At 37.7% G+C, this 72,089-nt stretch overlaps 2 protein-coding genes across 2 annotated transcripts; both read left to right on the plus strand.

Moving 5' to 3' along the window:
* Nucleotides 1-14,454: 14,454 nt before the first annotated feature.
* LOC104084840 (mannosyl-oligosaccharide 1,2-alpha-mannosidase MNS1-like) lies at nucleotides 14,455-24,445 on the plus strand. Its single transcript, XM_009588805.4, has 15 exons — nucleotides 14,455-14,581; nucleotides 14,770-14,951; nucleotides 16,044-16,091; nucleotides 16,715-16,909; nucleotides 18,570-18,682; nucleotides 19,512-19,577; nucleotides 19,705-19,876; nucleotides 20,611-20,700; nucleotides 20,897-21,021; nucleotides 21,168-21,233; nucleotides 22,363-22,471; nucleotides 22,567-22,665; nucleotides 23,092-23,175; nucleotides 23,260-23,430; nucleotides 23,912-24,445. The coding sequence occupies exons 2-15, from the start codon at nucleotides 14,799-14,801 to the stop codon at nucleotides 24,158-24,160; spliced, it is 1,740 nt and encodes a 579-aa protein (XP_009587100.1). The 5' UTR covers nucleotides 14,455-14,581; nucleotides 14,770-14,798; the 3' UTR covers nucleotides 24,161-24,445.
* A 4,048-nt stretch (nucleotides 24,446-28,493) lies between these two features.
* Nucleotides 28,494-34,220, plus strand: LOC104084832 (metal tolerance protein C4). Its single transcript, XM_009588790.4, has 13 exons — nucleotides 28,494-29,135; nucleotides 29,225-29,276; nucleotides 29,913-30,045; nucleotides 30,142-30,197; nucleotides 30,545-30,659; nucleotides 30,756-30,813; nucleotides 30,929-31,047; nucleotides 31,123-31,242; nucleotides 32,718-32,819; nucleotides 32,895-32,967; nucleotides 33,046-33,113; nucleotides 33,744-33,804; nucleotides 33,879-34,220. Exons 1-13 carry the CDS (start codon nucleotides 28,799-28,801, stop codon nucleotides 34,001-34,003), a joined length of 1,419 nt encoding a protein of 472 aa, XP_009587085.1. The 5' UTR covers nucleotides 28,494-28,798; the 3' UTR covers nucleotides 34,004-34,220.
* Nucleotides 34,221-72,089: the final 37,869 nt, after the last annotated feature.

Genomic DNA, 72,089 nt, shown 5'->3' on the forward strand with positions numbered 1-72,089 from the left:
CTGGGCATAATTTGCACTGTTGCGCTGCCCCATGTGGCGCGGGTGTGCAGTTTTCTTAGAGTAAGTTCGTTTCTCCAATTTTTGACATCCGGACTTGGTCCACGACCCCCCAACGCGATCCCGATTTAATCCCTTGGGCTTCTACTCAGAGTTCAAAGCTCCAAATAGCTCAAATTTACTCTGCAACATCCAAATAACTCGGAATTACTCCTACACGACATAAAACATACAATAAGTGCAAAACACGACTAATTAAAGCTTAACATAAGTAAAGTGCAGTGAATTAGAGTGCGATAAGCGACTAAAACACGGGATTATAGTCTACCATCAACATCGATTGGGCAGTATTACAGTATTTTCAGCACCATCGAGCTATAATCGGTGCACAGGCCAGGCCCCTATTGATAAACCTCAGATCAGATGGTAAGTTATATACCGAGCCTATTATAGTCGAGCGCCTACGGGCGAGCCCAGAATGGCCGATATACAGAGCCTAGTATGACCGAATGCCTATGAGTGAGCCTATTACGGTAGAGCAGTTACACGTACCGAGACTTATAAGGCCGGACAACTATTTTACTTACTATATTGAGAGAATTAAGTCAGTATCAGCAGGTAAGCATATCTCCCAGTTACTTTCAGTTATTATATTATCAGTTCAGTTTCAGCTTTTCATTATTATGTTGCCTTACATACTCGGTACATTATTTCGTACTGATGTCCCTTTTTCTAGGGACGCTGCATTTCATGCCTGCAGGTCCTGATAGACAGCTGGATAGAGCTTTCCAGTAGAGAGAGTCAAACATCATCTAGGTTGGTAAGCTCTACTTCCTCAGAGTTACCAGGTCAAGACCTTGGAGTTCATTTTATATATACAGGTTTGATGAGTAGGTCGAGGCCCTGTCCCGACCATGATACAATTTAGTTATCTATAGAGGCTTGTAGACGAGTCCTATGTATTTTATATATTAGTATTATGGTTTTGCTAGCCCTGTGTACATGTTCAGTTTGGTATTGTTGTAGACGTTCATGGCAGCCTCGTCGGCCTGCACAGTTAGTATATGAGCTTTTAGGTATGTTTACCCTCAGATAAGAGAGACATTATTTTCAGATGATTCATAATATAGACACATCGGCCTCGATTGGTATTGTCAGCTTGAAGGTAGGCCTTATTGGCCTAAGTTGAGGGATACCCCTCCACATTTCAAGGTTATGGAGGGGTATGCTTGGGCCAATTATGACACCGGGTGACGACCACGCCTCCCCATGTTTGGGGTGTGACAGCAGAAGCCTTAAAAAATGCAGTAGCCGATTATATTGTTAGTAGCCTTAATAAGGCATATAATCCGATCCGAAAATCTGAAATATTTACACAATTCAAACTTTAAAATTCGATCAGATCCAATCTAATTTAATTCGGATTGGATTCGGAATGCATTTTATAAAATTCGAAATCTGAATTTACAATCTGAAATGTGCTAAATCTGATCCGACCAATGTACAACCCTAGCTTAGCTCGTCCTTATCAGCCTGCCCTCTGTCATGAGCATCACAACAGAATAAAAAATTGAATACGAAGGCAAAAAAAATTTCTTGTTGCATTGACTTACATGGTTTATCACAAAACTACAAACTTCTAAACACATGTCCCGAAGTTTGAATTGATTGATCTTTACGAACTGGAATTTAGGATTCTTGAAGTTTGAAGAAGCAGGTCTTTGCCGCTCTTTTAAGATTATTACTAATTTATAATATATTATATATATATATATATATATATATATATATATATATATATATATATATATATATATATATATATTGGTATTTTTGTAATATTAGCCTAAAAAATAGTCAACGCGAGAATATAATAACAATAATAATAATAGGTAGATATTTTCCTCTCGGCGCACGTTAAGCGAGTCCTTCTAATGTGCAAAAGTAGTGTGAAAATGCCGGCCACCAGTACCTTACCATCACCGACGACTTTGGCTATAGCAACACTGGCGAATGCAATACAGTCACAAGTAAGACCACTCACTTTTGGTAGCTTTCTAACGCTACAATTTCAACCCATACGTGAGGAACTAGAAGATGAGGAGAAGAGTGAGAATCATCTCAATCCAGATGGGAAGCGTGCTGCGAGAAGAACGGGGTTAGAGGTTCCCCGCCGACTTTAATTTTCTGACCTAGCTAAGTCTACAATACCAATTCCTGATGTTTCAAAAGGCCCTGCGATGGAGGAACAGAAATCTCCACCAACGGAGGAGAAACCCTACCAGAGGAATCGAAGCTCACAAATGGGTAAGGCCCTTACCTACATTTCTCCAGATTTGCATGGTGATACATTTGTAGTTACGATTGTTGAGGAGGACATTAAGGAACAACAGGAATATTGGGGTACTTCTCTTATAGGGTATGTTCTGGGTGATACTCCATTTTTCAAATCCATGGAGAATTATGTGGAGAATGTGTGGAATTTTGTTATCAAACCCAAAATCCTATATCATGATGACGGTTATTACATATTCAGGTTTGATTCTGCGAGTGATAGGGATCGAATCTTGCAATCTGGTCCTTATACATTCCATAACAAGCCTTTTATCTTGAAGAATTGGTCGATTGATTTTGTGTTTGATCCTGAATGTTTAACTGTAATTCCTTTATGGAGTGAGATCTCCTAGTTTACATGTTGGCTACTGGTCTACAGAAGCTTTGAGTAACCTGGCTAGTGTGGTGGGTAAACCTATGTACACTGACTTGTTTACAGCAGAGATAGATCGTATATCATATGCTAGAGTACTAGTAGAGATAGATATATCTCACCCCCTGCCAAATGCTATTGAAATCCATACTCCAGTAGGGGCTATCCACAAGAGTATAAAGTATGATTGGAAACTAAAATATCGTACTGATTTTGCTAAAGTTGGGCACACTACTAAGGAATGCAGACAGAGAAAGACCCAAGAGGAAAATGATGGTTTTGTTGAGCAAACAAGGAAGAATAGAAGAGGTAGGAAGAGGAGGAAGGTGGTGACTAAATGGGTGGCAAAAGACCAGATTAGCACTACCACTGATCCAACTACTTCTATAACACAAGAAATTGTCACTGAACCACATGAGACTAATGCTACATTGGAAGACGAGGAATTCTCAGCGTTTGTAGCACCTTTGAGGAAAGAAGGGTCAAAAAGTCAAGGTAAAAGAATTGTTGATGGTGGAATGAATTATTAGCCACAATAAACTATAGCTAGTTATTCCACAAGCCAATTGGGAACTACCAATAGATTTGAGGTACTGACTCAAGGATTTACATCACCTGATGTAGGGGAGGGTGGTACAGACCACCTCAAACCTCCATGATTATAAGTACTTGGAACATTTGAGGGTATATGCCCTTCAAATAAAAGGAGATGACTCTCTTTCTGAAGAAGTACAGAATAGAAGTTATGGAGATAGTTGAGATAAGAGTAAAGTAAATAGAGCTAGAGGGATCACACAAAAGATAGATAAGGACTGTCAAGCCAAATACAACTATGAGCATGCTTACAATGATCATATTTGGCTACTGTGGAAATGTCATATAAAGCTTCAAATATTAGAGGTAAATGCTCAGTTCATCCATTGTGAAGTGGAGGACTCTAATTGTCAAATAAGGTTGTTTCTCACTATGATTTATGCAAGTAATGATTTGATGCAAAGACAACAACTATGGGATAAGCTTGCTTCTATAGGATCTTACATTACAACTTAATGACTAGTATGTGGTGATTTCAACAATGTGTTTCATACAGAGAATAGGATTGGGGGGCCCATAATATAGGCAGAGACCTAGGGCAAGAGTATACAACAAAAGAGATGACAATGCAAGAGTATGCAACAAGATTGACTGGGCCTTTGGAAATTATAATTGGTTGAAGAACTATGGCCATATTGAAGCAGAGTATTTGAATCCTAGAGTTTCGGACCATTCACCAATCTTGCTAAAATGCAACTTTGCAGCACAACAACAGAATTTGAATCCTAGACCCTTCAAGATATATCAAACAGTATTACACCACCAAGATTTTGCAGGGATTGTGAAAGAAGTGTGGGCACAGGATTATAGAGATGCAGGGATGTCTAGAACATGGCATAAACTTAAGAGGTTAAAGGAGGCACTGAGGGATCTAAATACTTATATGGCCTCTTATCAACAAAAGCTGAATCAAGCCATGCAGAAATTGGAATTAGCATAATCCAATATCTCCCTACAACCATTATGCCAGATCTTTGTAGAACATGAGAAAGCAACTTTAATAGAAGTGGAAAAGTGGAGCAATGTGGAGGAATAAGTTCTAAGGCAGAAATCTCAAGCCACATGGATACAGTATGGAGATGTTAATACAAGATACTTCCATGCTCAGTGGAAGATGCACACTAGTGCTAATACAATTAACTCTATACACAATGATGCAGGAATCAAGATCACAGAACCAAAGCAGGTAGAAGAACAATTCCTCTCTTTTTTCAAGAAGCTGATGGGAGAGTCATCACACATTCTCCATTGCCCTAATTCTAAGGTGATTAAGAAAGGGTCATGCCTGACAAGAATACAACAACTTGAGTTGATCAAGGAAGTCATAGCAGAGGAAATATTTGTTGCTGTTAAAAGCATGCCAACTGACAAAGCACCATGTGTTGATGGATTTCCAATTGAATTCTTCACACAACACTAGGAGGAGGTAAAAGGTGATGTGTTTGATGATGTACTAGCATTCTTTCAAAGAGGAAAATGAACAAGGCCATAAATTGTACTGCTATCACTCTGATTCCAAAAGTCCCCAACCCTACTCAGGTTAAGGACTATAGGTTTATAGCATGTTGCACAACCATGTACAAGATCATTACTAAAGTGATCACTGGAGACTTAAGAAAGTGATAAGTCATCTGGTTGGAGGATCTCAATCAGCTTTCATTGAAGGAAGGAGTATCACTGATAATATATTGTTCACTCATGAACTATTCAAAGGCTACAACATGAAGGGGACTTCAGCAAGGTGTGTACTTAAGGTTGACCTTAGGAAGGCCTATGACACTTTGGATTGGTATTTTCTAAAAAGACTTCTGATTGAACTGAGATTCCCACACAAGTTTATCGAGTAGATAATGGAATGTATAACAACTGTCACTTATTCCTTAACACTGAATGGGGTCCTCACTAAACCTTTCAAAGGCCAAAGAGGAATACGGCAATGTCACAACCCAAATCGATGGGCCGCGATGGGCACCCGGTGCCCTTACTCAACTAAGTACCAATGTAACGTATATTTCATATCATTTTATCATAGGTAAATAAACCGGAGTAGAGCATGAGGTAATAAAATTATACATATGACATACTGGCCTATAAGACCAAAACGATCACTCGTACACTGAAGATAGGCCGACAAGTCCATACAATCTTTCATATAAATAACATCTATCTACAAGCCTCTAAGAATACATAATTGTCATAAAGGTCGGGACAGAGCCCCGCCATACCAAACAATACGCATCTAAATCATACTGACCAAACAAGCAACTTCGGAGCAAATGGAGTGCACCGGCATCTTCCGCTGAGCTAATCGCCTACTTGGAGGACTCTCGACCTGTCTATCGAGACCTGCGAGCATGAAATTCAGCGTCCCCAGGCAAAAGGGACGTCAATACAAATAATGTACCGAGTATGTAAGGAATGAAAATCAGTAAATAATAGATATGAGAGAAACATGGAGTAAAAGACTCGACATGTACATCTGCATAGCTCTGTGAATCATTTCATTTTTATAATGTTATGCATATGCGTATAAATGTCATACCATGCATAGGTATATGCGTCCATAACATCATCAAGCCTCTGAGGGTATCCCATCATATCATTTCGGCTAATGTGGGCAAATCATCAACGTATACCAGTTGATCAGGTGGTGGTACGTATATAACGCCGTAACCTTTTTTCCATATCCCATATACATATATATATACATACATATATGTGTATATAACGCCATCTGGTCATGGATAAATGTACATGTATAAATGAATGCAATGCATGAGAAGTATGTCAATAAAATCTCTTGGAATGTCATAAGACCAGTATGCCTTTGAGTAATATCATGAAACCAACTTCAACTTACGTATTTTCTGAGACCCATGAACAGATGATAGAATAATATGACACATGGGGAATCAAGAACATAAGCATTTCTAGTATTTCTATGAATAGAGTCATTTATGAAAATTATGTATTTGCTCGTTTCGTTTGTGTCGTATAGATCATGCCAAAAGAAAGAAGGGATATCCTTAACATACCTGGACCGATTCTCTTGACAATTTCTCTAACACACATCTTTTGCGACGAACACGTAACGACGGATCGAATTAGGGAAAAATCCATATGATATTCTTGAGAAAGATTGCACCGTACTCCCTTAGAATTGTAAAACTCCCGTTGCTATAACATTATGTAGTATAATTTCGTATGAAGATTTCTTGGTTGGAGATCCGTTACATTTGTAGATGTAGAACACCTCCATTTTGGTGAATTTGATCTCAATTTGGGATGGCTTTTATTGCTGAAGCAAATCACGTTTTCCATTCCATTTTTGTGAATTAAAGAGAGGTCTTTGAATATAATTCTTCAACAAGAATGAGATAAGGTGCCCGTGTCTTTAAATTTTTGCCACCACCTCCTTAAGCACCTAATTAGATGGCAATTTGCTGCCACAATTCTAGAATCCCGCGTGGAAGTGTTGTCCCCTAATGATTATCCAAAATTGTACTTAAATAATTAACCACAAACTTTTAATTAATTGTTAATCTCCCACTAAAATCAATAATTATTCGATTATCCATATAATTAAGAATTATCTCAAATTACTTAAAATACTACTCACTGTTAATACACTTCATGCATCTTACTATCGTGGTCATGTGGTACCTTGTATGGCATTAATCCATAAATACCAGGTATTATAGCTCGGACCGTATTTATCCCAAAATGTCAAACTTCGACGAAACTCATTTCCTTCGATTCACTTACCCCCTCGCCTTCACGAATTTACTTATTACTTGTTTGAAATAGCATAATACTTGTAATCCCAAAATAATCTCATTCTCGAAGTTGCGTCGATTAACTTACGATGATACTTTAACGTACGAAAATGCGGGATGTAACATCTTATTTCCGAGCTTTCATCAATTTACTTATGGCATACTTTCACATACGAAAACATAAGGTGTAACATCACTCCCCCCTTTGGAACATTCGTCCTCGGATGTTGACTGATGCACTTATCATTCTCATAACTCATAGCTCTAGCGAATACTTTAATACTCTTCTTGCCATTTAGGCAACTGTTCTTTGAATAAATCCAAAGGTCAGGGCATTCCCCCCTTTAGGCCTCTTTCTCACACCACGACTTGTGGTCGGAATCCTTCCAATCTCATAACTGTTGCTACCTTCTATCATGCAGTCTGCACGACTCTTGACCTTGTAAGTGCGCCTATGCAACTCTTCTCTCCTTTTTCCCCAGCTTTTAGCCAATCTCTAGGCCTCACTTTGGGAACATATACAGAACTTGACAAGATGTCCCTCTTGGCATTTATAGGTATACTGAAGTTCTTCACTCGATACTTTGTCGAACTTACGACTATTGTTATATCTTATTTCATAGACCCGGTTATCCATCCGTTATTGATTCACCTCAATATTGATCTACAATCTACCACTGATAACTTGAAACCTCTTACGTAATCACTAGGGCTCACATTACATCGTGGAACATTTGAAGTGATTTTTCTGATCCACCTGGGGGCGATATAATACTATAATTCCATAATCGTATTTCATAGCATCACAATGTGATTTACCTTACGTGTATTTTAATCCTGTACAATTTATGAAATCATTACCCAAACGTCATCCTTTATCTATCATAATTACACCCTCATTCTATTACCAGGGCATCATTCCACCTCTGCTAAATGCTATTAGCCTTAGCCTCTTTTGAGTTCATTCAGGCTATATTGAGCTTTGTATAACTTAGAGAAACCATCAACTCTTCTTGTTTTCATGGGCTTAATCCTGAGGACTTATCCATTCTCGTCACCTTCTCACTCGCCCTTTCTTATTCTTACTCCTGCCTTCCTAAAACCTTGTCGCATTATCATACTTTAGCTTGTGACCTACATATCTATTTATATTATTCGTCACCTTCCTTCTACTTGCTTGCACCATAAATTTCCTTATGTCATTCTGGAACATCAAGTGAGACATCACATCGTCTCTAACTCTTCTTTACTTTCTTAATTAGGCTTCTCGATACCTAGAAACCATAGGCTTGAAGACATGCCACCGACGATGTTGCTATCATTCCTGGATACTGAATCCCCGTGCTTCTAGCCTTCTATCTGAAGTATGAACTGTTCACAACCTTCTGTATTTGAGTATCTTGTACGTTGTTCACCTTTACCTTACTTACCTTAAAATCTCGCATCATATCTTCTATCTCTTTCATGACCTCCCTTCCACATAGGTATAATTCATATCCACAACTTGAAGCTCTATTATAACACTTGCACCTTTAGTACATACACAATCTGGTGGGAGCTTCATACTGACTTCTTATGAGACTGGTACTTTACTAACTGGCTCTAACATAGGGCCGTTATAGAATATGGTTGTTGTATTATCTCTCTTGTACCTCTGATGTTAAAACTTATTCTGCAATGTTCTCAATCATGATGTCTATAATTTTCTGGGCCCAATAATCAGACTCCTCATTTACTTCGATGATGTAACTATTTAGTTTCCTCTTCCTTCTGATCAGCCTTTATGTAGGCTTAAGCTATCTTCCGATCTACAGCTCATGATATTAGTTATTACTTTAGCCTTCCATAGACGCTGATACCATCATCTAACAATTCAATCCCTTGTCTATGACCTGGACTCAATTCTTTCTTTTAACTTATACCAGAGTCTTCTACGACCGTATAATTGTCAACATATATGTTGCATGGATAATACTCCGAACTCTTAAGTGTGTTCATAATGTAGCTAACTCTGGATTATTTATCGAATAATTCCTTCTGTTCCATCTCAGCTTTCTTTAAATGTAAGCAATTACTTTTCCTGGTCGTTCTACTGCTTATTGCATGAATACTTGGCTTGTCTTAGTGCCTACACATATTGGAATTCCGTACAGCCCATATGATCTTGAATATCACCCTTTTGATTTTTTTTTCTTCTTCCCGTTCATAGCCACGATAGGGGCCACTTTCTTATGGAGTACAGACAATTTTGTAGTGAGACTGTTGTTACACGACCATTTCCTCTTTAGGTCACTGGGCTTAGGTTAAAGCCTTCTTCCTTATTTCCTCAGTGAGTCTTTCGTTGTAGTACTTAGGGAAGACCCTCTGACTTTTGTAAAGTTGCGAGCTTATTACGTCATAGACCCGATAGAATTTTTGATATTTTTCCTAGCCTATAATTATCCATAGTTATTTACTTCCACGCCCTTGTGCTTGTAGGGTTGCGTCTGAGCTGATATTTTGATTGTCTTCCCAGTGGTACTCTCTTTTATTTCCTTAATACTCATACGGTACCTTTAACTACCTCAACTCTTATCTGAATATTTCTCAAGGATCACGATATCATTATCTGCGATACTGGATGTGCTATGTTGGGGTTCACTATGTTTATCTTGAACGATCTGTTGATTTGTCTGTATCCTCTTGTCTAGCCATAACTAGACTCTTCCTGAATTAATTACTAATTGCTCGTTGGTCCATTCTCATATCTGTATTCTGCGTAATCCCTCTTGGGTTATTCCCTTTATCTTAACTTATGTATCGCACTGGCTCCTTATCTATCAATAACATCTCTGGCAGGAACCCTTACTTCCCCTCCTTGACGTCGTGTCTGCATAATGTTCTGGAATCGTAGCATATCTGTAGGATTTAAATAAGTGCAATCTCACCCCTTTCTTATTTTTATCGCATTCTTCCTTTACCATTCCATAGTTACTCGAACCACTTAATTCTGACTTAATACCCCATCACTCCATATTCCCTCCTTTAGGGGAGTACTAAGATTTAGTGCTACGATGATCTACGTATAGATGTTTTTACCTCTTAATCTTTGGCGTCTTTCCACATCATCGATGATCCTTACTCGCCTCGCGGTAATCCTTTTGTGCCAAGGATAACGAAATTTCTTACTCGTGAGGGTGACACTTAGTGTAATTGGCACATACAGTCCCTTAAGCTTAACTTTGCTCACCTTGCCTGCTTTAGGAAGCGTCTTCCTGAATGACCTTTAAAGGGTATTCTTTTATCGTCCATTCTATCATCGTCGGGACGCAAATATGAAATTCTCATAATGCCGACTATTATCAAATCACACAGTCCCTAATTCATGTTTAGCTTATCTTGTTCATCAGTCCAGGATGATTTCTTATTACTCTGGGGTCTAACTTTTCCTTTTGGTAGTCGCGTTGGAGTCACGAACTTATTTCTCAAAATGAGGATATGACTTTATGGCCTATACTCTTTTGTTGTCTCAAGGTCTGTCACCTCTCGTCCTTTCCTTCACTTGACTATAGACTCTGTAATACTGTCATCTTTTTTATCTACCGTTGTCATCCATGTATCACTTTATTCATATCTTTATTAACTCTCTTCTTATTTCCCGTTAATATTTATGTCTATCACTTTATTTTGAAAACTCGAACAAGACATTCTTTTGCTTTTAGCTCCCCTTTGCTCCATTCAGTGGCTCTTCGGGTTGTTTAACGTTCTCACTCTACTAGGGACGGGAGCCATATTAAGATAATATTTATCCCTTTAAGGCTTCCAGTACCTATCTTTGTAGTACTTATATCTAGCTGTACTATTCTAGAGTGCAACATCCGGGTGTCTCACAAGGAGATCTATTAGCACATTTGTAATATCCTTCGGAAATGTCAACTAACACAAACAATCCATTCACCATTTTGGGTTACTCTTACCCCAGCCGGATCCTGATATCCGTCCTTCTCTTATACTACTTTTGTTAGCCCCTATAAGGCTTAATTGAGATAGGTGTGTCCAATTGTACATACCTCTGTTATTATTGAAGGTAACTCAAAAGGCTTATATTCCTCTGCCTGAATTGTAAATACTGATATTCTTCATTAACTGGGCGCCTCGTACCCTTCTTCACCTTGCTTCTTTTACTTGTTGAAATTTGTATCTATCTTCTGAATCTCTCATTGCTTTTCACCATATGGATGGATAGATATTCTTGCCTTAAGGCTCCTTATCAAGAAGCTTACACGCCTTAATACTCACATGTTTTGCTGAAGACCTTACATTTACTCATCATAAGCATCATAAATCGAGTTCCTCTGACTCAACTCTTCCATAGACACATTTAATCTCTTACCAACTGTCTTTCTGGATGTAGGCATCGTCGTATTATGAATAAGATAGAGTTTAGGAAATTGAGTTCTTAAAACTGAGCTCTACCACATGATCTAGAGTAAGAAGAAAGAGTGGCAGTCCTAAATGCCCTGTAGTCTCATGCTTATAAGTATGGAGCACAACACACCCATAAACAAGACTCTACTAGACACGGCTTGTAGACTCTCTAGGACAGAACCTGGCTCTGATACCACTTTTGTCACGACCCAAACCGATGGGCCGCGACGGGTACCATGTGCCCTTACTCAACCGAGTACCAACATAACGTATCTTTCGTATCATTTTATCATAGGTAAATGAACCGGAGTAAAACATGAGGGAATAAACTTATACATATGACATACTGGCCTATAAGACCAAAACGATCACTCGTACACTGAACATAGGCCGACAAGGCCATACAATCTTTCATATACATGACATCTATCTACAAGCCTCTAAGAATACACAATTATCATAAAGGTCGGGACAGAGCTCCGCCATACCAAACAATACGCATCTAAATCATACTGACCAAAAAAGCAACTCCGGAGAAAATGGAGTGCACCAACATCTTCCGCTGAGCTGATCGCCTACTTGGAGGACTCTCGACCTGTCTATCAAGACCTGCGGGCATGAAATGCAGCATCTCCAGGAAAAGGGAACGTCAGTAAAAATAATGTACCGAGTATGTAAGGAATGAAAATCAGTAAATAATAAACATGAGAGAAACATGAAGTAAAAGACTCGACATGTACGTCTGCATAGCTCTGTGAATCATTTCATTTTTATAATGTCATGCATATGCGTATAAATGGCATACCATGCATAGATATATGCGTTCATAACATCATCAAGCTTATGAGGATATCCCATCATATCATTTCGGCTACTGTGGGCAGATCATCAACGTATATCGGCTGATCAGGTGGTGGTGCGTATATAATGCCGTAACCTTTTTTCCATGTCCCATATACATATATATATATATATATCCCATATACATATATATATATATATATATATATATATACGTGTATATAACGCCATCTGATCATGGGTCAATGTACATGTATAAATGAATGCAATGCATGAGAAGTATGTCAATAAAATCTCTTGGAATGTCATAAGACCATTATGCCGTTGAGTAATATCATGAAATAAATTTTATCAACTTACGTATTTTCTAAGACCCATGAATAGATGATAGAATAATATGAAATATGGGGAATCAAGAACATAAGCATCTCTAGTATTTCTATGAATATAGTCATTTATGGAAATTGTGCATTTGCTCATTTCATTTGTGTCGTATAGATCATGCCAAAAGAAAGAAGGGATAGCCTTAACATACCTGGACCGATTCTCTTGACAATTCCTCTAACACACGTCTTTTGCGACGAACACGTAATGGCGGATCAAATTAGAGAAAATTTATATGATATTCTTGAGAAAGATTGCACCATACTCCCTTAGAATCGCAAAAATCCCGTTGATATAACATTACGTAGTATAATTTTGTATGAAGATTTCTTGGTTGGAGATCTGTTACATTTGTAGATGTAGAACACCTCCATTTTGGTGAATTTGATCTCAATTTTGGATGGCTTTTCTTGCTGAGGCAAATCACATTTTCCATTCCATTTTTGTGAATTAAAGAGAGGTCTTTGAATATAATTCTTCAACAAGAATGAGATAAGGTGCCCGTGTCTTTAAATATTTGTCACCACCTCCTTAAGCACCTAATTAGATGGCAATTTGCTGCCACAATTCTAGAATCCCACGTGGAAGAGTTGTCCCCTAATGATTATCCAAAATTATACTTAAATAATTAACCACAAACTTTTAATTAATTTTTAATCTCCCACTAAAATCAATAATTACCCGATTATCCACATAATTAGAAATTATCTAATACTACTCACTTTTAATACACTTCATACATCTTACTATCATGGTCATGTGATCAGTTGGCTTTGAACAAGGAGTTTCACTTCCATCCTAGAAGCAAAAAGTTGGGAGTGATCCATGTTTGTTTTGCTGATGATTTGTTGATGTTTTGTAGGGCAAACCTCCCTTCTATTAGGCTGCTTCAACAGGATTTTATGAAGTTCTCAAAGGCCTCGGGACTACAGGCAAATGCAGACAAAAGCTCCATTTACTTTGCTGGCATTTCTGCAAATCTGAAAGAGAACATCTTGCAAGAGCTGGGATATAATGAGGGCACATTGCCATTCAAATATCTTGGTGTGCCACTAGCATCAAGAAAGATACCAATTAACCAATGCTGGCCACTGGTAGAAAAGATAACAACCAATTGTCTCAGTTGTCTTTGGGATGATGGTATATCTTATATGGCGAGATAGAAACAAGATCAAATTTCAGAGTGGCAGCTCGTCCCCGGATATAATGTGTAGAGAAATTGCAATCCATATACACATCAGAGGCAACTCATATGTCAGCTGACAGAAGCATTTGGAGGCATTGAACTGGATTCCATAGACACGTTTAGCTTATATCATCTGTCAAATGTAATGTCCATTTTGTCTATGTTGCAGATTATATAGGCATTAGGATGTGTATAAGTTATAGTTGTCATCAAAACCTTATATAGGTTATAATAGAGTAATTAGTTGTCAAGCAAAGTAAAGGAATTGGTCAGAAGTTCATGTTTTGTATTGAACTTTTTTGGTTAAATAGAATGTTAATTTTACCAACAAAAAAAATATTAGTCTAAAAATGCCTACTAGCAAAAACGGATTTAGGATTTAAAATTTATGTATTCCTACAATAATTTTAATTTAATATGTAATAATAACCAGACCAACCATCCAAACTAAATATTTTTATATATTTGATAGATTTATTAATATAAATATTTACTTAAGCGAAAATTATTAAATTCACGTGAACTCGTAACTTAATATTATAGATGGACCTCGGCTACTCATTCCAAACTAACTCGTTGGCTTGGTATTCTTAGATAGCACGACGGTATGTCTTGCTCTACATCAATTAACACCAACTAAAGAAACATTAAGCACCAACTATTTTAGCAGGGTGTTCTCGTTCCAACCGAAGTACACTGCAGCTCCAACCTACGCCCTAACGGCTATTGGTCTGAACTGTTTCTTGTTTTAAATAATTATACTTATTTAATTTTCACTATCCTTTAAATCCTTTCCCCTTTGTCTAACGTACCAGTCCTGACCTCGATTGATCTTTCACTTGATTTCGCTGATAAACAAAAACGATATAGAAGTTAACAAAAGGTTCTTCTTCGCCCCTCTCCTTTCTTTATCGCAGCTGTATAGTATAGACATAAAGAGAAGTAAATGGGGAAGAGTAGATCGTCCACCAATAGGTGGAGGTACATCAATCCATCTTACTATTTGAAACGCCCCAAGCGTCTCGCATTGCTTTTCATTGTTTTCGTATTCGGTACATTCTTCTTTTGGGATCGACAAACGTTAGTCCGAGACCACCAGGTACTTTTTGTTTTTTCCTACTCCATTATCAACTCCCTTTTATTTGAAATTATCACTCTTAACTCCCGTAATTTGACTAATTGATTCTGCCATTTATAGTTTGCGTTTTAATTATGAGGAAGTTTGTTGCTTTTGTACAACAATAACACTCTCTATGTTTTCCTGGAGAATCTATGTGTTCCAATTGTAGAATTGAGAGCCCCATTTGACGTACCAGGCTTGTATGTTGTATCTGTATTAGTAGAGTCTTCATTAAATTGATAGACTATATTTTGGAAGATTCAAGGTAGTTCATTTTCTTACTGGATTTATCATCTGTGTTGGTGTCGTAGGTCGTGTATAGAATGAGTTGAAGTAGACCTTACAAAATATATTTAGCAAGTGTCTTCTCCTATCAAAGAGTTAACTATCAACAGCAACACTGTGCATGGGGATTAAGGAGTTCTCAGTGAGATTTGATTTTTGATTATGTAGACTGATTTATAGAGGCATTCATTTCAGAGATCTTCTAGTTGCTGCAGGACAATATTTTTGAGGTTCTTATTGATAATTGAAACTTAAGTTGGTTTACGGTGGTAATAGCACCCTTGATAAGGATAAATTGTTTACCAAGGAGCAACAAAAACAACTACGCCTTAGTCCCAAACTAATTCAGAACTTCTGAAGAAGTGTGGCTACTGGGATTCGTGCCCAGGTCTTTACGGCCAGAACTTGGAATTCTACTATACTAGACCCACGTTGAAAATAGAGATGCAACAAGAAGACTTTCTAGGGGTCATGAAACCTAGTACAGCCCTTGTCCAATCCTAATACTCTAATGCTTTCTATTTATTGGTTGCAAGCACCCTGGGATATTTGGTTTTCTAGCTAGTAGTACCAAAGTTCTAGTGATGTTTGATGCTTATTGCCCTTCAGTTTATATAGAATATTTTTCTTCTGTTTCATGGGATCTTCTTGTGATGTAGAAGTTTATTTATATATATACTTCATAAGCAAGCTAGTTGTTTCTTAGATGCATTTGTTATTTCGACATTTTTGAAATTTTGAATTCAGTTTGTCTTGCAATTTGTCAATGAACTTGTGATTTTGCAGGAAGAGATCTCTAAGTTGCATGAAGAAGTGATACGGTTGCAAAATCTGGTAAGCAGTTTCTGCTTTTCTTTTCAAAATCTGAACTGGTATGTTTAATTTTCACCTCTTCTGTAAATCTTGGCTTGTGGGGAAAATCTTTATACTAGAGCTTCTTATAATTTTGCTGGTAAGTAGCCCTTTCTCCTCCTTCCAACTGAATGAAAAAGATTGTTTCACTGTTTAGAATTGAAAAGCTGATAAAGTTACAATTCTTGCAATTCGGTTCAACCATCTTTTATGTTGTAGTAAAAATACTTATGCCTATGGGGGAGAGGTATTTGAGGACAGCAATGATGAAGATAGTGGTGGTGCGGGATATAGGTTTGGCAACAGTGGTGGTGGATGTGGGGGTGGGGGTGGGGGTGGGGGGAGGTGGAAGGAATAGATGGGCCCCATCTGTGTTCTGGCAGGTTTAGGCTGCTGCAATTGATGTTATTGTTAGGGCTTGCTAGGTCTTTTTTGTAAAAGAACATATAACGAACATCACTTGTTTGGGCAAAGTCCATCTAGTTTTCTATTGTTTATTCTGATCGCTTTCAAAATTCTTGGGGTTTTAAATATTTCGTTCTGTTTTCTTCATCATGATTTAATTGTTCGCTTTGTTTCCATTTATGGTCTTGTTTGCACTGTAGCTGGAAGAGTTGAAGAATGGTCGAGGTGTATCGGGTGAAAAGGTGAATTTTAGTCGCACTGGTGGTGATGTGCTGAAGAAAAAGGATTTCGCTGAAGACCCCATTGATGCTCAGCGAAGAGAAAAAGTGAAAGATGCTATGCTTCACGCCTGGAGTTCATATGAAAAATATGCCTGGGGCCACGATGAACTTCAGGTCTGGTTGTTGCTACTAATAAGTCTCCTTTGTGCCATTATGTTTAGTCACTTAGCAGTCAGATCTTTGGTGGAGGCATTTCAGTTGGCCATTAAATGCTTTACCCTGTTGATTGATTTCTTATAATTTCTTTCTCTACTTGGAGTGATTGTGAACAATTTGTATGCCTTATCTTTAAGCTGATCATTTAAATGCAAGTCTTCATATTTTCGTCATCCCTAATATTTGTCGGGAAGATGTTGGATCAAGAGCTTCATCCCAGTCGTACAATTATTTACATTCTGAAATGTAATTTCATCCTTGTTGGTGTATGTTTTAGGTTTATTTGGCTACAAGTTGAAGAATAAAGGTATACCTACATAGGTATTGATCTTATGTAGTTAGTTCTTTCCTTTGTACAACATAATATCTTGTACTCAAGGGTTTCTAAGATAAAAAGGATTTACCTCAAAATTTAAATATGTGAAAGGGTGAAGTCTCAATTAATTAATACTCCCACTTTATATTTTTGTTTCAAGTACTCTCACTTGACACTATTGGTGAAATTATGGCCATTCCAAAGTGACTAACTTCTAGCTAGAAACCTTTGCCTTTTCTTTTACCTTTTAATTTTAATTCTGTCCTTTTGCTATTGATCTAATGGAAAAATCATAGCTTTTTACTTTGTAGTATCTCATTTACCCTTATTTCCACTCTTTAAGTAAACATGAAGAAGTTATATATTATTATTTTTCATCCCAAGAATCCTTTCATGTCGAAGTACGGTTTAGAACACTAGGAGTTGTCGAGATTTGGGAAGATTATTCATACAATTAGATTCTCAAGAAGTTTATCAAGAATTTTGAGTATCCTGGTAATGAAGATAATGCTATCATCTTTTAAGCTCTTTCTATGTTAAAGCTTTGAGAGAGGAGCATTAGTGCAATCAAAAGTGAAAACTTCAATCTTCTGCATTTTCAATAACTTCTCTGTGGAAAGTTTTTATTTGAGCAGGGTAACAGGTATTTTATTAACAAAAAATAGTCCTTAGCACAAACAAAGTTACAGGACCCCAAAAGAAAAAAGAAACAAAAAGATAGTCATGTGCTAGTTACAAAGATCTCAAGATGTCAACTACCTAATCTACATCTTCTACAAGATTAAACAATCATTTACGGAGAAAGTAAATAAGCACTGTAATAAGTATTTTGTTGCACGTGATATTTCTTGTTCTTCTTAAAAAGTCTGTCTGTGAGGTAAAAACTTGTGGAAGTTTGTTTATGATTATGGTATTTAGGCTTTGCTTCCGAGTATAATAGCTTTATGTTGAACAAATCTTATTCTTGATGGAATTACTAGCTTCATATACGATTTATTCGACTCTCCACTTCCCTATTTCTTTTTCTTTCTTTGACTGAACACGTGATTTAAGAACAAATTTACCCAGAAGCTTATACGTTTTAGCAAAATATTCCTAGATAGAATCTATATGGAATTGGTATTAGTTCTCAATGACCTTTTTTGTGATGACTATAATTTTATGACAATCAGAAAGGAAATGAAAATTTGTGATACTTTTCGAACTGTTTCTGCTATGTGCTTGTGGAACTTTATACTATATCCTCTATTGGACATGTGCCTGCAGTGATTTGATTGTTGTGATAAACCTTTGTAATGCCAGCCACAAACAAAGAAGGGTGTTGACAGTTTTGGTGGTCTTGGGGCCACATTAATAGATTCTCTTGACACACTATATATCATGGGCCTGGATGAGCAGTTTCAGAGAGCTAGAGAGTGAGTTCATTATTTTTTTGCCCCTAAAAGCCCCGAATTATCTTTCTTATTCTAATTCAGGAATTAGTTGTATTATAACTTAAAATTTTGTGATTGCTCTTGATTGTACCTTTTCTCTTTCTTTCTAGATTGGGAGCTTTATTTATGTGAAAACCAGCTTTGTATATGTGGATACATTATCTTCTACTTTATCTTATTTGACGGTGATCTCTCCTCTGCACATAATAATACCCATGGTTGTCTTTGGCAATATTACTTATGGTCCTAGTTTTGTTGTAAAGAAGAAAATGAATTGTTAAAAATTATTTAAATATGACCGGGAATCACCAGAATCAAGTAATTGGTGTATGCGATAATGTTAAAATGCATCTTGAGTTGGTAAAACATTTTATACTTGTTGTCATCTCTCTGATTAAAGTATGCAGTTCTCCTAACTGCCTCCTCCTCAACAGCCAGAGTCCCCAAAGTCCTCACCCAGTGAGAGACTGCTTAGAGTTCTGTGTTTCCTTGGATTGTGGATTTGATGTCTGGCATCTTGACTTTCCAAAATAATTGAAGTGTCAATTTCATTATATCCCTTTTACTTCTGGGTTTTAGGGTTATGTATTAGGTGTACTTTCTATTCTCTGTGACATCTTGACTTTCCAAAGTAATTGAAGTGTCAATTTCATTATATCCCTTTTACTTCTGGGTTTTAGGGTTATGTATTAGGTGTACTTTCTATTCTCTGTGAAACAATATTGCCAAGTGATAGACATTTGTAACTTTATATATTTTCGTGCTTCAGTTAGGAGTTCTTTGCTTGTGGCTAACAAGTTATTGATGGCAGGTGGGTTGCAAGCTCATTGGATTTCAACAAGAATTATGATGCCAGTGTTTTTGAGACAACCATAAGGTTTCTTTATAAGGTTTAATATGCTTTTGTAATGAGTTTACTTGGATTCCTGATACCTTTTATCAGCTTTGACGATTTGTTTCTATGTTTTTTGGTTTCAATGATTCTTTATGTAATTCAACAACAGAGTTGTTGGTGGACTTCTTAGTGCGTATGATCTCTCTGGTGATAAGCTTTTCCTTGATAAGGCTAAAGATATTGCTGACAGACTGTTGCCTGCATGGAATACACCATCTGGCATCCCTTACAACATTATCAACTTGTCACATGGAAATCCGCATAATCCTGGGTGGACAGGGGTAATTTTGAACTCTACCAAATTCAAGTTGATTTCCGCTGTAGTATTACTCATGTATCTCATGCTGAAAAGGATATAAGGCATTATTCTAAATTTTATTTGACGAGTCATTTGACGCTTTATCTTGCATCATTAGGAGAGGAGCATCTAAAAGGGGAACTGCATGAATGAAGAATCGTACGTTATTAAATGCTCTAATTTTCTTATAATATACTTAAAGGATCTTATGATCCAATCCTTGTTTTCTCTCTTTCTCGCATCTCCTCCAGGCGTTCTCCCAACTGACTCCAGCTTGCTGGGAGAAACATGTCTGTTGCAACTTAGCAATTGCAGTTCTCTAGGAAACTGTCCCACATACTCTCAACTTGTTTGTGCAGCCAGCCATCTTGTGATGATGTCCTTTTTCTGAAATTTTCTCCTGTGGGAATCCAACTCTCTTCTTTGCTTTTTATTTCTTTTCTTTTGGGCATATTAGGGAGCTGCAGGGCCGTGAGGCTGCTGTGCAGCCACTGGGATATATGGTTTTTTACTTGTTCTTTTCCTCTTAAACACTTGGACAGAATCCTTTTTTGCACACGGATGACTATCTTTTGAAATCTGAATATTTCTGTCTCATGGCATGTGATATATAATGCTTAAATTTTCTATGCACGAACACATTGAACACATATATGTAATTACATCGCTGTAGTTCTAGTGTACATTTGGTGAAATTATTGTGCTCCCTGCTCTCAGGGTAATAGTATCCTGGCAGATTCTGCCTCTGAGCAGCTTGAATTTATTGCTCTTTCGCAAAGGACAGGAGACTCAAAGTATCAACAGAAGGTATGTGCCAATAGAATTTCTCTAAAAATATAACTTCTTTTGATAGCTACTAGTTAATAAAACTACAATTCCAAAATTGGCATGGTAGACAATTGATTAAGCTACACATACTTGAAATGATGTTCTGCTAGTGACCGAATGGCATACTTGAAACGATGTTCTGCTAGTGACCGAATGGCATATGTTCCTATTTCAGGTGGAGAGTGTTATCGTAGAACTTAATAGAACTTTTCCAGTTGATGGTTTGCTTCCAATACACATTAATCCCGAGAGAGGGACAACGTCATACTCCACTATAACATTTGGGGCCATGGGGGACAGGTAGCGTTCATTTATCTTTCTCCATATGACAGATCTGATAATGTGAACCTGAAGAAGACTGGTATCACCATATCTGTCTGTTCACTGGCATTTAGTTTTCCTTTGTTTCTTTTGTACATTTAGATAGTAAAACTATGTCGTTTCAGCTTTTATGAATATTTACTCAAGGTCTGGATACAAGGAAACAAAACAGCTGCTGTGGGACACTACAGGTAAGAAGCTTAAGTTGAAATTTTCTTTATTGTTTTTACTTTTCATTTTTCCTATTAAAAACTTCAAGTGGTTTCCTGTATTTGACATGATGGATTGCAGTTCTGATGGATCCGTTACTGTAAAGTGTATAAACTAATGCTAGAATACTTTGTCGGACCTGAATTCAAGTCTTTGTCATGCATCACGGCCTAACACAAAGAAATATTGTTAAATGTTTACATGTGTAGAGCATTACCAAGAAACCCAAGCAGAGGAAACACATGAATTTAGACAGAACATGAAAGGAAAAAGGACCCTTAAGGAGAAACAATGACAACTTGCTGAGGAGTTGATGTAATCTAAATACATAAAAGTAGACCTGAATAATTAGAGCTGTTGCTATTATTATGTCATTCGATGTACATATAAATATCGAAGTAATGGAGATTAAATTTACTGCTACTTTTTTCATTAAAAAAAAAGAAATTTACTGCTATTTTTTATATCATTCTGATAAATACATAATATCAAACCTGAGCTGCATGGGGAGCTTTAATGAAAGCATTATTATCTAGTCCATCATTTTTTCCTAAAAATGCAAAACTTAAAATCTTGATTAACATGTAACTATAGTACTCTTTGTGTGTTGCATTCTTGCACTCTTGTTACATCTTCCAAGCATCACTTTAACATGTCTCTAAATATTCAGATACAGCAATCCTAAGTTTCAAAAACTTTGTTTTCTAACATTTTTGCTAGTCAAACTAGATTAGTCAGAACGATCAAAATTTAGTGCAGGAAGTCCTTATGGACTATCTTGATTAGCAGCTGTAAGCTCAGTTCTGCAGAAACTAATTTCAAGACCAAAGAACTGGGGGTTTATGGGCAGTGTCTTTCCTTTGAGAAATGCAAAGCGAGCTCCTTATACTTTACTGCTCTGAAGTGCAGGAAGATGAAATTGGTTATTGTTTGAAATCTTTGTGTAATAATTGCTTAGTTAGAAGCAAAAGGATCAGAAATGTGGACCAGGTCAAAGTATGTCAATGCATATTTCTTTCCTGAGATTTTAAATGTGTATGATGTTCTTTTGCAAATTCTTGCAATCTTAAATGTATTACCTACAGTTATTCAATTTAATTTCCCAAACAGAAAAATGTGGGAGACATCAATGAAAGGCCTTTTAAGCTTGGTGCGGAGGACTACCCCATCATCTTTTGCTTATATTGGTGAGAAGATCGGAAGTTCTTTAAATGACAAGGTGATGTATAAGGATCAAATTGGTAGCTGGGAGTTGTGGTGATGTGTGTTATTCTTATATCCTGTTTAATCTACCCTTTATTGAATTCTATACAGATGGATGAACTTGCATGCTTCGCTCCAGGAATGTTAGCTTTAGGGTCGTCTGGTTATGGTCCTGACGAGTCTCAGAAGTTCTTATCACTCGCAGAAGAGGTAAATTTGAACTTGTAGAGCACTAAACTATGGTTTGACTTAAGTTCTTATTTGACCACCTGTCTCTGATGGAGAAGTTTTGCATCAACTTTGAGCATGAGGTTGTTTAGGTTACATTGGACATTGTTCTGCCTACTCCAGATGATTGCTTGGTTTGCTTTTATTTATTTGGTGGGGTTACAGGGTGAAGCATGAAGCAACCTATGCCATGAAATAACCTATGAAATAACATGTAGGTCTTGAATGTTGGCTACAGTCCAGATTTTATCGTTCGACCTTCTAACTTTCTCTTTCAGATAAAAGGGAAAGAAGGCACAGAGGATCAGTGGGCATAATCTATTTCATATTGACTACTTCTGTTATTGCTCGTTAGACAGGAAGCTTGAGTATTGCTATTTTACTGGATATATTGACCTCTTCTTGCAGCTTGCTTGGACTTGCTATAACTTCTACCAGTCAACACCTTCAAAATTGGCAGGAGAAAACTATTTCTTTAATGATGATGGGCAGGTTGATTTTACCAATTATTTTATTGGTACATATTTGTTATAGTTGTTTGCTTATGCTGATGAAGTATTTGTGATTGTTTTTCAGGATATGACCGTGGGCACATCGTGGAACATACTAAGGCCAGAAACGGTTGAGTCTCTGTTTTACCTCTGGCGTTTAACTGGAAACAAGACATACCAAGAGTGGGGTTGGAACATATTTCAAGCATTTGAAAAGAACTCGAGAATAGAGTCTGGATATGTTGGACTTAAAGATGTAAGTACAAACTCAGACTCCTAACTCTAGTTGGTGATTTTGTTAAAGATTAATTCATGTGAAAGAATCTGAGCATCCAACCCAAAACTTTAAGGCAATGGGTGGAGTGATCCAGGACATTACCCTTAGGGGCTGTTTGGTTCAAAACCAGGATATATCCCATAATCCTGGGATTAGAACCGGGACTATAACCTTGATAACTTATCCCACCTTCTATATGGGAAAAGGATGTGAGTTATACCAAGATTTTGGTATAACAAGAATATCAGGTTTAGCTAATACCTCCAACCAACACGGGATAAGTTTTAATCACAAAATTTATACCGGGTTTAATCACAAAATTTATACCGGGATAACCAAACGAGCCCTTATATAACGGATGAAAAACAAGTGTATTCTTTGACATCCTCCCGTACGTGTAACCTGATTCTCGAGATGTTTTGGACATCTATTGTTAACGTGTTGTTGGTGTTTGTCCCAGGTTAATACCGGTGTGCAAGACAATATGATGCAAAGCTTTTTCCTTGCGGAGACTCTTAAATATCTCTACCTTCTTTTCTCACCCTCTTCAATCATTCCACTAGATGAGTGGGTCTTCAACACAGAGGCCCACCCCATAAAAATTGTTAGCCGGAATGATCCAGCAGTCAGTTCTGGAAGGTCAGTTGGACAAACAAAATCATATAGGCGGCCACGGACCAGGAGAGAAGGCCGATTTGGTAATAAGTAGCTTCACAGGTCATCATTAGTTTAGTTGTTGATTCAGAAGGCCGATTTGGGATTTGGGATTCAAGTGCAATTTAGCTTGGCACTTCTTAACCAGATTGTAGCATAGTTATTTAGTTTCTTTTTTCTACGCTAACTTAATACTAGCGACTGTATTCTAGTACAGGGCATTTGGTTGCGGGTAGCTCTATATTTTTTGGGGCTGGACGAGTATATGTATATCATACCTTTTTATTTTGTGTTTTTTAAATAATAAATATAGTAGGTAAATTCTATGCGAAAAAGTAAATGTACGTCGGTGAACTTCAAAGGTTTTCTAAAGGAAAAAAAAAAAAGTAGCAGCAAAGCTAAAGCAAATACTAACAATTAAGTCATGGTTTTTGTTCTCAAACACGACCACCTTCGTACAACCCTCTTTTTTACCCTTTTTGAAATTATAGTTTGGCCCAAGATGTTCTATTTTGGCTGAAAATATCTTTTTATTCAAATTTACTCAGTTTTACTGTTTTAATTTCGGAAAAGTGCCTAAACTATTAATGATATGGCGGTTTTTAAATTTTAACTAGGCCAAGTGGCAATCTTGGGCTGAAGAAAAAAAAAAGGGTCTTATTTCGACTCATTTGATTCGACCCTAGGTTTTCTTACCTGGGTCACAAAATTACACTAACCCATCCTTTTAGCTTATGATTTTCTTTGGGGTGCAGGAAACAATAAATAGTGGTATTACTAAATCTTAAACTTATAATTTAAAATGGTCACATCAGACACTACAATACCCAACCTCCATTGATATCCCGAACACAATTCTTTCCTTCTAATGAATGACACGGAAAAAAGTTCAAAAACTCATTAAAAATTGTGTTTAGAACACACCGTGATGTATTTCATTAAGTTAATTATGAGAATAATGAGCTATAGTAATTAGTAATAGAAACACACAAAATCATTTCTTACTCTTCTTATTATCTTTTCCATTGCAAAACAGAGACCCAAATCCAAACGGGACATTTTTAGAATTGGACTAATCCAAATAACATTACCATAATTAGGCCCTGGTCCATAATTCTTTCTCAATGGTGGCTTTTGCGATGTGTAAAAACTAGCTGCTGCTGATGAATTCTTCATTTGCTTCCATTGGACACTACTCTGTTTATGTACTGATTGCTTTGAATTAGGCACTGAACCAGTAGAATTGTTGTGGGATAATAAGAGTGATGACCAAAATGAGCTTTCTTGTGTGTATTAACACAATGAACACTACTGCTTCTCTAGATACCCAAAAGGAATTAGAATTAGACTGATTCTTTTGCTGCTGCTCTCATTTGGTCTCTTACATTAAAATTTCATTTTCTAATGAGGAAAGAAAACCTGGGGTCAGATGGATTAATGTAATTTTTTGACACAGACAAGAAAACTTAGGGTTGGATAAGGTAAATGGGTCGAAATAAGACCTATTTTTTCCTTGTTGGAGTTTTTACAGCTTGATTATTTTTTAACTATTATTTAAAAAATAACATCATTTATTGTTTATTTCATAAAGTATAATTTTTTTTATTATTAGCATATTATAAAAATTAAGCTCAACATTTAATAAGTTAACTGACTCACTAATCACAGGAATTACTTTTTTCGTTCATCTCCATTCTCCCTTTTCAACATTCATCTTTTTCACTCCATTTTTTAAAATCTGATGCATATGTGTGCCACCTAAATTCAAGATGTATGAATTTATACGTATTTTATACTTTGTATATCAAATATCACTTTAATTCAAAATATATTTTTATGTATATAATTTTTGTATATTTATTTGTGAAGTGCCATCTTATTATAAGATGTATTTTTAATGTATATTTCAAATATATTTTATACGTCAAGTGCCATTTTAATTCTGGATGTATTTTTTATGTATATTTATATGCCATCTTAATTAAATTTAAGATATATTTTTTTATGTATATTTCACATGTCTAAGTGTCATCTTAATTAAAGATGTATTTTTATGTATTTTATATGTGTTAATTCAATGTATATTTTTTTTTATATATGTTTTGTATGTATTAACATATATTATTATCGAAGTAAGATCTTTATGTTAAGAAAGGAAGAAAGAAAGAAGAGAAAAACATAATAAAGATAATTAAAAAGAAAACGAATGGAACAAATTTAGAAAATATATTGGCTTCGACAGAAAACAAATTTAAGAAGATGAAGAAAAAGAAGGAAAACTAATAGATAAAGAGAAAAAAGGCATGATTTTTGTACAAAGAATTATTGACTTTCCATTCAAATTTCTTATGTTTAGGGATTAATAATTAATATTCCTATTTTAATGGAATTGTGTGCTACAAGTATAAATATTTTTCTGTCACAACTGTAATATTGGGTTTTATGCTAAGAATTTATTATATTTCTTTTAAACTGTGACAGTTATGTAAAGTTCCCCTTTTTGTTGGGATTTGGCATGGCATGACAACTAGGTCCAACAATTGGCATAAAAAATTCAACGTTTTAGGATTTGGCATATGGTAGCCTAAAATTATTCCCTCTCTTCTAATGGCTCAACCACCATCCTAAAAATAAGCCCCATCAAAATTATTTTCCTTAAAAATAGAAAAATATATTTAAAACCCTCTCTCTCTTGTCTCATAGCAACCATCATCTTATAAATTAGGTTCCATTTCCTTCAGTAGTAACCGAAAAAACTCCCAAATATTTTTTAATTATTTTTTAAGTTTTTTATCTATATATCCAAATATATATATATATATATAACCCAATAATAATTATATTATTTGTATATCACAGTGTATAACATAATAATAATGGGTATATCAAAAAGTATATTACAATTTTATTTTCCTTCTTTGTATAACACATTTTCGATTGAAAACTCAAGTTCAAGACGACCCCACATGTGTATCCCGTGTATATATCTATATACATCAGTGATATCTCATGTATGTCATGTGTATATCCATAAAAATTTGTGTTATATTTATGGTATACAATATGATATACAAGGGCGTTAATAAATAAATTGTATTGTATACACGATATACAAAGTGATATACACAGATGTCCTTAAAAACCTATGAACACGATATACAAAGTGATATACACAGATGTCCTTAAAAACCTATGTGTGATATACACTGATGTACACGATATACAACATGATATATACATGTCGCAGTTGGATTTTAGGTCTGATGTTTTACGTGAAACCAGTCTAAATTACTTCTAATCTTGCTCAAATTTTGCATATAGCCTCGTTTAGGTATTTTCAACCAATTTCAATCACACCCATTCATTCAATCCAACAAAGAAAAAGAAGAGAGAAGAAAAACAAAGTTGAAATGTATTTTTTTTTCCTCTTAGTTTTTGCTTCTGATTTTCTCTGATGTGAGATCAACCTTACCTTTTCATTTCACTGTTTTTTTTTTTGCATAATTTGCATGAATTTTTTGCTAAATTATGAGAGCGAAAGAGAAGAGATAGAAGAAGAAATACAAGGAGAGAAAGGGGGAGGGAAGCAATGAACAATAAGAGAAATGAGCGGCGAAGGAGGGGAGAGCAGACGGTTTGGGGCCAATTGTTTGAGAGAGAATATATAAGAGAGTAGTTTTTTTAGGATTTGGCTATATAATGCCAATTGTGTGGGGTTATCTTTGCCAGACCTAATATAAGACTCAAAATTGTCAATTCCTGTCATGTGTTGTCACATTATGCCATTTTCTCTTTTTTGTTTCAGCCCGAGATAACCGTCACATCATTAAATTGTAGGCCCATAGGATCTGCCATTAGACACGATGGTAATTTTATTAATAGAATTACTGTCATGTGCTTTTTTGAACGGATAGATGGACGGGGGGTATTTGCAAACCATTTAGTAAACGGTAGGGGTAGTTTAGACCCTTTTCCGTTTTAATTTTAACCTTATATGAACCTCAAAAAGCATTGGGATTTTAATGATTATTTTTTCGAAAAGACAAGCAAACCGTAATTCTGAGGTCGTTTGGTAGGTTGTACGAGAAGAGTATTGAATATGGTATATTAGTAAAATTGAGATTTGTTATGTTGAGATTAGTTCTTGTCGACTGTTTAGTTTGGTGTATTAAAGGTTTTGAAAGGAAAGTTTATCTTTATATATGCTTATCCATATATTAAAAATTATAATATTACTAATACTATAGGTTGCTATATATAAAAATAATATTAAATAAGGTATATAATTAGTACAAGTATAATAAAAAATTAAATAATATTAAAATTAATATATGTATTATTTTTCCTAATATATTCTGCCAAAGTGTTATCTAACCAAAGGCAAACATAACAGGTGCTGGAGGCTGTTGCGCGAGTCCTCAGTTAATTGACGGCAGAGGCCCAACATAATGTTCACAAAAGTTTGACGGGACGACGCATTTGGGGAATATGCTCCTTTTGCGGTTTTGCCTATGGAGAATTTCTTGCTTGAGAGGACTTTCCGATTCTCAACTCCCTCTCCATTTCCATTTGCAACTTCATTTCTGTAAGCAATGAGCTTGAATAGAGCTCCTCAAATATAGAACCCTAAACCCACCTTTAGGGGAAGTGCCAACTATTTTTAGATTACATCAGTCTTCTTTTTCACGCATTGATGCCTACCCCTCGTGTTCTCTCTGCTCTTCGCCGCTTTCGCCATACCTATCAAGGCTCCCATTCCGGTTCTCTATCTGCAGCGCTCTCACCTTTACAAAAGAAATTTGATTTTGATAATTTTCACTTTTGCCCATCTAAACTCCAAGAAGAAGAAACTGAACATCATTTCGATGCTTACCATAAATTTCATTGCAATCCGAGCTCCCAGATCAGTGGAGGAATTCCGTCACCGTCTTCATTTGCATTGCGCAGTATATTCTCGGTTAATTCCTCACGAAATGTAGTCTTATTGTCTTCAATTTCCAGAAGAAATAGTCATCTGTTCTTCAGCCGGGGTGAGCAAAATATTAGTCTCTATATTTAAATAGAGTTGTTCACTTTGTGTAGTTTTAGGATTATGTTTAACAGAATTGCTCTTTTGCAGGTTTGATTTCCAGAGCTAAGAAGATAAGGACGATTGAGGTGGATGATCATGGGTAACGTGTGTTGTTCTCCTCATATATGATGCTCTTCTATTTTCTTTTAAGGCACAACAATTGCATAAATGGCCTTACTGGTTTCTAGAATCTGCAAATTTAACCTTATTGTGCTGTTAGGCGCATAACTAATCCCTCATATATGTTTGGCGAGTTATTTTCTGATCCATTTGTTAGTCCCTCGTGTGTCCGACCAATAATGACGTCCTTTTGCTTACATCCGGTAAAAGGACATGTCTGTAATTTGAGATCCTAGAGGGGTTGAAACTTTGAAGTTAAACTGCCACAAATCAGATGGCATTCCAGAAACTTTGAAGTTAAACTTGAAGGTGGGAGTAAGTGATAATTCCAGAATCAATCAGATGGCATTCAATAACATTAAGTGGATGTCTCCATTCTGCTTAATTTGGACTCCATTTGGTCGGACATAGAAGTGTTTCTTATTGCATAGTGGAAAATGACTTCAGTCTCAAAGTTATTTGTAGTTTCTCTGGATTAAAATGCATACATCAAAACCTTCTCTTTTACAATCGTGACAACCTACCATCGATCAAAAACAGGAAAATAATTCTCTTTGCTAAAACTATGAATCTCTATGCTATGTCACCTTAATTTCTTCTTTTTCTGTTGCCGTAGCCAGCGAGCAGTCACAACAGCTTTATGGTGCAATTTTCTTGTCTTTTCCCTGAAGTTTGGGGTCTGGTTTGTCAGTTCCAGCCATGTCATGTTGGCTGAAGTTGTACATTCAGTTGCAGACTTTGCAAATCAGGTATTGCACATCTTTTAAACTAACACGGCCTGGTATGTGCAAAGTTCCATCTCTAAAACTTCATCAGTCAAACAATGTTGATTGCTCACTTTGTAGGCACTTCTTGCGTATGGTTTAAATAGCTCCAGACGTGCACCAGATGCTATCCACCCGTAAGTCTCAATACCTTGACATTGCAGGCACCATTTTTTTTTATTTATAAATTTAAATTTCTCTTGTATTTAGCACACTTCAAGTTTCCAGTATAGTAGTATTTGCTTGCATTGCAAAATGAACATATTTACCATTTATTTGGTGAATGTGCAACTGTATCATACAAGATATTTGGTTTTCACATATACATGCCTGTGCAAGGCTTAACAACACTATATCAAACACATGATGAATGAAAGATCTTAGACCACCGCTAGAGTGGAATAGTTGCTCTTTTTCTTGTGACATGTGTTTTGGAGCTATAGAGGCTTATGAACTTTTTGAATTCTTATTTTTATCTCTGCAGATACGGCTACTCCAAGGAAAGATTTGTCTGGTCTTTAATATCTGCTGTTGGTATATTTTGTCTTGGTTGTGGTGCTACAATAGTTCATGGAGTTCAAAACTTGTGGACTTCTGAGGTACTTTAATTGAAATACAGTGATCCATCATCTGTTGTTGAATACTGTGCTTTCACATCAACCAGAACTGTATTTCTTTGTATGTATATGTTTCAGCAACCTGCAAATATTGGATATGCAGCACTGGTGATTGGTGGCTCATTCATTATAGAGGGTACAAATTCTTCTCTAATCTCCAATGAATACAAGTAGCTAGAATTTCATTACTGTTATGGTTTTTACCCCTTATCTCCCTCTACATTTCGTTCCTGACCCTGGACTTCTTTTAGGTATTTCTCTCATTGTAGCTATACAAGCTGTCCAAAAAGGAGCTGCCGCAGAAGGAATGACAGTGAGAGATTATATTTGGCGTGGCCATGATCCTACAGCTGTGGCTGTCATGACTGAGGTGACCAACATGTTTTCTTGAGCTCCTACTCATGATCTCTTTGTCAGTGATCTGTAATGTATGTTCAATTTGTAGGATGGTGCTGCAGTTACAGGCCTAGCCATTGCTGCTGCATCACTGGTTGCTGTAAATGCCACTGGAAATCCAATTTATGATCCCATTGGTTCCATTATAGTGGGCAACCTTCTAGGAATGGTATGTGATGCTAAACCTTCTAGGAATGGTATGTGATGCTAAACCTTAAACCTGTGCTGAAGTTCAAGCATTGTAATCTATATGTATTTTCAGTGTGTGTCAGCTATCAGCATATTAAAAAATTAGAGTTCAAAATTGATCTTTTAGTTGAAGTTAGGGATTGTAAATATATCTGTTCTGCATGTGCACAAAGTTGAGAATTTGGTGACAACCTACAGATTGTAGTAAACACTCGTACTTTGGTCCTTCCTATTAGTTATTTTGTGTACAGCAGGAGGTCGAGGTTGATACTGAGCGTTCACAGTGTTGTGACTACTAACATAATGAATTGTATGATACATTACATCAAGTATGATTTATTAGAAACATGGCTGCACTATTAAAGATGTCACAAAAGTTATCACCAATGTTGTGAGTCCAACAATGTCATATGAGAGTGAATATTGGCCTCTTAGAACCACCATATCGGTGAGATGAGTATTATAAACATGCAAATGTTAAGATAGATGTGCTATTATACAAGATTAGATAAGATTTGAAATGATCACATGCGCCAGAAGGTGAAACTAGCATGATTTGAGGGAAAACTGAGAGAAGGTTGCATGACATGGTTTTGTAATGTCGAATGTTGACCTCCAAATGCACCGGTCCATAGGTGTGACAACATGAATTGTGGAGGTATTAAAAAGGACGAGGCAGACTAAAATTGATTTTAGAATAAAGGACGAGGTTAGATCATAGGGAGGGAAGTTGTGTCAAAAAACCTACAATTTCTTAGAACCCATGTGGACTTGGTGAAGAACAAAATATAATTGTAACAAAGTATCCATATAGGAGAAACCAACTGCTTACGATTAAAGTTTATTCGTTGTCGGTACACTTATAGTAGGTCCTGCGTGATGCTGTTTAATGGGAGCCCTTTAGCTTAGTTAGAGATTGTATGATCGTGTAGGGATAAGCTTGATATTTAGTGAATCCGTGGTCTTAGAGAACCTCTACTTTGTCCTAAAAGACAAAAAAAATGAGTATTAGAATGGAATGGATCAAAATGCAGCAGGATAGATATTGATGATTCATATTGCCAATTCTAGCTAGACAGGAATAGAGTGGTTGTTGTTCTTAGCTCTTATATCTTAATTCTAAAGTTAAGACTGGCATCAAAGTAACTTGGGTTGTCGTGAAGTAGCGTATAGGAGATGTTGATTGAGAAAAGTGAAATTTTGAAGACCCATCTCACGGAATGCTTTCCAGTGTTAGAATGATGCACTTTATGTGATCTTGTTGTGATTGTGATTGTTACAGTGACTGATGATATGGGTGGCTAAACTTGGTTGTCAGTAATAATTGTCTGATGTCTTTACGCTTACCACAATTACTTTTTTTGGAGGGGGAGAGGAGAGAGAGCATATTCTTTGCCGTCATCTCAAACTTAAGCTTTGAAAAAGGGGAGGTTTAATATGCAATTTGGAATGCAGGTTGCGATATTTCTGATTCAGAGAAATCGCCATGCTTTGATTGGTAGAGCAATTGATGACAATGACATGGACAGGGTTCTGCAGTTCCTGAAAAATGATCCAGTATGTTGTTGCTGAATCGCTCTTCTCTGCTAACCTGTTTGCCTAACTAAACCATCCAAACTATACTTGCTACAGGTTGTTGATTCCATTTATGATTGCAAAAGTGAGGTGATTGGACCTGGGTTCTTTAGGTTTAAGGCGGAGATAGGTGATGGGATATGGTTCTTCATTTCTATTCTTCAGTTTCTTTAAGGTACCTCTTCTAATATGTTGCTTTATATTGCAGACTTCAATGGCGTAGTGCTGGTTCAAAATTATCTAGAGAGAGCTGGACGTGAAGTGTGGGCTAAGCAGGTTATTAGTTTTCCATGCAAACTTTTTATTCTCCCCCCACACCGCCCCTCATTGGGGGTTTGAGGGGGGGGGGGGGGGCATCCTGTTTTTGCATTTCAATAGCTGACAACATCAATGGGTTGATAGAAGAAGGCACTGAAAATTTAGACTACTTTCTCTCTTCTAAAATAGAAAGATTGAACACTTCTTTACCATGCCCTTGTGATGACACGTCTTCGGCGCTATCTTGTTGTTTCTCAAGATGACTTCTCTTTGGGAAGGTGTAATAAAAATCAACATAAATTCTTAGAATATAATAATATATCTGCTTGGCACATTGTTTTTTTTTTTGCCTTTTGTTGAAGTGATGTAATATCTGCATGGCACATTGTTCTCGCAGTATATTTTTCGAAATGATTTCTTGCTGTAACATTCTTGAAGATCAGTTAGCTCATCTCTATTTGATTTTGCTGAACAATGCTGACATAGTTCTTGAATTGTCATAGCTTCAGCTTAAATTATGAAGACCATAAACATTATTTCACTTTCTTCTTCACCCTTAGGGCCATGCAGTCTGCAAGCATTATATTTTGATAGGTACAAGCATTATTGAAAAATAATAGCCACTTATTTTCTCTTTTTCATATGTAGTTTCGGGAGGCTTCAGAGCAGAAGGATGATGCAGCATTACTGAAACTGATGTCAATCTATGGTATGCATAACTTTGGAGGTATGATTGTGAATTGCGCATATTACATGCTATGAAACTTTTTTGTTTCTTGGCAGGTGAGGAAGTTGTCACAGCACTAGGGAGTGAAGTTGATCGGCTAGAAAAGGAAATCCAGGAAATAGTTCCTGGCATTAGGCATGTGGACATTGAGGCCCATAATCCAATTGGACCATCCCCATGAGTGTATAACTTAATACTGAGCTACGCAATAACTTTATGTTCAAATTATAACAAAATGAGATACAATTGATGAATTATGGGAAGTATCATTTAGCTCGGGATGCTCTCAACTGAGCTTTCAGTGTAGTACTTGTTTGAAGAATTTGTCGTTTCAGTGTAGGAGATAATGATCCTTTGCTCGTCTTTTTTCTTGTGAGTACAAAGGCAGCTTTTATTCATTTCTGGTGATGGTTTTGCAACTCAGTGAGAACCATTCGGACAGATTTCATATCCATTAACCAGCTTAAAGAATGGTTCCTCGCTTAGTACTCTCAAGTCTTATCATGTGATGCATGAACAAGTGATAATTCAAAAAAGAGGAAAAAGAAAAATAGAGGAATGGCTAAGACCGTCCTTGGTTCTTTCCTTTAGGTGTACATAAGCGTTTGAACCTTATTGCAGACAAAAGCCTTGTATTTAAGTGAAGGGTAAAGGAACATGCTCATTATGACCCGAGTATCGACTCGTGGCGCACTAGTACTCAGAGATTTCTTGATCGTCAAAAAATAAAGGTATTTAAGTGAAGGGTAAAGGAACATGCTCATTATGACCCGAGTATCGACTCGTGGCGCACTAGTACTCAGAGATTTCTTGATCGTCAAAAAATAAAGGATGGATGGTTTAGATTTTCAAGGAGCATCCACTAATACAAACAGAAAAGGTGCTGAACCGTTTTATCTTTCACAGACCGTTATAGCGACAAACTTCTTTGAATTTATTTAATTTAACTAGTTTCTGGACATGTGCGTTGCACGTGTATCTCATACTAATTCGTACAAATATTTTAAAATTATTATAATAAGTATGCGATATGTTGCAAAAATTAAAGGGAAAAATGCAAGCTCAAACTAAAGAATGGCGAGCCTATTTGACCGATATTTATTATCATTGCAAAGCAAAAGCATATAGAAAAATTATTGTCGAATGAACTTAGAAAAATAATGTTCAAACGATTTCAATTATGCAATTCTTATAATATATCAAGTATTCAACTTGACAACATATGTTTTTGCATGTCAACAACATATAATTTAAATGTGAAGCCTTCTTTTTAAAAGATTGATGACTTCTCCTTTTTATACCTGCATAAAAATCTAGAAGTTGTTATTGAATAAAAAAATATTTGTAGAAACTATCAAGAAATTCAATCAACCTACGCCTTCCCTAGGATGGCTAGTAAATCATTATGTACACCTACACTTTGTAATAATTAAGTATTTGTACAGACATAATAGCTGCCGAAAGATATACTGATATATATATATATATATATGCATGTGCCCTTTGGCCATGAGAAAATTCAAAACGATGATATAATCTTTGAAGAGTTTAAAGAGAGATCACAAATCATAAGACAAAACTGACATACAAAATTAAAACAGATCCTAGAATTATAGGAAAACTAAAATTTCACATGCAACTTGCAAATGTGAAGTTGAAAAGACAAGAAATGACATCTTTTCCCCCATGTCTTACCATCCATCACTTTGTTATACAACACCCAAAATGATGTGAAGAGCGAAACCGAAAATGTGAAAATGCAGGAATCACAAAGTGAAGTGACAAAAAAGAGATGTGATCTATTGCAGAGTGAAACCGAGAACAAAGTAAAAAATAAAAAGTAAACCTGTAATCTATTGTAGAGTGAAGTAGGTGAAGTGGAAAAATCAATGGATCATTTGGGGAAAAAGGAATTTTTGACAGAAATAAGAGAAATGTGATACAGTAGACAATTGATGTGAGTGAAAAAAAACTTTAACTGCAAAAATATTCCTATTACCATGGAGATGAAGAACCAAAACTGAAAATTTGCTTCTGAGTAATATGTAATTAAGAAAATTTATAGCTGACAACTTGCATTACTACTATTGAAGATGAAAGAAACTTAATTGAGATGTGAAAATGAAACTGCAGAATAATTTAGAATATGTACAGCGCATTATGAATGCTCTCAGCCTAATTAGATTCATTGAATTGATTGTCTGGAGCATTAAACTACTACTCTAATTAACTCGGCTAATGTCACAACCCAAATCCATGTGACCGGCACTCGGCACATTACCTGACCCGAGCGAACCAAATCATATGTCAAGACCAAGTATAATTATGGAAGCCAATTGAAAATCTTGTACATTTTCAAATCAAGTCACAAAATATATTTTTTTTATTTCCAAAATGATACATGAAACTTTTCATAAAAATGATATAACCAAATTAAATAATTATTTCTTTATGCACCACGTTCACAATCCTATTTTTACAATCCAATGCAACTATCTATGGAGCCTCTATACCAAAGAATAGAACCAACACTTGGAATAATTCCAACAAAAGAAAATAATAAGAAATAATATGATAGCTACCACGGAATAAAAGTAGTGCTTCATCATACCTCGAAAAGAGAGTCATCCTAGGCATGTCCACATATCACGTGCCATACCTTATCTTGAAACACGTAAAGAAAACGGGACCGTGAAGAGGGGGCCCTAAGGGCTGAGTACGCCACAATGATACTCAATAAGTGTCATAAACTCTCTCTAACTCAAGTTCCTAGGACAAGGTTTGATAAAAATAAAGCAAACAATATCTCATACAAAATAGTACTCCATCCGTTTTAATTTAGATGAGGTAGTTTGACTCGACACGGAGTTTAAGAAAAAAAGAAAATTTTTGAAACTTGTGGTCTTAAAAGCTTAAGGGGTAAAAGTTTTGTGGAATCATGACATTTGTGTGGTTATAAAAGCTTCTCATTAAGGGTAAAATAGGTAAAATGAAGAGTTTAAATTTGAATTATTTCCAAATTTAGAAATGTGTCATTTATTTTGGAACAGACTAAAAATGAAAGTACCTCATCTAATTTGAAACAGAGGGAGTAATAATTATATTAATTCACGCCTTTTGTCATTTTATATGAAAAGACAAGTGAAATGTCAACCATGATATAAACTTTTAAAATATTTATATCAATTCATGGTTTTTAATAAAGATCATATAGAATTATTTCAATTTCATCAAGTCATTAAAATCACTTTCGGCTCCTTAGGCCTAAACATAAGAAAATCAGTCTTACCTTTCACCGGGAGTACTATACCATCACCGATACAAGAAGGTCAACTAGGTTATATACCTAGCGGCAAGTATCATATACACTACTTGCTCAGGTCGTTTCATCGTAGTGTCGTACGAATCGACTCGGCCATGCTAATAATAGCACAAAATAGTACCCTCTCGAGGGAGAGCACTTTGTCGTAGTCTATACTACAAAATAGCCATCTACGCCTATACCGACAGGTGTAGTTTCATGACGACGAACACAATATATTCAAAGCCAATATCAGTGAACACAAGTAACTCCCAAAATATTTAATACTCCAAAAATATATTCATAGCCAAATAGCCTCAAACTATTTATTTTACAAATTATGATATTTATAGTCAATTCGAACCATTTGAACAAAATTAAATGAAATCCTTTCTCATTTCATAGTAAAGCAATTAACAAAATGAGATTCCAATCCTTACAGATTTAACACGTGTTATGTCAAAATATTAAAATTTTAAAATATTATATTTCCCATGTTATAAAATGAAGATAATAATAGAGCTCAAATGTATAATCTCTTTATTATCAATATAAGTTTTAAATAAAACTTATAATATTTGCCTCAAGTGTCGTTTGACATCAAGTCTGTCGCGACCCAAAATCTCACCTGTCGTGATGGCGCCTATCTCACTACTAGGTAAGCCGGCAATCTCAATAAACCACCATATCTTTTAGGTTTGAAAACAAATATTTAAATTCAACGGAAGAATTCTAGATAAAAATCAGTCCCCAAAATCTGGTGTCACTGAGTACATGATCATCTAATATGAATACAAAGTCTGACTTATAAAATCACTGTCTGAAAATATAGAACAGTACAATAATTAAACAAGAAAGGAATCAAGTCTACGGACGTCAAGCAACAACCTTGATAGTACCCAACAGAATTAACTTCGAAATCTAGCAGCCGCCGAATCCGGGAGCACCTGAATCTGCACACGAGGTGCAGAGTATAGTATGAGTATAACTAACTCAATAAGTAGCAAGACTAACCTCTGGGCTGAAAGTAGTGACGAGCTCCGCAGGTACAGTCCAGTATAAATAATGGTACAAAAATATAGGCATGCTTTCAAGTTCAACAGTTAATCTCAGTACAAGTGAAATAGATCAATACTGCATGATATGAGGAATATGACATCTCAGTAGAAAGACCTCATGTAAATACTGGTCACAAATTATTCAGTCACTCGGTACTGTTTATGGCCAATCCAGCACAGGGGTGTTCCAACCCATATATATATACACATCGACCGACAGTCAGTCACTCAGTACCGTATAAGTCCAATCGAGCCCTGGAGTAATTTATCCCCAAATGTAAGTGATACGGACAATATCCATGTCCAGGTAAATTCATTACAATATAAATAAGTAAGGCAAGTCCATGTCCTGGGAAATCCATCACGAATATATATAATCATCTATGCTCACTGTGGGTGTGTACAAACTCCGGAGGGGCTCCTTCAGCCCAAGCGTGATATAAAACCTTTATGGCCTACTGCAGGCGGGCAGTCCCGATCCGTAAAATAATAAAGCCTATAAGGCCTGCTGCAGGAGGGCAACCCCGATCCATAAAATAGTAAAGCCTATAAGGCCTGCTGCAGGCAGGCAATCCCGGTCTATAAAATTGTAAAGCCTATAAGGCCTGCTGCAGGCGGGCAGCTCCGATCCATATAATAATAATAATGTATAAAGCCATTATGGCCTGCTGCAGGCGGGCAGCCCCGATCCATTTAATGATAACATATATAAAGCTAATATGGCTTGCTGCGGCGCGCAACTCGATCCCATAAATATCCTCACAATGGACGAATATGACTGAGTGTGAAATGTATATTTTATATTTTTTTGAAATAATTAATTCAACAGCAACACGACCCCATGGGTCTAAATAATATTGACACGTAGCCTAAACATGATCTTTAATAAAAGACTCAACTCAATTTCTTTAACACGTGGGAAATGTTCAGATAATAACATGACTCTTTAATTTTTACAACTTCATATGATTTATTCAAGCCACAATTTCTATGGTGCACATCCACACACTCGTCAACTATCATGTGCGTCACCTCCAAACAGTTTGTATAACACCAATTCGGAGATTCATACCCTCAAAATCAAGTTTAAAAGTGTTACTTACCTCAAACCGTATAATTCCTTACTCCGCTATGTAATTTCTCCAAACGCGTCGAATCTAGCCACAATTAATTCGATTCAATCAATAAAATTTATTGGAATTAATTCCATAAGAAAATACTAATTTTCCAGCAAAATATAAAATTTAGCTCAAAAATCGCCCGTGGGGCCCATGTCTCGGAACCTGACAAAAGTTACGAAATATGAACGCTCATCCAACCACGAGTCCAACCATATAATTTTTACCAATTTCCTACATCAACTCGACCTCCAAATCCTCAGTTAAAATCTATGAAAATTTCTAGCATTTTCAATCCAATTCACTGATTTAGGGATAAAAACAGCAATGGATTCGGGTATTTTAATCAAAATTGAGTTAAGAACATTTACCCCGTAGTTTTCCTTGAAAATTTATCAAAAATCACCTCTTCCTGAGCTCCAATTCGTCAAAAATGAAAAATGGTACGAAGTCCCATTTTCAGATCTTAAACATTTTGTCCAGGTTCGCATTTGCAAATGAACAATACCCCCCATGAACAGTGTTTTCGCAATTGCGAATGAACAGTACCTCACCAGAAACCAACAAACTCAAACTTCTCCGAAATGATCAGAAACCACCCTGAAACTCATTCGGAACCTCCCAGACACAAACCATATATGAATTTCAATCATAAAACATGCTACGGACCTACTCGCGCACTCAAAATACTGAAAACAGGTCGTCTTGACCTAATATTGACCATGGTCAAACTCCCATTTTTTTTAACTTTACTAGTCTCTCAACCAATAATTCAAAAATACAACCAAGCCCCTTGGGACCCGTCAAATCATACCAACAAGTCCTAAAATATCATACGAACTTAGTCGAAACTTCAAATTACATCAAACAACAACAAAAATACAAATCGCACTCCAATTCAAGCCTAATGAAAACTATCAATTTCCAACTTCTACCTTAAATGCCGAAATCTATCAAATCAAGTCCGACTGACCTCAAATTTTACACACAAGTCATAAATGACATAATAGAGGTATTCCAATTTTCAGAATCGAATTTCGGCCCCAATATCAAAAAGTCAACCCCCGGTCAAACTTCGCAAAAATTCAACTTTCGCCATTTCAAGCCTAATTCCACTACGGACCTCCAAATAATTTTTCGAACACGCTCCTAAGTCCAAAATTACTATACAGAGCTATTAGAATCATTAGAATTCAAATCTGAGGTCGTTTACACATAAGTCAACATCCGATCAACTTTTTCAACTTAAGTTTTTAATTATGAGACTAAGTGTCTCATTTCACTCTGAAATCCTTTCGGACCCGAACCAATTACTCCGGAAAGTCATACAATAACAGTAAAACATAAATTGAGCAGTAGATGGGGGAACAGGGCTATGATACTCAAAACGATCGACCGGGTCGTTACATTTCCCCCACTTAAACATGCGTTCATCCTCGAACGTGCCAAGAGTTATTTCCAAGCCACCAAATCACTATTTCATCTTACCACGCACGTACCCAGGGGTGACCCCACGTCACCCTATTCCATATAGGCCTGACAATACAACATAATTGAAGATCATTACTTTAACTGTAGTCCGTAAAACTTGGAACCCAAATTTCTAACATCCAGAATTCTTTTCAAGACACGAATCTCACATCTACACACTGTATGAGTCCGAACAAGATGTATCAAGCCATAACCATAACCTCAGATATATTCACATAACATACTACATATTTTGCATGCTCGCAGCACCATTCTTGATCACAGTAACTACTCCAACTAACCCGGTACTAGTATTGAACCCCATATCAAGCCAAACCTCATTCCAAAACCTTCATACATTGCTGATAATAGAAAGAAACACACGGAATCTCATAACCCCTCATCATATCAACAAATCATGGAGCTCTCTCGTCCCAACCAGAACCATAATCACCTTCTAAGCTTCAATGTCATCCTCCCAATTATACCATAATCAAACCTGATAGTACCCATACTACTGTCAATGGCCATATATATTATTAAACATAACTATCCCACTGACATGCCATACCAATACAACTCAAGCCACAACTGCGTAACCTTTTACCCAAAATGGAAGATGTCTTAAAGTAGAGAACCGTATTATAAGTTCAACAAGCACCACCACAATTGTAATGCTATAAGCTCATTATATGTAGTAGAACCAAGACATACAAATTTAATAATAGTAACCAGCTCTTCTAGAGCTCACATTAACATCACTCGCACGGACAACTCACGTGCTATAGTATCAATATCTGGACTCGCACGAATAACTCACGTGCCAATAATATAAATATCTGGACCCGCACGGACAACTCATGTGCCAATAATATCAGTATATGGATCCGCACGGACAACTCACGTGCCAATAAACTAATCTGCCTGGCATGGTCACATGCCTCTAATCCAAGCATATCATACAAGAGTAATCAAATAAGTACACATGTATATGATAAATGAATTATGATTCTCATACTCCTGAACTGGTATAAATAACATGTCATAGAGTAGGCAGGTGCAAAGTGTGCTATCACCACTCAAATCGGCAAGTTAATGCAGAAATAGTAACTACCTAATTTATTATGGGAATTAGCCTATTTGTTACTTCAAGTGTAGTCCAGATAGTTCTCGACAAAGGTACGGATATGAGAAACGTTATAACTTTACGCTTAACAGTCAACTCTAGGCATATCTTTGCCTAAGCATTCTTTTGAGTATGAATACTTTCCCTGATACCCGCACATGGGCTCAAACCTCACATATGTGTGCACTCATAGCGCGTAGCTATCATAAATAATTAACGAAAATAGTGCCTCCACTGAGTTTTAAATAAAATAGTCACCTCAAATAGGTCGCAACCCCGAAACAATATGCTTCTGAGAACTCCCAGTCTCCAATTTCATAGAACACAAGAATTATCATAACTGGTCCCAACTCCAGCACTCAAATGACTAACATATCTTTGATGCATAATCTTCCCACTAGGAATATTTTCATAATTCTTCCGTTCCACATATCAATAATTTGAATATCAGCAGTTTATCAACTAGGTGAGTATCGCAATACCGATGACATCCGAAAGTCAAAACACAATGCGCCTTTTGAAATGCGTACCCTTCTCAGGGATTACCGAGCAGTTATAACATTCATCTAAATATATAAAACTGACCATTCTATCAAGAGTTCGTGACCTTCCCTTCAAGAATGAGCTGCCACCTTGTACATGTAAATCTATATCCCGCACAACACACCACATCTATCATGTGAAAAGTACGAGAATCTCATTATAAACTCTGAGTCACCAGCAAATTTCATACCCTATTAGTTAGAAACCTTTCTCTTGCTTCTTTACAGGAGGAAATCACAATACACAACACGTTCCCCACACCGGTAGAAAATATCCGGCTCAAACCATGGTAGAAACTATCAAGAACACTTTGAAATTCATTTGCACATAACCAAGCTATCAAAACTGAATTCCTCTAACTCGACCAAGCTACACAGATTGCCAAATCCGAAAGTATTGCCACAAAATACCTGTAAAGCCCCACCTCATCCTAAGAACCAAAAGAACCGAGCATACCATTATCATACTGATCTAGCATATTACCCATTTGTCCTATTTTCTCTGAGTTTCTTCTGAATTACCCTCAAGTTAACAATTCCCTCTGTCAGAACACAACGATCCTTACCCAAAGCTCACTACAAGACATCCTAACATAAAATCACATCGCCCTAAGGCCCATAAGCCACTATATTAACTGAAACGCCCACTCTGAAAATACCTTATGTAAATTTAAAATTGTTCCTCTTTCCTTTCTTATACTGAAATGTAGAATCCATAGTCAAACAGAATTACTGCCTGTCCCGATACCATCCAATGTAAGTAACCGATTCTAGTGATATACAAATTCAAAAAATTTTCAATTGCCACATATACATTTTTGAATCCATTAGAACCCTCTCGAGAGTTATCCACTCTGCTCAAATCTAATTTTCTCCACCCCAAACGGGCCAAAAGACATGTGCTCCTTTAGCACAATCAACACTCAAAGAAGTAACCCTGCCTTAACATGGCCAATCAAATTCATACTTCGTGTGCACTACGTCCTTCAAAATAACAACTTAATCATCCCATAATTTCAATATACTCATAAAGTGAAATATAACCTGTATCCAGGAATTTTCTTACTTGAGTCATCCTCTATATCAATCCTGGCAAGTCATAACCGAATCACATGTATGCCTCAAACCGAAACCAGTACAAGACATAACTATGAAATCAAATCGTCAATAGGAGGCTCCCCCACTTGGATCAAAGTTATAGAACAAAACACTCAATAACTCACAACACCCATACTTTATTACTGCCATAATCCCGCAGTAAATTCCACGAAAATTCTTTACAAGCTCAGGTAACACAAACCATATAATACCTCAAACCATCTACTAAGCTCACCTTCGCCCCCGTGACGGTCAAGTCAACTTTCTCAACTAATCCAAACTCAAATCTCAACACATATACCCCATTGTAAGAAAAGAAACCCTCCACTCAACATTATAAGGAATACACATACGTAGATTACTCCACAGAAGATAACCCACATGCTTAGCCTCAAATTGGCATCTTGCTATACCCTTTCGCAACCACAATTACTACAGAATCACTTAATATTTCTGAGTTTGAACTCATCAACACGACATGAAAAAACTACTTCTCTCTACAATTAAACAGCATGACAGATTCCACAACGCACTCACAACTCAAGACCGTACGTCACATCAAAACAGGAATCAAGTACCCAATAGCAAACTCTTGAGTCACAAGTAAACTTTATTTGTCTCATTCAACCCATATGAACACATCCCGCATTCACATCAAACTCATAATATAGTCATTCAACCGCTCATCAAGCCACAAATTCCACTAACAAGAATACTACCGAACGCATAAGTCCAAATGTACAAGTTTACACAACTGAAGCTACCGAGCTTAAGATGCGGTCTAACTCCGGCCTCAAGTCTTCCAGACTGACCCATCAACAAAACACAAAATACTCATCTCGAACCTCGTTCATGGAATCACAAGCCAACGATGCACAACTGATACTGAGCGCTCATATGCGCACACGAATGCGTGGAAGGAATTCATAGAGTTATATTTCAAGCTGAATCAATTCTACACGATAGAATACAAGAAAGTGAAATTTTCCTAAGGGCTCGGCAGCCCCTCGAAGATAAGTACAGACGTCTCCGTACCGATACATAAGACTCTACTAAACCTGCTCATGACTCGTGAGACCTATGTAACCTAGAGCTCTGATACCAACTTGTCACGACCCAAAATCTCACATGTCGTGATGGCGCCTATCTCACAACTAGGCAAGCCGACAATCTCAATAAACTACCATATCTTTTAGGTTTGAAAACAAATATTTAAATTCAACGGAAGAATTCTCACAATACAGATAAAAATCACTTCCCAAAACCTGGTATCACTGAGTACATGAGCATCTAATATGAATACAAAGTCTAACTTATAAAATTACTGTCTGAAAATATAGAACAGTATAATAATTAAAAAGGAAGGAAATCAAGTCTGTGAACATCAAGCAGCTACCTTGATAGTCCTCAACAGAATTAACTTCGAAATCTAGGAGCCGCCGTATTCGGGAGCACCTAGATCTGCACACGAGGTGCAAAGTGTAGTATGAGTACAACTAACTCAATAAGTAGCAAGACTAACCTCTGGGCTGAAAGTAGTGATGAGCTCCGCAGGTACAATCCAGTATAAATAATGGTACAAAAATGTAGGCATGCTTTCAAGTTTAACAGTTAATCTCAGTACAAGTGAAATAGATCAATACTGCATGATATGAGAAATATGACATCTCAGTAGAAAGACCTCATGTAAATACTGGTCACAAATTATTCGATCACTCGGTACTGTTTATGTCCAATCCAGCCCAGGGGTGTTCTAACCCGTATATATATACACATCGAATGACAGTCAGTCACTAGTACCGTATAAGGCCAATCCAGCCCTGAGGTAATTTATCCCCAAATGTAGATGATACGGACAAGATCCATGTCCAGGTAAATTCATTACAATATAAATAAGTAAGGCAAGTCTATGCCCTGGGAAATCCATCCCGAATATATATAATCATCTACGCTTACTAGGGGTGTGTACAGACTCCGGAGGGGCTCCTTCAGCCCAAGCGTGATATAAAGCTTTTATGGCCTACTGCAAGCGGGTAGTCCCGATCCGTATAATAATAAAGCCTATAAGGCCTGCTGGAGGCGGGCAACCACGATCCATAAAATAGTAAAGCCTATAAGGCCTGCTGTAGGCGGGCAACCCCGATCCATAAAATAGTAAAGACTATAAGGCCTGCTGCAGGCGGACAACCCCAATCTATAAAATAGTAAAGCCTATAAGGCCTGCTGCAGGCGGGCAGCCCCGATCCATTTAATGATAATATATATAAAGCTAATATGGCTTGCTGCGGCGCGTAACTCGATCCCATAAATATCCTCACAATGGACGAATATGACTGAGTGTGAAATGTATATTTTATATTTTTTTTTGAAACAATTAATTCAACAGCAACACGACCCCATGGGTCTAAATAATATTGGCACGTAGTCTAAACATGATCTTTAATAAAAGACTCAATTCAATTTCTTTAACACGTGGGAAATGTTCAGATAATAACATGACTCTTTAATTTTTACAACTTCATATGATTTATTCAAGTCACAATTTCTATGGTGCACGTCCACACGCTCGTCAGCTATCGTGTGCGTCACCTCCAAACAGTTTGTATAACACCAATTCAGGGATTCATACCCTCAGAACTAAGTTTAGAAGTGTTACTTACCTCAAACAGTGTAATTCCTTACTCCGCTATGCCTTTTCCTTGTGAATTGGCCTCCAAGCGCGTCGAATCTAGCCACAATTAATTCGATTCAGTCAATAAAATTTATTGGAATTAATTCCACAAGAAAATACTAATTTTCCAGTAAAACCCGAAATTTAGCTCAAAAATCACCCGTGGTGCCCGCGTCTCGGAACCCGACAAAAGTTACAAAATATGAATGCTCGTCCAACCACGAGTCCAACCTTATAAATTTTACCAAATTCCGACATCAACTCGACCTCCAAATCCTCAGTTAAAGTCTATGAAAATTTCTACCATTTTTAACCCAATTCACTGATTTAGGGATAAAAACAAGCAATGGATCTATTCGTCAAAAATGAAAAATGGTACGAAGTCCCATTTTCAGATCTTAAACATTTTGTCCATGTTCGCATTTGCGAATGGACAATACCCCCCATGAACAGTGTTTTTGCAATTGCGAATGAACAGTACCTCACCAGAAACCAGCAAACTCAAACTTCTCCGAAATGATCATAAACTACCCTGAAACTCATCCGGAACCTCCTAGACACAAACCATATATGAATTTCAATCATAAAATATGCTACGGACCTGCTCGCGCACTCAAAACACTGAAAACAGGTCGTCTTGACCTGATATTGACCATGGTCAAACTCCCAAATTTCTTAACTTTACTAGTCTCTCAATCAATGATCCAAAAATACAACCAAGCCCCTCGGGACCCATCAAATCATACCAACAAGTCAGAAAACATCATACAAATATAGTCGAAACTTCAAATTACATCAAACAACAACAAAAATACAAATCACACTCCAATTCAAGCCTAATGAAAACTAATAATTTCCAACTTCTACCTTAAATGCCGAAACCTATCAAATCAAGTCCGATTGACCTTAAATTTTGCACACAAGTCATAAATGACATAATGGCGGTATTTCAATTTTTAGAATCGGATTCCGGCCCCAATATCAAAAAGTCAACCCCCAGTCAAACTTCCCAAAAATTCAACTTTCGCCATTTCAAGCCTAATTCTACTACGGACCTCCAAATAATTTTTCGGACACGCTCCTAAGTCCAAAATCACCATACGGAGCTATTGGAATCATCATAATTCAAATCTGAGGTTGTTTACACATAAGTCAATATTCGATCAACTTTTCCAACTTAAGTTTTTAATTATGAGACTAAGTGTCTCATTTCACTTCGAAATCCTTCCCGACCCGAACCAATTACTCCGGAAAGTCATACAATAACTGTAAAGCATAAATCAAGTAGTAGATGGGGGAATGAGGCTGTAATACTCAAAACGACCGGCCGAGTCGTTACATTCTCCCCCACTTAAACATACGTTCTTCCTCGAACGTGCCAAGAGTTGTTTCCAAGCAACCAAATCACTATTCCATCTTACCACGCACATACCTCGGGGTGAACCCACGTCAACCTATTCCATATAGGCCTGACAATACAAAATAATTGAAGATCATTACTTTAACTTTAGTAGGTAAAACTTAGAACCCAATTTTCTAACATCCAAAATTCGTTTCAAGACACGAATCTCACATCTACACACTGTATGAGTCTGGACAAGATGTATCAAGCCATAACCATAACCACAGATATATTCACATAACATACTACACATTTTGCATGCTCGCAACACCATTTCTGATCACAGTAACTACTCCAACTAACCTGGTACTAGTATTGAACCCCATATCAAGCCAAAACTCATTCCAAAACCTCCATACACTGCTGATAATAAAAAGAAACACGTGAAATCTCATAACCCCTCATCATATCAACAAATCATGGAGCTCTCTCGTCCCAACCAGAACCATAATCATCCTCTAAGTCGACTTTCAATGTCATCCTCCCAATTATACCATAATCAAACATGATAGTACCCATTCTAGGTCCAATGGCCATATATTATTAAACACAACTATCCCACTGACATGCTATACCAATACAACTCAAGCCACAACTGCGCAACCTTGTACACAAAATGAAAGATGTCTCAAAGTGTAGAACTATAACGACCCCGGCCAGTCGTTTTAAAAGTTGTAGCCCCACTCCCCTATTTACTACTCATTCTATGCTTTATAACTGTTATGTAACTTTTTGAGGTAGTCGGTTCGGGTCTGGTGAGGTTTTGGAATGAATTGGAACACTTAGTTCTAAGTTTTAAAGCTTAAGTTCAAATGGTGACCGAATGTTGGCTTAAGTTCAAATGCTTATGTGCAAACGACCCCGGAATAGAATTTTGATGATCCCAACAGACCCGTAAAGTGATTTTGGACTTAGTGATGTGTTCAAAACTTTATTTGGAAGTCCGTAGTCAAAATAGGCTTGAAATGGCTAAAATAGGAATTTAATTTCGGAAGTTTGACCGGGGAGTTGACTTTTTGATATCGGGGTCAAAATCCAGTTCTAAAAATTTTCATAGCTCCATTATGTCATTTATGACTTGTGTACAAAATTTGAGGTCAATCATACTTGATTTGATATGTTTCGACATCGAATGTAGAAGTTGGAAATTCTTAAGTTTCATTAAGCTCTATTTGGGGTGTGGATTGTGATTTTAGCGGTGTTTGATGTGATTTGAGATTTCAAATAAGTTCGTATGATGTTTTAGGACCTTTTGGTGTATTTGGTTGAGGTTCGGAGGGCCTCGGGTGAGTTTCAGATGGTTAACGGATCAAAAGTTGGACTTAAACAGCTGCTGCAATTTTTATTCTGCTGGAAATTTGGGGGCAGGACCGAAGGCCGATGATCGAAGGCTGATGACCGAAGGCCGATGGCTGAGGATCAAGGCCGAGGAACGAGGGTCGAGGGTCGAGGGCAGCCTGGACAGAACTGTAAGTTATAAAGCAGGGGACTTCGTCCCATTTTCTATTTTTGACAAATTGGAGCTTGGGGAGAGGCAATTTTTGGGAGATTTTCAGAGAAACCATCGGGGTAAGTGTTCTTAACTCAATTATGGTTAGATTAGCCGAATCCATTATTTGTTTTCACCATTTAATTAGTGTTTTGAGATTGAAATTTGGAAATTTTTTAGAAATTCATAGAAATGAATTTTTGAGATTTCGGTGTCGATTCGGAGTTGGATTTGGGTGAAACTGGTATGGTTGGACTCGTAATTGAATGGTTTATCGAATTCTATGAGTTTCACCGGATTCCGAAATAAGGGCCCCACGAGCGATTTTTGAGTTAATTTCGGATTTATATTGAAATATGTACTATTTTCTTATGAAATTGATTTGTATAATTTTTGTTGACTGTATAGAATTATTTTGGCTAGATTTGAGCCATTCAAAGTTGTATATTCGTAGAAAAGGCATTCTTACCAATTGGTTGAGCTTGGTTCGAGGTAAGTGGCTTGTCTAACTTTGTGGGGGGAGGGGGAATCCCCTTAGGATTTGGCATTGTTTTGATATGTGAGCGCCGTGTATGTGGGACTACGGTATTCTGGGAGATCCCCCTGTACTGCATATTTATTTTGGGACTACGGAACGGTATTCCGGGAGACCCCCTACACATTTACGTTTGGGACTACGAGACGGTATCTCGGGAGATCCCCTGTTGTATTTCTGTGTACTGAGCTGTTACCTTCTATGAATTCTTTCTTGTTAAATTTTATTCTTTATTTTACTGTGATATTTCATTCATCTCTTGCTTTATTATTATATATACCAGTAGGGTCCTGACCTGACCTCGTCACTACTCGACCGAGGTTAGGCTTGGCACTTACTAGGTACCAGTTGTGGTGTACTCATGCTACTCTCTGCACATATTTTTCATGTGCAGATCCAGGTGCTCCCTATCAGCCGCACTATCTGTGAGTCGAGACAGCTTTGGAGACTTCAAGGTATATCTGCCGCGTCCGCAGACCTCGGAGTCCCCTTCTACTCTTTCACATGTCCATTATCTTCTGTATCTTTATTTTGTTAGACTCTGATATATAGAGACACTAGATTTTCCTTCTGTAGTTTGTGATTCACGATGTTTCGGGTTTTGGGATTATTGTGTATTTTCTTTTTTGAATAGTTGGTTACTATACATGCCAAGCGGCATGGTACCTATATATGTTTTTAAATTTATGTTTTCATTTCATTATTCTGCAAATATTAGGCTTACCTAGTCGTAGAGACTAGGTGCCGTCACGACGTAATAAGGAGGGGAAATTGGGTCGTGACTAGTTGGTATCAGAGCTCTAGGTTCGTTGGTGTCGTGAGTCACAAGCCGGTTTATTAGAGTCTCGCGGATCGGTATTGAGACGTCTGTACTTATCTTCGGGAGGCTATGGAACTGTTAGGAAAATTTCACTACTTTGATTCCTTGTCGTGCGAAAATTTGTTGACTTCAAAAAAAAAATAATTCTAAACTTCTGTATTCTATTCTCTCACAGATGGTGAGGACACGTATGAGCAGATCTGATGTTCAGGCACCCGCGTCCCCTGCTACAACCGCGAGGGGCCGGGGTAGAGGCCGAGGACGTCCACGTGGTGCAACCAGGACACCCGCACAAGCTGCTACAGAGGATCCCCCAGTAGCTCCAGCTGGAGGGCAGACACCTGAGGTACCTATTTCTGTACCTGCCCTCCAGGAGACTTTAGCACAATTTCTGAGCATGTTCAGCACCTTAGCTCAGGCTGGATTGATCCCACTTGCTCCTGCCACATCTCAGGCCGGGGGAGGAGCATAGACTCCCATCGTCGGTACTCCAGAGCAGCGAGTTCAGGTCGACCAGGTTCCAGAGATTGTAACAATGCAGCCGGTAGCTCCATCTCAGCCCGAGGTTAGGGCAGCAACTTCTGAGGTGGAGTAGCTCAGACTTGAGAGGTACAAGAAGTACCACCCTCCTACCTTCAGTGGATTGGCTACTGATGATGCTCCGGGTTTTCTAGAGGAGTGTCATCATATTCTCCGTACTATGGGTGCAGCAGAGACGAGCGTGGTTTCTTTTACTACATTCCAGCTTAGAGGAGCAGCCTATCAGTGGTGGCGTGCTTATGAGCTAAGTAGTCCGGATGAGACAGTTTCACTTACACGGACTTAGTTCTCGGATATGTTTTTGAGAGAGTATGTCCCTCAGAGCCTTAGGGACTCATGGCGTGCAGAGTTTGAGCAGCTATGCCAGGGATCCATGACTGTGTCAGAGTATGCAATCCGTTTCAATGATTTGGCCCGACATGCACCGGCCTTGGTTGCCACAGTTTGAGAGAGGGTTCAACGGTTTATTGAGGAACTCCACCCCATTATCCAGATTAGTATGGCCAGGGAGTTGGAGATGAATATTTCTTATCAGCAGGTTGTGAGTATTTCCAGAAGATTGGAGAGCATGCTTGCCTGGGATAGAGAGGAGAGGGAGGCCAAGAGGTCTCGAGAGACTGGTTCTTATTCTGGTGCTCGTGCCCCAACAGCTCGCCATGGTAGGGGTTATGTGAGTCACCCCGTTCATTCAACTCTTACAGCCGCCAGCGGTGTTCCAGCTCCTTCTAGGAACCAAGAGCCTTATTATGCACCGCCATTATCTAGTGTGCCTCCTGCACAGGGTGTTCCTAGCGGCCAGTACAGTAGACCTGGCCTGAGTCAGTCACAACAGCCACACCCTCCCAGAGCTTATTTTGAGTATGGTGACACTCGCCATATGGTGAGGGATTGCCCCAGGTTTAGGAGGGGTGCACCTCCACAGACTTCTCAGCCACAGTGTGCTCCACCAGGTCCTCAGGCTATGACTACAGCACCAGCTGCCACCCCTCCTACTCAGCTAGCCCGAGGTGGAGGTCGGGGAGGTAGAGGTCGCATTAGAGGGGGAGGCCAGGCCAGATATTATGCCCTTCCTGCTCGTACAAAGGCAGTTGCTTCTAATTCTATCATTAGAGGTATTGTTCCAGCCTGTCATCGAGATGCGTTGGTATTATTTGACCCAGGCTCTACATATTACTACGTGTCCTCTTATTTTTCCCCATATTTGGGCATATCTCGGGATTCTTTGAGTTCCCCTATTTATGTGTCTACTACTGTAGGAGATTCTATTGTTGTGGACCGCGTGTATCGGCCGTGTTTGATTGCTCTTAGTGATTTTGAGACCAGAGCCGATTTATTATTGCTCAACATGGTAGACTTTGATATTATTTTGGGCATGGACTGGTTGTCGCCCCATTATGCTATTCTTGATTGTCACGCTAAGACCATGACGCTGGCTATGTCAGGACTTCCGCGATTAGAGTGGAGAGGTACCTTAGAGTTATTTCATTTCTTAAAGCTCAACGAATGGTTGAGAAGTGGTATGATGCGTATCCAGCTTATGTGAGAGGTCAGTATTGATACCCCTACAGTTGAGTAAGTTCCAGTAGTGAGGGACTTTCCATATGTGTTTCCAGCTGATCTTCCGGTCATGCCGCCCGACAGAGATATTGATTTTGGCATTAATTTATTGCCGGGCACTCAGCCCATCTCTATTCCTCCATATCGTATGGCTCTTCCTGAGTTGAAGGACCAGTTATAGGAGTTGCTTGATAAGAGCTTCATTCATCCCAGTGTGTCACCTTGGGGTGCTCCTGTCTTATTTGTGAAGAAGAAAGATGGTTCTATGCAGATGTGTATTGATTACCGCCAGTTGAACAAAGTCACAATGAAGAACAGGTATCCATTTCCTCGTATTGATGACTTATTTGATCAGTTACAGGGTGCCAAAGTGTTTTTCAAGATTGACTTACGCTCAGGCTATCATCAGTTGAAGATTCGGGAGCCAGATATCCCGAAGACTGCTTTCAGGACTAGATATGGTCACTATGAGTTTCTTGTTATGTCTTTTGGGCTGACCAATGCCCCAACAACTTTTATGCACATGATGCATAGTATGTTCCGGCCTTATCTTGACTCGTTCGTCGTTGTGTTTATTGACGACATTCTAATCCAGAGTTTTCTTGGTTTGGCGGGGTATTACCGTCGTTTTGTAGAGGGTTTCTCTTCTATTGCTGCATCTATGACCAAATTAACCTAGAAGGGTGCTCCATTCAGGTGGACAGAGGAATGTGAGGAGAGCTTCCAAAAGCTCAAGACAACTTTGACTACAGCCCCAGTATTGGTGTTGCCTACAGGTTCAGGGTCTTATATTGTATATTGTGATGCATTGCGGATTGGTCTCGGCGCAATGTTAATGCAGGACGGTAGGGTGATTGCCTACGCTTCCAGACATCTGAAGGTGCATGAAAAGAACTATCCTGTCGACGACCTGGAGTTAGCAGCTATTGTTCATACCTTGAAAATTTGGCGGCATTATTTTTACGGTGTTCCTTGTGAGATTTAACTGATCACCGGAGTTTGCAGCATCTGTTCAAGCAGAAGGATCTTAATTTGCGTCAGAGGAGGTGGTTGGAGTTACTTAAGGATTATGATATCACCATTCTCTATCATCTCGGGAAGGCCAATGTAATGGTCGATGCCTTGAGTCATAAGGCGGAGAGGTTGGGGAGTTTAGCATATCTACCAGCAACAGAGAGTCCATTGGCATTGGATGTTCAGGCCTTAGCCAACCAGTTTGTGAGATTGGATATTTCTGAGCCGAGTCGAGTATTGGCTTGTATGGTCTCTCGGTTTTGTCTTTATGATCGTATCAGGGAGCGTTAGTATGATGACCCCCATTTGCTCATCCTTAAGGATAGGGTTCGGCGAGGTGATGCTAGAGATGTCACTATTAGAGATGATGGTGCATTGAGGATGCAGGGCAGGCTATGTGTGCCCAATGTAGATGGTTTATGTGAGTTGATTCTCCAAGAGGCTCACAGTTCGCGGTACTCTATTCATCCGGGTGCCGCACAGATGTATCAGGACTTGAGACAACATTACTGGTGGAGGAGGATGAAGAAGAACATAGTAGAGTATGTGGCTCGATGTCTAAATTTCCAGCAGGTGAAGTATGAGCATCAACGACCAAATGGGTTTCTTTAGAAGTTAGAGATTTCGGAGTGGAAATGGGAGCGGATCACTATGGGTTTCGTTGTTGGACTCCCACAGACTCAGCGGAAGTTTGATGCAGTTTCGGTAATTGTGGACAGGCTGACCAAGTCAGCTCATTTCATTTATGTGATGACTACCTATTCTTTCAAGCAGTTGGCTCTAATTTATGTCCGTGAGATCGTCAGACTTCATGGCGTACCGGTGTCCATCATCTCTGACCGGGGTACGCAATTTACATCATGGTTCTGGAGAGTTGTACAACATGAGTTGGGTACTCGGGTTGAGTTGAGCACAACATTTCACCCTTAGAAGGATGGACAGTCCGAGCGCGCTATTAAGATACTGGAGGATATGCTCCGTGCGTGTGTGATTGATTTTTGGGGTGCTTGGGATCAGTTTTTTCCACTTGCGGAGTTTGCCTACAACAACAGCTACCAGTCGGGCATTCAGATAGATCCGTATGAGGCCTTGTATGGTAGGCAGTGCCAGTCTCCAGTGGGTTGGCTCGAACCGGGCGAGGCTAGGTTATTGGGTATAGACTTGGTTCAGTATTCCTTTGAGAAGGTTAAGGTGATTCAGGGTAGACTTCGCACAGCCCAGTCAAGACAGAAGAGTTATGCAGACCGAAAGGTTCACGATGTTGCATTCATGGTTGGTGAGCAGATCTTGCTTCGAGTTTCGCATATGAAGGGTGTTATGAGGTTCGGGAAGAAGGGCAAGTTGATCCCTAGGTATATTGGGCCTTTTGAGATTCTTGAGATAGTTGGGGAGGTGGCTTATAGACTTGCACTACCAGATAGTCTCTCTACAGTTCATCAGTGTTCCATGCTCCAAAAGTATCATGACGATCCGTCTCATGTGTTAGACTTCAGTTCAGTTCAGTTGGACAAGGATCTATCTTATGTTGAGGAACCAATGGCTATTTTGGATAGGCAGGTTCGAAAGCTGAGGTCAAAGGACATTGCTTCTGTGAAGGTTCAGTGGAGGGGTCATCCGGTCGAGGAGGCGATTTGGGAGACCGAGCAGGAAATGCGCAGCCGTTATCCTCATCTTTTCAGCACTTCAGGTATGTCTCTATGCTCGTTCGAGGACGAACAATTATTTTAAGATGAGAAGGGTGTAACGACCCAGCCAATCATTTTAAAAGTTGTATCCCCACTCCCCTATTTACTACTCATTCTGTGCTTTATATCTGTTATGTAACTTGTCGGGGTAGTCGGTTCGGGTCCGGTAAGGTTTTGGAATGAATTGGAACACTTAGTTTCAAGTTTTAAAGCTTAAGTTCAAATAGTGACCGGATGTTGACTTATATGCAAACAATCGTGGAATAGAATTTTGATGATTCCAGCAGCTCAGTATGGTGATTTTGGACTTAGGGTCGTGTTCGAAATTTTATTTGGAAGTCCGTAGTCAAAATAGGCTTGAAATGGCAAAAATAGAAATTTAAGTTTGGAAGTTTGACCGGGGAGTTGACTTTTTGATATCGGGGTCGGAATCCAGTTCTGAAAATTTTCATAGTTCTTTTATGTCATTTATGACTTGTGTGCAAAATTTGAGGTTAATCGGACTTGATTTGATAGGTTTCGACATCGAATGTAGAAGTTGGAAATTCTTAAGTTTCATTAAGCTTCAATTGGGGTGTGAATTGTGATTTGAGCGTTGTTTGATGTGATTTGAGGTTTCAAATAAGTTCGTATGATGTTTTAGGACTTGTTGGTGTATTTGGTTGAGGACCCGAGGGCCTTGGGTGAGTTTTGGATGGTTAACGGATCAAAAGTTGGACTTAAACAGCTGCTGTAATTTTTATTCTACTGAAAATTTGGGGCCAGGACCGAAGGCCGAGGACCGAAGGCTGAGGGCCGAGGGTCGAGGCCAAGGATCGAGGGCAGCCTGGACAGAACTGTAAGTTATAAAGCAGGTAAATTCGTCCCATTTTCCATTTTTGATAAATTGGAGCTTGGGGAGAGGCGATTTTTGGGAGATTTTCAGAGAAAACATCGGGGTAAGTATTCTTAATTCAATTATGGTTAGATTACCCGAATTCATCATTTATTTTCACTATTTAATTAGTGTTTTGAGATTGAAATTTGAAATTTTTTTAGAAATTCATAGAAACGAAATTTTGAGATTTCGGTGTCGTTTCGGAGTCGGATTTGGGTGAAACTGGTATGGTTGGACTCGTAATTGAATGGGTTATCAGATTTTGTGAGTTTCGCCGGATTTCGAAACGTGGTCCCCACGGAAAATTTTTGAGTTAATTTCAAAATTTTATTGAAAAATATAGTATTTTTCTTATGAAATTGATTTGTATAATTTTTGTTGAATGTATCAAATTTTTTTGGCTAGATTCGAGCCATTCAGAGTCGGATATTCGTGAAAAAGGCATTCTTACCGATCGATTGAGCTTGGTTCGAGGTAAGTGACTTGCCTAACTTTATGTGGGAGAAATCCCTTTAGGATTTGGCACTGTTTTGATATATGAGCGCCGTGTACGTGGGGTGACGAGTACGTACACGGGCTAATTGTTATAAAAACCCGATTTCTACTAAGTAATAACCTGTTTTCCCTTCTTATTTGAGTCTTATCAACATGTATAGTATCTTGTTAGACTAAAATAGCATGCCTACTTGCTTTAATTGTTTTTCTGAACTCCATGCAGCATGTTTGAGTGAAATTCCTATTTTTCCTTGACTTGAACTTAGTCTCAATTGTAGTTTTTCCTGTTGTAACTGTTATTTCTGTTGGTTGAGCTGCATATTTACTTTGGGACTACGGAACGGTATTTCGGGAGATCCCCCTGTACTGTATATTTATTTTGGGACTACGGAACGGTATTTCGGGAGATCCCCTGTCTTGCATATTTACTTTGGGACTACGGAACGGTATTCTGGGAGATCCCCCTGTACAACATATTTATTTTGGGACTATGGAATGGTATTCCGGAAGATCCCCCTGTTTTGCATATTTTCTTTGGGACTACGAAATGGTATTCCGGGAGATTCTCCTGCACATTTACGTTTGGGACTACGAGACGGTATCTCAGGAGATCCCCTGTTGTATTTCTGTGTACTGAGCTATTACCTTCTATGAATTCTTTCTTGTTAAATTTCAGTCTTTATTTTACTGCGATATTTCATTCCTGCCTTGCTTTATTATTATATGTACCAGTAGGGTCCTGACCTGACCTCGTCACTACTCGACCGAGGTTAGGCTTGGCACTTACTGGGTACTGATTGTGGTGTACTCATGCTACTCTCTGCACATATTTTGCGTGTGCAGATCCAGATGCTCCTTATCAACCGTACTGTCAGTGAGACGAGATAGCTTTGGAGATTTCAAGGTATATCTGCCGCATCCGCAGACCTCGGAGTCCCCTTTTACTCTTTCACATGTCCATTATCTTCTATATATTTCTTTTGTTAGACTCTGATGTATAGAGACACTAGATTTTCCTTCTGTAGTTTGTGATTCACGATGTTCCGGGTTTTGGGATTACTGTGTATTTTTTTTTGAATAGTTGATTATTGTACATGCCTAGGGACATGGTACCCAGTTATGTTGTTAAATTTATGTTTTTATTTTATTATTCCGCAAATGTTAGGCTTACCTAGTCGTAGAGTCTAGGTACCGTCACGACGTAATAAGGAGGGGAAATTGGGTCGTGACAAGAACATTATTGTAGAGCTAGAAATATGCTAGTGTATCAAAGGGAAATCAATGAATGTGCTATTCAATTCTTTTGGCTCAAGAGAATTTTAAAAATTCATCTCTGGAAAATAATCCATCTCACTCTCATCCATCAATTAATATATTGATGATACTGGGATCAACGTGCAAAAGACATAGTCCTATTTTCACATTCTTACTCAAATATAGTTAGTAATCGCACATAAAAAGTTTACGTAGATAGTGACAGGAATTGCAAGTATAAAGCTAAACTATTAACCAGCAAGTTTTCTAAACAACTGAAAGTACCTGACAGTCATCCATATGTATAGCTACAACAATCAATAGTAACATATGGACAAAGAGATGCAAACATTTTGGAAGGGAGTGGAGTAAGTAAATTGATTAAACAGGAAAAAAAATGAACTATCAGGAAATAAAAGCCAAAACGTCAACTAACAGAAAGAAAAATAATTCACTTGGGCAGATAGTTTAATGAGAAGACACTAATTCATGAGTTTTTGAGACTGAAAATAAAATAAAATAAGAAATTGTGAGACGGGAAAACTCCATCTCTCTTGAACATATGTACATCACGCCTAAGCATTAAGAATTATTATATGCAAAGAGTAGATTTCATGAATATCTAAAATAAACTTGGTTGTTCCTGGACATCAAACAAAATTACCTCTCACAACAAAAACTACAATAAACAGTTAAATGCCTAATGTATTATTGTTATAAGTACAAATGACTGTCGAAAACACTATTTCATACTAAATAATAGTAGGAAGTGTTTCCTAGTCAAAATTCACATTAACGGGAATATATAATTAATTTATACTCATGGGAAGTTACAAAAAAGAAAAACATTTACCTGATTTGTGAATTGTAGAGTAGATTTATATCCAAAGTTCGTATGGAAATTAGAGAGTTTCAATTGATTTCAAACTCTATACTGGTAACATACCTCATATCATATAAAATATTGACCCAAATCTTTACGACACTGCTAATGATAAAACAAAGTGTAGAAATTCATAATCACTTTTCAGATCAACAAGTCATGGAGCTCTTTCTAATAACAAAAACCATTGTCAAATTCTAAGCTAACTAATGACATCCTTCTCCTAGCATACCTTATCCAAATCCTACCTTATCCAAATCCAATTATACGAATTCTAGGTGTAATAACCTCATCTTACCTAGTACAAGCTGCTCATGTGACAGGACACACCAAAATCCACCAAGAGCCACATACGACACAATATGTGCACCCAACAAGCAAGAACTCGAATATGATCAACAATGGAAAGAGGAGCAGAAGAGAGAACTATCCAACAAGTTCTACAAATGCAACCACAAAAAATAATGATATGAACCCATCCCACGAGGGGCAAGCAAAACACACAAAATAGGCACAAAGGATCATATCCTAACATAATTGTGTTGCACCGCATAGCCCGATCCAAACTTGCTAATCCACGTAGAATGACCATCGAGCGATAATGCTCATGATCAACAACCACATGTGTATTAACAGCAAACATGCAAAGTGCATGACCATAACCATGAAGAAACAAATAGCACCATATACCGCAGATAGAAAAACCACAACCACAGCGCAATAAATAATTTCAACATGCCAGGAACCATGTCGCTCGAATCTCACCACAAAGCCCCAAACATAACCAAATCGTATACGTAAATAGTCAAGAAACCTCACAACCCATCGTAGTATAAGAGAGTAACACATGAGACTTACCGGGACACGAATAAGATCAACACGGCCATAGTAAATCCTGCGCTAGAGTAAGCAAGCTCGATCAGATACAAAATACACATTCTTATTCGGCCTACCAATGTGCCCCAAACCATTCCCGATAATCCCAAAGCGGGTAAATAACCTTTCAAAAGTACACAGTAACCTGTCTGTAACACATACCATTAGCTGACTAACTCTTAACACATCTTTACAGTCCTCAACCAAAGCATAGTCTCCCTCTAAGAACATCTAGTCCCTAAATCTCAATAATACATGAATCTCCATATCTGATCCCAACTCCATCACTCAAATAACTGACACATCACTCATACATAATCATATTACGGAAAATACTCACATAAATATTCTGTGCCATGTAGCGAAACCTGAACCTCAGAAGCCAAAAACTAGGCGAATGCCGTAATACCAATCAAGCATCCGCAAGTCAAAAAATAATGCGTCTCCTTGAATTCAAACCCTTATCAGGCATTACCAGTTAGCGCCAGCATACTATTAAATATTTGTAATCGTCCATGTTGTCTAGAACCTATGACCTTCCTTTCGAAACCGAACTGCAGCCTTGTCAATAGAAATATCAATCCAACACGGTGCACCGCAACTATAATGATCACTTGTGAAAATACCAAAGTATCATAATCAACTCTGAATCACAAGCTGGATAAACACCTCATCACCCAAGAGCCTTCCACTTGACTCACTCCACGAAAATATCCCGACACGCAACAAACCTCATATACCGTAGAAGACATCAAATCTCATGTCGTGGTCAAAACTATCATGAATTCTTTGACCCTTTAGCATATAGCCAAGCTAGAAAATCAGAATACATCTAAATCAACCAAGTCACGCTGACTACAAAACTCAAAAGTAGCTCAAATCAAAATACTCACTATGAAGAGACATTCTATGAATCTGAAGTTATTTATTGCATCTCTCTACTACTGCCATGTAGAGTAAATAATAATATAGAATTACCGAAAGTCTCACCACCATCCAATACATATCTCAATCCTAACCATACACAAACCCGAAATACCTTAAACGCCACATATAAATCTTGAACTCATTAGAAACTTCTCGAGAGTCATTCACCTCACTCCAATATCCAATGCACAACTGATACACACAGAACAAATTATGCTCCCCCAGCACATGAATACCCAAAAGAAGCAACCAAACGATCCCTTATTCGTTGCACACCTCATCCCTAATGAATTTCAAACTTGAGTTATTCCACAACCTTTATATATCAATAAATTATATTACATCAATGCATCCAATAAATTCCTTGCCCAAATCATTCTCGATGGCCCCCTTCTCAAGCTATATCAAATCTACAGTGCATCCCAATCTAGGAAATACATCAATGCATACCCAAATGACCTAATCGTCGATGGTAGACTTTCCCACGTGGCTTGGAGCCACAAAGACCTCATATGATAACCCACAATACACTTCCTTCTTAACACGCCATGACCTTGCACTACTATCCAGCTGAATCTCCTCATAAGCTCGCATAAAACTAAAAACCACACTCTAATCATCCGCTGAATACATACTCATCCTCAAGACAATCAAGCCAACTTCCACAAGTGTCCTAAAATTGTAGTATGTACATTCTATTGAATTGATGCCTTATACGAATCACATAACCTTAAATCTTCTCGCAAGAGATAACCCACCTGCTTAACCTCTGACCGATGTCTCTCTATGGTCCTACTAAAATCACAACCACTAAGTAATCAATCCTCATGAGTCCGTACATGTCAACCAAATACAAGAATCCGCTTTATCTGACAATTGAACAACTGAAAGAACTATCAGCACACCAACACCTAAGTGGGAAGCTAATATGGTTGAAAGGTATTGATATGAGTACATAATTTATGTGGTACATCATGCGATTGTACCTTGGGATTATGTTAATGAATTGATACGGCTTATGGGGATAGTACATTATATATGTATAAGGATCGAATCTTATAGAGAATTTTGATGATGGAATTTAGTTCTAAGACTTTTGGGCTAAGGTTGAAAGAAAAAATTTCAGTACGGATTGTGTAATGGCCTTATGTGGTTTTAGGTGTCATCATATTGCCCATGGGTATGTGTATGACAAGTTATTCAGTGATTTGGCAATATTGGAATAATTCTTAGCATGTTCGAGGACGAACATACGTTTATGTGGGAGAGAATGTAACGACCGGGCCGACCATTTTGAGCAGTGGAATTACATTTGGTGATTTGAGATCTTGAGTAGCTTCATATGATATATTACAACTTGTGTGTGGTTGGTTTTGATTTCGGGATTTGTTTCGGAAGAGTAATTTTTAATTTGGAAGCTTTAAGTTGGAAACTTCACCCAAGGTTTGACTTTTGAGTAAATGACCTCTGATTCATATTTTGATGGTTCCAATAGGTTTGTATGGTGATTTTGAACTTGGATGTATATCCGGATTTGAATTTGGAGGTTCTTAAGTTGATTTGGCTCTATTTAGCAGAAGTTGGAAAGATTTAGAAAAGTTCATAGGTTTGACCGGGAGTTGATTTTCATGTTATCAGGTTCAGATTATTGTTCCGAGACTTGGAATAGGTTAATTGTTTCATTTGGAACTTGTGTGCAAAGTTTGGTTGTGATCCGAGTTGGTTAGGCATGAATCAGACACTTGATTGGAAACTTAGAAGTTTATGAACTTAAGAGAGTTCAACATGTGGTTTGGTATTTTATTCTTTGATGTGATATTTCCGTATGAGTATTGAGACCTTGGATTGGTCCAGATAGAGTTTACAAAGTTTTTAGGACTATTGGACGGGGTCTCGAGAGGTTCATGAGAGTTTTGAACAAGTTTGGGTATTTCGACACTTTGATGATGCCTTGGAGCTATCGAAGTGCGGATGGCACTTTTTGGGGGTGTTGAGGGCCCTTTGTGAATGATGAGGCAAATCCTCATGTGCATCCGCAAACCCCAAAGTGCGGAGCGTACTGAGTGTCGCAACAGAAAATCCGTAGGTTTGTTTGTCTTATTTCGGAACCTTATATCTTTCAAAAAGACAAATCGTTTGTCATTTCAACATTTGTAGATAGAGTTATGGTCATTTTATTGAAGGCTAGAAGTGCAGTTACTGCTGGATTGCGACTGCACAATATGGATTGCAGTTGCAAAACTTGTAAGTGCGGACCATACTAGGAAAAGTGTGGTCATCACTGTGGGAGAGCAGATGTTTGTATATAAATGGGAATTTTTGACTTTTATTTCATTCTTCACTACTTTAGAGACTTGGGAGCTCGATTTTGAAGGGTTTCAACCTAGACCTTCATCTACATGTTTGGGGTAAGTGATTCTAACATATATCTATGCGATTTATATGAATGCATCACTAGATTTAACATCAAAACATGAGATTTAACAAGAGAAATTGGGGATTTTGACTATGATTTTGGAGAGGGAATAATGGAGATTTGAACCTTGATTTGGAGTCGGTTTTGGATAAAACTTACATATTTGGAATCGTATTCGAAAGGGTGATTAGGATTATTAAGTTTTGTCGAGTTTCAGGGTACGGTCCTGGGTTGACATTTTGGTTTACTTGGAGTATTTGATTTAAGATTTGACCTTTATCATTCGAGTTTGATTCCTATAACATTATTTGATGTTATTGAGTTATTTTTGGCTAGATTCGAGCAGTTCAGAGGTCGATTTGTGTGGGAAGGCATTTTTAGAGTCTTGATTTAGCTTGTTTGAGGTAAGTGTCTTGCCTAGATTTTAGTTAGAGAACTTTGTATATAAATTGATATCGTTTGCTACATGCAGGGGTGATGTATATATCAGATGACGAGCATATATACATGTGCCATGGGTATTCATGCTCGGGGTAGATTCTAGCTTACTCTATGCCTTGTTTGGTTATGTACTTTACTTGATTCTATGTATTATTCAATTAATCGACTACATGATAATAATAACCCATGCTAGAGAAATATTGAGGCTATTGGTACCATATGTGGAACATGATGAGTAAATTTTGAGATTTATGCTAAGCTTGCCTCGGAGGTAGATACGCGTATATTATAAAGATACATTGGTACTTGTTCTTGTGTTGTGCCTTGATTGGGGATGTGTGCACTCTGTGACACATGTGATCCTTTGTATGACTACTTATACTTGGTTTATATATCTAATTTTGCCGTAGTCATGTTTTATTTGTTCAACCCCATCCGCACTTTTGTTGATTATTGTCATCATCGAAAAATCTCACTTTAAGGATCGTGATAACACTTAGTTCCTCAGAATAAATAAGCCTAACACATAACGAGATCAATAGAAAAATACCAAATTAAATATTAATGAAAGATGAAGAGTTCCATAATATAACCAACAACAAAATACAATAGTCATAAATTCCAAAACCCGGTTATACTAAGTCATAAGCTCTACAAGAAGAACATAATAGATCTGAGAGTGTACATCACTGTCTGGAATACATAAACAGTAATAAAATAACTAAAGAGGGTGACTCTGAGGTTTGCGAGCGGAATAGAGGTATACCTTGGAGTCTCCACAGAACTCGGATCAACCCACTAACAACCAACATGCTCTGAGGTACCTGGATCCGCACAAAAATGTGCAGAAGCATAGTATTAGTACATCACAATCGGTACCCAATAAGAATCAAGACTAACCCCACTGTAGTAGTGGCGAGGTTCAAGTCAAGACACTCACTAGTCAAATAACCTGTGCAGAATATCAATATAATACTAACAAAGAAAAGCATAACAAATTAATGGTGATAAAGAATAGAACAGGTGATAACACGACAAATAAATCAACAACTCATAAAAACAGAAAGTGAAATCATTTAAGGAAAAGATTGATATGTTCAACTCATCAAACTGGTCCAACATAATAATAACAACAAGAATCACCCCGAAACAACACATATCATAATCAACAAGCCACCCTTATGACATCGCGTGAGCCTCACATAGAAATATTTCCCCTTACATAGCTACACGCGCATAAGCCCCCTTATCTTGCCGCGTGTGCATCACAATGAAGTATTTCCCCTCACTTGCAACATGCACATAAGCACCCTTATCTCACCACATGTGCATCAATAACTCCACCCTTATGCCGCCGCATACGCGTCTCGCCATCCTTATACTCTACACATGTCATGACCCCAAAATACCACCTTAGTAATCGTGATGGCACCTAATCTCTAAGACTAGGTACGCCTAGCACATGCTGAGAAATAACAGAAATAACTAACTTAACTATTAAACATTAAACTGATAAATGAAATAACGTAGATAAAGCTGAACAATAGTCATATAACCCCAAAACTGATAGTATAGAGTCATAAGCTCTACTGAGAGTAACTAGGAATGTCAATTACATCAATGTTTGGAATGAAAGAAAATAGTAGTAAAGTAAAGCTCCAGAAGGCGACTTCGAGGCCTACGAGCGTAATGGCAGGTTTAACTTCAAGTCAGATATAGCTAACAGCCAGCACACTCAGAGGTACATGGATCTGCACAAAAATGTGCAGAAGCGTAGTATGAGTACACCACAATGGTACCCAATAAGTATCAAGACTAAACTCGGTGGAGTAGTGACGAGGTAAGTCAAGATATCACTAGACACAAAAACCTGTGCAAGATATCAAAATAAAGCTAACAATGGAAAGAATATCAATATACAACTAGAAAAGGAAAGAAGACTAATATAAAACTAACAATGGGAAGTAAAAACAATAAATGGCAACAAGGAGTAGACATGTTATAAAACAGCTAAATAATCCGAACACAGATAAAATGCAAGTGAAACCGATTTAAGAAAAACAAATGACGATCCAAATAATCAAGCCGCTCCAACACAAGTTTTTCAGTAAGAAACGCACCTGAGGTACCACACCTCATAATCACATATCGCAAGTCTTCCTTATAATGCCGCGTGAGCCTTACAGTGATTATTAAAAAAACATTTTTTTCGAAATAGCTTCACGTGCTTTTGTCCCTTATCTCGCCGCGTGTGCTGCAAATAAAATAGTCTCCCTTACTAGCAACACACGCATAAATCCCTCTTATCTCGCCGCATGCGCATCATTATCACCACCCTTATACTGCCGCATGCGTATCTCATCACAACACAATAGTCAACTCGCACCACACACACCCATATGCCGCAACATTGCCAAAACTACAATACCAATATCATAACAAGGCATAGCCTACGGCTCAACAACAATGTACAGAAGAGTCTCAACGACAACAAAATGAAACGAAAGAATAAACTCAATAATGAAAGATATTCCATGTAATAACAACTTCAAATAAATGCATAAAAAGAAACTCAACAATGTAAGATAATCCATGTATTAACAACTTCAATTAAATGCATATAAGATCAAATTCAACAATGAAAAATATAACATGTAATAACAACTTCAACTAAATGCATATAAGAATAAATTCGACAATGAAAGATATAGCATGTAAGGACAACTTCAATTAAATTCATATAAGTAACCTAAGAGTCTAAACCGCTCAATTTTCATATATAAGCCTATGTACAGACTCGTCACCTCATGTACACGTCTTTAATATAACTCAAAGAGTGTAATTAAATATAATCTTACGGGGTAGTTCTCCCATACAAAGTTAGACAAGATACTTACCTCAACTAGGACAAATCAACAATCAAAAATGGCTTTTCCTTTAAAATTTGCCTCTGCACGACTCAAATCCAACCAAAAACGACTTAATATCATCAAACAATCAAAGAGAAATCAATTTCGATTAATAAAGTTAAGACCTTTACACAATTCGCCAAAAGTCAACAAAAGTCAAACCCCGGGCTCGTCCATTCAAAACCCTAGTACAAGGGTAGATCTCGACTACCCATAACCCCACGAGTTCATAAATGTGTTTTGTTTTCAAAATCTAAGTCCAGTTCGACTCTCAAATCTCAAATTATCAATTTTCAAAACATAGACAAAGTCCCCCAAAATTTTCTCTTCAAATTCCATGGACTAGAGGCTAAATCTCATAAATAATCATGTAATACAATTGAAATTGGATCAATATCACTTAACCAATAGTTGTATATGAAAATCCCTCCTCAAAATTGCCTCATATAGAGTCTAGGGTTCTAAAATGTAATAAATAAAGTTAAGCCCATTTTTCAATCCTTTTGTTCTAGTGTAGAAGCCGCAAATGCGACCCCGGGTTCGCAATTGAGAACCCTCGCAAATGCGTGCAACACCTCGCAAATGCGGCGCCTGACAACCCATGGAAATATCGCAAATGTGACACTGACTTCACAAATGCGAAGTGAGTCCCTTCCGCAAATGCGGCCAAATGGGCAATTGCGACCAGCACAACCCAAAGCCCATTCTTCGCAATTGCAAGTAAGGCATCGCATTTGCGATACCTGAGCCCTCCCTACATACTTTGCAATTGCGATGACTGCAACACCAACAACCTGAAACAAGTTCAAACCAATACAAAACATGCCCGAAACTCACCCAAGCTCTCGTGGCTCCACACGAAACATCCACACAAGTCTAAAAATATCATACGAGCTCGGTCGCATGATCAAAACACCAAAATAACTTCCGAAATCACGAATTGAACATCAAAATACATGAAATTTCATAATGAACTCAAGAATCACTAAACTCACAACCAAGCATCTGATTCCTATCAAACCAATTCAGAATGACACCAAAATTTGCATAAAGTTTCAAATGACAAAACAGACCTATTTCATGTCCCGAAACAAAAATTCGATCCCGATAGCCATAAAATCAACCTACGGTCAAACCTAAGGAATTTCTAAACCTTCAAATTGCCAACTTTTGACAATACAAGTCAAATTAATCTAGGAACCCCCGAATTCAATCACGGGCATACTCCTAAGTACAAAATCACAATACGATCTATTAGATTCATAAAAACACCATTTTGGGGTTGTTTTAACAAAAGTCAAACCTCGGTCAACATTTTCAACTTAAGCTTCTAAACTAAGAATCAAAGGAGCCAAATTATTCCAAAACTTCACTGAAAAGAAACAAACCATCCCCGCAAGCCATAAAACCACAAATGCACATATGTGAAACATCAAAAGGGGAAATGGGGCTCAAATACACAAAACGACTGGTCGTGTCATTACAACACAATTACAATCAACCCGTACAACACGTACACATGTGCCACAATATCACCATAACAATAATACTAATGTCACAATAAGATATAGTCCACGGCTCAACAATAATGTGTACAAGAATCATAATAATAATAATAATAATAATAATATAAGGGTGCGGGGAGTGAACAACAAAATAAAAGCATGTTTCATATAACAAACAACTCCAAATCAAGGTAAAATTCACAACCAACACATAAGCTCGTGTACATACACGTCACCTCATGTATATGTTGTTTCACGTAACACAAATATTGCGAATTAGACCAAATAATAAGGGGAAATTCCTCACAAAAATCTAGGCAAGATACTTACCTCAAACAAGCTAAGTCAATACTCTAAGAAGCCCTTCCTACACAAATAAACCTCTGGACGGCTCGAATCTAGCCAAAACACCTTTCAATAAAAGCCATAGAAAACAATCATAAACGATAAAGCTATAATTATTGTTCTATTATGCAAAGTCAACCCAAAGGGTCAACCCTGGGCCACACCCAGGAACCCCTCAAAACTCATAAATACCGACCATCGATTCCAATATGAGGTCAAATATATGTGTTTCATCCAGTTCTGACCTTAAATCGACCTTCAAATTATCACTTTTTACTTTAATGTTTTTTTTACTAAATTCCCAATTTCTTCAAATTAATTCATCAAACAATCGCTAAATTCAAATTTGAAATTATTAAATATAAACAAATCCGAGTCAAAGTACTTACCCAATCAAAATCGTAAAAATTCCCTCCAAAATCGCCCAAATCGGAGATCTATGACTCAAAATGTAATAAAATAACAAAACCCCTCAAAATAGAGTACTTAAGTGGTCTTCCCAGGTGTGCACATCAGGATCGGGACCTATGTCGCGATCGAAAAGACAAAATATCCGCCCAGCTGCTAAGCCTCCTACGTAAACGCGAGGCAACCATCACGAACGCGATGCTCAAGTTGCCGGTACCGACATGAACACGGCCTAATTCACATGATTGCAAAGAATAACCGCGATCCCATCCCCCAGCTACCCTTCCACTACGCGAACGCGTCCCCGCCTTTGCAAACACGAAGGACACTGCATCTCCAGCTCCACGAACGCAACCCATTCTACGGGAATGCGAAGAACAATCTTTCTAGACACCAAAATAACCTCTGCGAACGCGACTCCTTAGTAATGATCGCGATGAAGGAAACCATATATTAGACATAAGCAATCCAAAATAGGAGGAAATGGCTCGAACCCATACAAAACACACTCAAGGCCTCTAGGACCCCGTCCAATCACACAAACCAATTCCAAAACATACTTGAGGCTTCAATTCATACCAAAAAAATATCAAAACTTTGAATCGCACCTAAATTAAAGCCTAATGAACTAATGAGCTTTCAGTTTCCAAAACTCATGTTGAACCATATCAAATCAACTCGGAATGACCTCATATTTTGCATGCAAGTCCCAAATGACACAGCAGACCTATACCAACTCCCGAAACCGCAATCTGATCCCAATATCAGCAAGGTCAACTCCCGATCAAACCTATCAACCTTTCAACCCTTCAACTTTCCAACTTTCGCCAATTCAAGCCAACACAACCTAGGAACCTCCAAATCCAAATCCGGACATATGCCTAAGACCAAAATCACCATAAGAAACTATTGGAGCCATCAAAATACTATTCTGGAGTTGCCTATATAAATTCAAATTTCGGTCAACTCTTACAAGTCAAGGCTTAAACCAAGGGACTAAGTTCTCCAAATCAATCCAAAACATTTCCAAAAGCAAACCAACCAACCTCGCAAGTCAAGTAACCAATAATACACATGTTTAAAGAATAAAATAGGAAAAACGAGACTAAAATACACAAAACGAGCGGTCGAATCATTACAATTATATCCTTGTTCACTTTATTGATGTGTTATGAGTGTATGCTTCTTGATGATGATTTTTTATTTTGTATTGTTGTTATTGAGGCACATGTAGACATGTTGGGTGGGTTGTTGGGTATTAGCACAGGGTTTGTGCCGTGCGATTATGATTAATGTTGTTGTTGTGATGGAAATATTATTAAATCAGAGCGACAAGGCAGGATATTATTATTTTGCCAGGCAGGAGCGACGAGGCAGTATATTGTTAAACAAGAGTGAAAGGCGTAATATTATATTTGTCAGGACGTAGCGATATAGGTAGCTATTGTGATTTTGTCAGGGCGGAGTGATAAGGGCAACAATTATGATTTTGTGTGGGCACGGGGTGCCATATGTTTGTGTTTCTATTTGATGACTTGTTGTCTAAACTGAATGTTGCCTTGATTTTTCAAGTGATTTCTTTATGAGTTTTCGTGCATTTTATATGTTTTTACGTTGCACCTAACATGTTAATATATGCCTCTGTGGTTATTTGACTATTTGGTTTCCAGAATGGGACAACTTATATGGAGTCGATACCTCATGTTTTGTTGAGTTATTGGTAGCACAACGGGTTGATGTAAAAAGAAAGTTGTAATCATGCATTGATATATCTGATATTTGAAAGGTTCTTTTCGATGTGTTATTTGGTAATTGGTATGGAATCGGATCATGTTGGGTACCTTTACTGTTGATACTCTTTATTCCATATCTGTCTATCTAAAATATGTTTCCTATGTTATACATATTATTGAGCATCACAAGTTCTACAAGATGAGTATCATTTGACTTAAAAATCTCGTCACTACATCTATGCTATTATTCAAGATACTTACTGAGTACATGAGGTCTATTATACTCATACTACACTTCTGCACCTTGCGTGTAGATTCTGGAGGAGAGTAGTTGTGAAGACGGAGCTTTGCATTGGAGACATACAAGCATGTCAGATTCATACTACCTTTTTGTTCATAGTAGCTTAGGATTTCAATTCTATTTATATAACTTTCAAACAAATGTTATATTTATTCCTTTCACCAGCTTTGTAAATCTAAATCATAGTGGTTCATAACTTGTACTACCAATCCTCGGGATAGTTGTAATGAATTTTGTTGCAATTTTATTAATATATTGATGATTTCTCATTGTTGTAATAACTTATATCGTTTGGCTTACCTTGTTGGTTGGGTTAGGTGCAATCACGACTTAGTGGTATTTTGGGTCGTGACACATCTGTATGACCTTGTAGCACAACAAAAGATTTATCACCAAGATTTTACATTCCTTTGCTTTATATTTTCTTGAAGTGATAGAGACAGATACCATGGTGGCTTCAGGATAAATGTTCTTGATTTCATATGTAATTGATTGTTTCTATCTGATAGGAAAACTAGTTCAAGATGATGTCAATTGTTTTCCGCAACTCCTGGAAGAACCAAATGTATGAGTCGTTGTTTTTGGATTTTGATTTGCTAAAAGAGAGATAAAATTTGATTGTTTGCATCCTTTTATACAACAACGAACATGATACTGTAATATTTTGACTCTGAAATCACAGGTCTACAATAAGATCAACCATTATTGACACCGCAGGAACAAAGAACATATAAGCAAACCTATACAACTAAAATTTTGACAAGGGAGTTGACTTTTTGATATCGGAGTCAGAATCCAGTTCCAAAATTTTTTATAGTTCCGTTATGTCATTTAAGACTTGCACATAAAATTTTGTATCATTCCGAGTAGTATAAATATGATTCGGCGCGTTCGGAGGAAGTTAGAAACTTGAAGTTCATAGTTTGATCCAATTTGGTTTTGGGGTGTGAATCTTGGATTTGTTATTGTTTTACGCATTTTGAGAGTTCGAGTAGGTCCGTATTATGATTTCGGACTTGTTGGTGCCTTTGGACAGGGTCCCGAGGGGCTCGGGTGTGTTTTGAACAATCCGGAGCTAAGTCGGAAAAACCAGAAAATTTCAGTTCTGGTTTCCTTCTTCGCGAACGCGTGAGTTCCCTCGCGTTCGCGTTGAAGGAAAATGGGACTGGGCAATTGCCCTTCACATTCATGTGAAAGGCGACGCGTTCGCGAAGCCTTGGGTTTTTTCCCTTCGCGTTTGCGAGGCAGGCGACGTGTTTGCGAAAGAGGACTGGGACCGGATGAAATTTCCTTACGCGTTCGCGAAGGAGATCACGCGTTCGCGAAGAAGGCAAGACAGGAGCCTTCGCGTTCGCGAGGCCCCTTTCACGTTCGCGAGGCCCCTTTCGCTTTCGCGAAGGGTAATTTTGAGGCTGAAGAAATTGGCCTTCGCGAACGCGAAGCCTTGACCGCGTTCACGAAGAAGGAGCCT

The sequence above is a fragment of the Nicotiana tomentosiformis genome, chromosome 6 (assembly GCF_000390325.3).
Source record: "Nicotiana tomentosiformis chromosome 6, ASM39032v3, whole genome shotgun sequence".
Taxonomy (NCBI): Eukaryota; Viridiplantae; Streptophyta; class Magnoliopsida; order Solanales; family Solanaceae; genus Nicotiana; species Nicotiana tomentosiformis.

What these genes read in the sequence shown, in the direction of transcription:
- LOC104084832 (XM_009588790.4), top strand. Translation starts at nt 28,799, where the DNA reads ATGCCTACCCCTCGTGTTCTCTCTGCTCTTCGCCGCTTTCGCCATACC. An exon ending in TCATCTGTTCTTCAGCCGGG is followed by an intron (nt 29,136 to 29,224) that starts GTGAGCAAAATA and finishes GCTCTTTTGCAG; the next exon opens with GTTTGATTTCCAGAGCTAAG. An exon ending in GTGAAGTGTGGGCTAAGCAG is followed by an intron (nt 33,114 to 33,743) that starts GTTATTAGTTTT and finishes TTTCATATGTAG; the next exon opens with TTTCGGGAGGCTTCAGAGCA.
- LOC104084840 (XM_009588805.4), top strand. Translation starts at nt 14,799, where the DNA reads ATGGGGAAGAGTAGATCGTCCACCAATAGGTGGAGGTACATCAATCCA. An exon ending in CGTTAGTCCGAGACCACCAG is followed by an intron (nt 14,952 to 16,043) that starts GTACTTTTTGTT and finishes GTGATTTTGCAG; the next exon opens with GAAGAGATCTCTAAGTTGCA. An exon ending in CAGTTTCAGAGAGCTAGAGA is followed by an intron (nt 18,683 to 19,511) that starts GTGAGTTCATTA and finishes TATTGATGGCAG; the next exon opens with GTGGGTTGCAAGCTCATTGG.